At 41.7% G+C, this 59,456-nt stretch overlaps 2 protein-coding genes across 2 annotated transcripts; one reads left to right on the forward strand and one right to left on the reverse strand.

Moving 5' to 3' along the window:
• The first annotated feature begins 25,245 nt into the window (after positions 1 to 25,245).
• LOC142385720 (acyl-coenzyme A thioesterase 6-like) lies at positions 25,246 to 35,202 on the forward strand. Its single transcript, XM_075472431.1, has 10 exons — positions 25,246 to 25,438; positions 26,126 to 26,225; positions 27,021 to 27,205; positions 29,977 to 30,140; positions 32,294 to 32,413; positions 32,680 to 32,762; positions 32,848 to 32,953; positions 33,123 to 33,203; positions 34,541 to 34,682; positions 35,081 to 35,202. Exons 1-10 carry the CDS (start codon positions 25,246 to 25,248, stop codon positions 35,200 to 35,202), a joined length of 1,296 nt encoding a protein of 431 aa, XP_075328546.1.
• A 1,340-nt stretch (positions 35,203 to 36,542) lies between these two features.
• On the reverse strand, positions 36,543 to 56,584 carry c8h12orf56 (chromosome 8 C12orf56 homolog). Its single transcript, XM_075472567.1, has 14 exons — positions 56,333 to 56,584; positions 48,688 to 48,874; positions 47,979 to 47,994; positions 43,850 to 44,030; positions 43,234 to 43,389; positions 43,069 to 43,145; positions 42,789 to 42,933; positions 42,547 to 42,632; positions 39,937 to 40,026; positions 39,496 to 39,577; positions 39,342 to 39,416; positions 38,396 to 38,473; positions 38,141 to 38,322; positions 36,543 to 37,330 (listed from the first exon to the last, which is right to left on the reverse strand). The coding sequence occupies exons 1-14, from the start codon at positions 56,582 to 56,584 to the stop codon at positions 37,219 to 37,221; spliced, it is 1,719 nt and encodes a 572-aa protein (XP_075328682.1). The 3' UTR covers positions 36,543 to 37,218.
• Between the last annotated feature and the right edge of the window lie 2,872 nt (positions 56,585 to 59,456).

Below are 59,456 nucleotides of genomic sequence, written 5' to 3' on the forward strand. Positions count from 1 at the left end.
GATTGATGAGTGGCCTGCTGCACCTGCAGCTGACAACCTGCAACATCCAATTAAGCCTAAAGCACAGCTGGGGATGCCCCCAGGACTGGACCACAGACCTGCTAGACCACTGATGGTCCATGACATGCTAAGAGCACATGTAGATACCTACAGTAGACCAACTGAAGCCGTGCATCGTGAACAGCTAGTTCAGAGTCCCTTTGCTGGTAGAATAGCCTCCTTTCACCAGCTTGCTCTCGATGCCCAGGCCTCAGCACCTAATCCTCATCTGCAACGTACCGCTTCTGCATTTCAACCCATATCTCCAAAGGCTAGCACAGCTGTTCCTAGGGCTAACTCGGTTCCGTTACCACTCAATCAACCACCGTATAACCATCCAGCCTACCGGCCACAAGTCGCTCCTGCCGTGCCACCGTCTTCGCCTGCCGACACGAGAGAGCAGTTCCTGATGGACACCATCACCAAGATGATGAGTGAGCTACAAGCCATGAAGGAAGCAAGCAGGCCAGCAACGCCTAGCTACCAGCCTGTACCTGCTCAGTCTCAAAGTCAGCCTTATGGACGCAAACTGTCTCCATGTTCTGTGAGTCAGTATCCTGCATCTAGTAGCCAGCCCTATGCCTACGGATATCCACAATCTCCTGTGCACAGTCAGTATCAGCCAATGTCTTCATGGCCATTACAGCCAACTAACCCCCCTCAGCATACATATGCGCCTCTTCCTACCACCTATGGTATGCCGGATCGGAAGCCTCTAGCGTTTCTCAGCGAGAGAACCTATAGAGGACCCATACCCACCATTCCAGACTTAACAAAGCCTGATCCTAGCCAATTCACGCGCCTCAAGCAGGCCTTAGGCAACCTCCTACCTCCTGATGCCACAGAGCTGTTCTGCTATCAAGTTCTGCTGGATCATCTCAAGTTAGAAGAAGCTCGTCTGGTTGCTGATGCCTACTTACACTCTCTTACCCCGTATACGGATACGATGGCGGCTTTGACCGAAAGGTTTGGAAGACCCCAGAAGTTGGCGTTGAAGAAGATAGCTACGGTGATGAATGCAGCTGACCTCCGTCAGGGAGATGCCAAGGCATTCCAGGGCTTTGCCCTAGATGTATGCGCCTTAGTGGGAATGCTGAAGACACTGGGGCAGGAAGGAGCAGTGGAACTCCAATGTGGATCTCACGTGGAACGGCTATTAAGCAAACTTCCCACAGACCTGCGTTCAGCGTTCCGTAGGAGCATGTTCATGCAGTCGCGGATGCGCTATGACCTGGTGGACTTCTCAGAGTGGCTGAAGCACGAGGCATGGTGCCAGGACAGTGAAGGCCAACCTATTCTCTGGGAATCCAAGCCAGGTACTAAGCAGTCTCAGAAGTCTCAGAAACCTAACGCTAAGTATACTCGTCCTGCTACGGTTCTCCATGGGAGTGAGGAGACCACTGCCAAACAAGGAGAACACCCAAAGAAGCCTGAGGGCGCAGGCAAGAAGAAGCCACAGCCCTACTGCCCATATTGTGACTCCAGTGAGCACTTCCTAAGTCAGTGCGACACGTTCAAGTCCTTTGATAAGGCCCAAATCGTTCAGTGGATAAAGAGCAACCGACGCTGTTGGCGATGTGGCAGAGGACACACCGCAGCAGAGTGTAACCTTAAGAAGCCCTGCAGTAAGTGCCAAGGTAAACATCTACAGATACTGCACAATGTCAACACTAGGCCTGTGAAGGATGGGCCACCTCCTGTTACCTCGGCGACTGAAACTCTATACCTGAACAGACCAGGTGAGTGCAGTCGAGTCCTCCTGAAAGTAGTCCGGGTCCTCCTTCAGCACGAGAACAAGACGTTCGACACCTATGCAGTATTAGATGATGGCTCCGAACGCACAATCTTGCTACCTGCTGCCACGCAGAAACTTGGTCTACGCGGACCACCTGAGACATTAGCCCTGCGCACCATTCGCCATGATGTGCAGACCCTGCCTGGCATGACAGTGACTTTCCGAGTGTCACCCATCACTCAGCCTAACAGAGCCTTTATGATCACGGACGCCTTCACAGCAGAGCGCCTCAGCCTTGCTGATCACACCTACCCAGTGGATAGCCTGAAGCTAAAGTACAAGCATCTCCAGGACATCCCGCTGCAAGCCTTCGACAGAGTGAGCCCTACCCTCCTCATAGGAGCAGACAACCCTCACCTGATAACTCCCCTCGAGCCTGTCCGTCTTGGACCCCCTGGCGGCCCAGCTGCGATTAAGACAAGACTGGGTTGGACTCTCCAGGGACCGTCCAGGCTTACCGAGCTTCAGTTATCATCCCAGCAGTGTCTGTTCACCTCACTCAGTCCGCTAGAAGTGGAGCTGCGCCGGAATGTGGAGAAGCTCTGGCAACTAGACACCTTACCACTGAGGTGTGAGAAGCAGGTGACACGTTCGCGGGAAGACCAGCAAGCTATCGATCTTCTTGAGGCCAAGACCATCAGGGCAGAAGTCGACAGCGTGCTCAGGTATGCAACCCCACTACTGCGGAAGAAGAACTTCCCAGTACTTCAGGCTCCCATGGAGGCAGTCATGCCACGGCTTAGAGGATTGGAGAAACGCCTGTCTAAGGATCCAGAGAGCGTAGATGTCTACATAGCTGAGATGAAGAAGTTGGAGACATCTGGTGTTGTAGTCAAGTTACCTGCACAGGCAGCGCCATCTGGTGGTGAGAGCTGGTACATCCCTCACCACGTCGTGCAGCACAACGGCAAGCACCGCATTGTGTTTGACTGTTCCTTTCAGTACCAAGGAGTCAGCCTAAACCAATCCCTGTTACCTGGTCCCACACTGAGTCCGTCTCTGCTGGGAGTCCTTCTGCGGTTCAGGGAGCACAGCGTGGGCGTTAGTGGTGACATCAAAGGCATGTTTCACCAAGTGATGCTACGGTCTGAAGATCGACCCCTTCTGCGCTTTATCTGGCGCGACATGAAGCGAGAAGAGACGCCTCAGATCTACGAGTGGAGAGTGCTGCCATTCGGCACTACCTGTAGTCCATGTTGCGCTACGTTTGCGCTACAGCAGCACGTTCACAACCACACGGACGTCAACAGTGTGGAACGCTTCTCAGTAGACCGCTGCTTCTACGTCGACAACTGTTTGCAGAGCCTTCAGTCTGCACCAGAAGTGAAACAGTTGGTCGACCACCTCAGATCTCTCCTTGTCTCTGGAGGGTTCGAAATCCGTCAATGGGCCAGCAACCAGCCTGAGGTCATCAACCACCTACCTGCCGAGGCCAGGTCTGACAAGCTGGACCTGTGGCTAGCCCATGACAAGTCAGAGGCACATGAGTCAACCTTAGGCCTGACCTGGCACTGCAATGCGGACGCCTTCAGTTACAAGAGCAGAGGTGTCACCTACGACCAGATCACGATGCGCAACGTGTATCGTGTCTTAGCCAGCCAGTATGACCCACTCGGGTTTATACTTCCCTATACTACATGGGCGAAGATATTGGTTCAGCGCCTGTGGGACCAGCAAAGAGGTTGGGACGATCCCAATCTCCCTGAAGAACTGTTGTCTGCCTGGCACACCTGGGAAAGTGAGCTAGAGTACTTACCTGAAATCCAGTTGTCAAGATGCTACACTCCTGCTGACACGGACCGTCCGGACACCAAGAGAGACATTCACGTCTTTTGTGATGCCTCTGAAAAGGCGTACGGAGCGGTTACTTACCTGAGGTCCAAAAATGTCCAGGGGAGGGTGCATGTTGCCTTTCTCCTTGCACGCTCACGAGTTGCACCCAGGAAACAGCTGTCAATGCCTCGATTGGAGCTGTGTGCAGCAGTCACAGGAGCTCAGTTAGCAAGGCTCCTGAAGACAGAGCTCACCTTGGAGATCCGACATGTCGTGCTCTGGAGTGATTCCACAACAGTCCTCACGTGGCTTCAATCAGAGTCATGCCGCTTCAAAGTGTTCGTCGGAACCAGGGTGGCAGGGATTCAAGACCTCACTGACCTCAAGGCCTGGCGGTACATTGAGTCCTCCGAGAACCCAGCAGATGACCTCACAAGAGGTAAACCGCTTCAGGAGCTGGCAACACCTAACAGGTGGTGTGATGGACCGGAGTTCCTGAAGTTACCTCCAGAGAAGTGGCCAACTCTCCCATCACCCGCTGACCTGGTTACAGAAGACCCAACCGAGCTGAAACGCTCTGCCTTCTGTGGACTGAGTACTGTCACCAATCCAGACAGGCCAACCTTCAAGTCCTGGAAGGACCTAGTGGAGTCTCTTGCTCAGGAACTTCACGGGGCGGCCAACCAGTCTGGACCAGTCCCTGCTAGTACTTACCAGGCCGCAGAAGTGTTTGCATTCCAGAATGCACAGAAAGATAGTTTTCCAGAAGACTACGAGCTCCTCCAGAAAGGGAAACCAGTGACATCGTCCAGTCATCTCCTTTGCCTCTCACCCGAGTTTGACTCAACCCATCAAGTCATCAGAGTGGGAGGGCGGCTCCATAGAGTGGAAGGACTGGATCCGGAGGCAGTACATCCCATTGTACTGGACCCAGCTCATCCCTATACGAGGCTGCTGATTCAGGAGTATGACTCAAAGCTTTGCCACCCTGGACCTGAGCGAGTATTCGCTGAATTAAGACGTAGAGTCTGGATCCTCAGAGGCCGTGAGGCAGTTAGGCGTCACCAGCGTCGATGCATCGATTGCTGTCGCTGGAGATCCAAACCTGCTGTCCAGAAAATGGCAGACCTACCCCCACCACGGCTACGACTGTTCAAGCCTGCATTTTACTCCTGTGGGATGGATTGCTTTGGTCCACTCACAGTCAAGGTGGGCCGACGGACCGAGAAGAGGTGGGGACTTATATTCAAGTGCCTAACCACAAGAGCAGTGCATGTGGATCTGCTAACCTCAATCAACCTCGACTCCTTCTTGATGGCTCTTCGGAGGTTCATAGCCCGGCGGGGCAAGCCAGCCGAGTTATACTCGGACCAAGGAACCAACGTCCGAGGAGGAGAAAAAGAGTTAGCGGAAGCCTTCTCCAAGCTAAGCCCTGAAATCCAGCAGCTCCTAGCCACTCAGCAGATCTCGTTCCACTTCAACCCGCCAGCAGCACCCCATTTCGGCGGTGCATGGGAACGAGAAATTCGCTCCATGAAAGCTGCGCTGTACACCACCATTGGATCCCAGACAGTGAGCGAGGAGGTACTCCAAACAGTGCTCATTGAGATTGAGTCCATACTCAACTCCAAACCTCTGGGCTATGTCTCAGCTAACATAGCTGATTTGGATCCGGTGACTCCAAATTCCTTGTTAATGGGGCGGCCCGACAGCGCCCTGCCTCAGGTGGTCTACCCACAAACAGAGCTGCTTGGACGCCGAAGGTGGAGGCATTCGCAAGTTCTAGCAGACCGGTTCTGGACTGCCTTCATCCGGAACTACTTACCTGGCCTGCAGATGAGAGGGAAATGGACAACTCCAGCTCCTGACATCACCGTCGACTCAGTAGTTATGGTGGTGGACCGTCAGCTGCCGCGGTCCCTCTGGCAGATCGGGAAGGTGGTGAAGGTGTTTCTGGGTTCTGACGGTCGAGTGAGAACTGTGGAGGTGCAGATCAAGGACAAGGTGTATACTCGACCCATCGTTCGTGTCATCGTCTTGCCCCAAATCCCCGACGACGAAGCCAACGTACCTTGACAGGACTAGTTGATGGCCTTTCTGGGTGCACATTCCGTTCCTGAATGTGGGGGCGGCTGTGTTAAAAAGGCCATATACTGCGCTGAAGATTGTGAGCTTGCGCTTACGTCATCACGCTTCGCGGGAAGTTCAGTGTTCACGCGTCTTCAGTGAGGGGCAGTTCAGGTAGAGAGAGCTGCCTCCAGTCTGTGTGCCACGGACATTTGGCTTGATTTTCGCCATGAAGAGACACTTTATTTGCCTTTTACACTTATTTCTTTTACCTTGTGTGCGTCATTGAAGATCTGTGAGTACTCTTTGTCCCGTTTTAATGTACAGATGTTTGGTAATTTGGTTCGTTTTGAGAGTGCAATTTCGCCAGCCTTAACAGTAATGTAGAGGAATGCAGAGCCTTGAAACATATTCCTGTGACTTCGTTGTAATCTGTAGTGCCTTATTGTGATGTCAGATGCCTTATTTGTCCTTTGGAATGTGTTAATTGCCGTCTTTTGTGTAGTTAATATGGTGAATTTAGCGCCTTTGATAGCCTGTTTAATGGACGCCATTGTAATGTGTAATTACTGCGAGTTTGCCTCTAGTTGGCAGTGTTTCCCCATTTTATGGCAGCCTTGCAGTATTTTCCTATGGAAGCTAGTTTGCCTTAAATAACTGGTCAGAATGCCTTTAGTTCAGAGCTTGTTTATTGATAATATATTTTGTATATTTTTTGCTTCCTTCCTTTCTTAGACCACACACACACACACCAGAAATACCCACAAGCTGGTTTTCTAAATGTTATAATAAGAAGAGTATCACCTGATTTCTCCATTGACCCCTGGTGTATTACTGTGCTGCCTTCAAGTTCACTAAAAGTCTTTAAACTGCATTCTGGACTCAGTGGCGTTCTTACCGACGCACCAGGAAGACACCATACCATTCAACTAACACCTATACAGTCCACCCACCTAACCACCTGATAACTAAACCCTCCTTAACAGTAAGTGTACATTAACAGAGCTGAATTTCCAATAAACTTGTTCTCCTTCTCAATTTTTTCTGTTTCTTTTGTCAGGTGGCTAAAAGCATCAGAAACTGTCACTTATAAGAAGTCTTTTGTAAACGGTTCAGTCGAGCTGTTTTGCATGACTTAATTCTTTTATCAATGAAGACAGACAGAGAGATATTTTCTTGCGTTGCACTTTACTTTCACTCATTCAAAAACAGAATCGACACAATAATTTGTAAATTTAGCCAAGCCTGGCGATCAAGTTCATTCAGAACAGCTGGGATCATGGGAAAGGTGCGCTTGGTTTGTGCACCATAAGAGCTGCAACAAGCTGTAACCAGGCTGATTGTGTGTCTCTTTGTGTCTTTTTTCTTGCTTTGCATTAAATATATATTGTTCCACTCTGTGGTTCTTTTCGTCTCTTAGTTTTTTGTTGTTTCTTTTTATTTTCATTTTGTGCCTCGTTGTGATTTTTTTTAGTGAATTTTCAATTGTTTCCCCTCAATTTCTGACCATTTTGCTCTGTTTCTGGTCTTGTTGCATCTATTTTGTTTTTCATTATTTCATCTCTTTTCCATTATTCCATCTATTTGTTTTTAGTGATTTTATGAACATTTTGTATTTCTATTTTAGAATTATTTTGTGATCTTTATGTCTTTATGAAATTAAGTGAAAAAATATTTAATTCCAAAGGGAAATTATATTGTAGCAGTAGTGTTTAAACAGTTTTCATGATGTGTTGTTATTACTGCTGGCATAAAGAACCTTATGTTTATCTGTGTTACATCACAGTTGAAGAAGCCTCATGCATCAGCATGCACATACCATTGTTTCAACATGTTATGAAGATGATGGTCAGTTTTGTTAATTGTTTTCCAACTTGTGCTTCATTCTTCTTTTAAAAACTAGCTCCAAGTGCTCCAGAGCAGTCCCCTGCACAGAGCCAGTCTCCTTTATCATTGTTCAGTTTCTTTAAGCCACTGAATCTGATGCTGCCCCAACAGATGGCTGCAAAGCAGATTACACTCTCTTCCACAGTCTTGGAGAAGAAATGCAAAGTTTTGTTTCAGATATTGAAGGAATTTAGCTTTCTCTGGAAGCACAGTCTGTTGTGTCCTTTCTTGAAGGACAGCCTTGGCATTGCATTTCCAGTGTTGCAACTCTGACCCAGAAGCAAACAGTATCTTATCTGTTTAAGTTTATATTTCACTGCTTTCCACCTGAAGTGTATGGGACAAAGTCCCATGTCGTAAGTAAATCCCTGAGAAAACTTGTGTAAAGCATGTCGATAAGGTTTAAAGTTCATCAGATAGCTCACAGACAGCTTTGAACTTCAGGCGAGAGCGTTTGAGGACTTCAAACTCTGTGAGTTCTTCCACATTTTTACATTTTCATTCGCTGCATATAAATGTATTTGATTAAAGACATCCATGTTGAACTGTGTTTTTAAAGCTCCCTTGAAAATAAATGTGATATGTTAATGTCTGATATGTCACATAAATGCCAGCATCTGACCCAATAGCAACATCAATTTCCTCATTATTGGATTTCCTAGAAATATTTGAATTTATCGTCTCATCCTGCACTTGGAATTTCAGATCTCAGCAGAGCTGAAGGAGAGTGTTTGGAGGAATTATTTTGTGGCGATAAACTAATGGCAACACAGACTTGGTCCACAGAAGAGCATTTTTTTTTATGATCCAACATTTATGGAGCCAGAAAATATTTTATCGTGATGGAATTTTTTTATATAGTTTTACTGCCTGCCACAAAGCTGTTGGGTATATAATTGATTTGTTTCAGTCTGCCATGGTGTTCACCATGTTTATGTCAATCCTTATTGATCAGATGAGACCAGAAGCAGTTTCTAATGTTAAACCCTTTGAATCGTTGATAAAAGTAATGAGAATTTTACTTTTAAAGTACATAAAATAACTACAGATAAGCATTCTCCAGCTCAATGTGAATTGTATTGTATTGTATTGTGTATTTGTCTATTTAGCCATGAATTTTTTTTTGTCAGTTTTGCTTCTTGGTATATGTGTGAATTTTCAGGGTATTTTTTCTTATCACACTGAAAAAAGGAACATGTTGGATTTACTTAATTCAATAGAGTTAAATTAACACAAGTTATTCATGTTCAATAAACCTGTGTATTTTGTGTTAATACAAAGTGATTGAAACTTGTTTTGATAAAGTAATTTGAGCTCTTGGAACATTTTAATTCTTCACAATTTTATCACTTTATTTCAACACTATTCAATAACTTTTACTCCAATACTATTTGGTCACTTAAATATGACATGTTATTTTCATAGTACATGTAAGTATTATATTCTAGTGTTAATTACACAATGGAGGCCTGTAACCACTAGTAACCTTTCAAAACAAAATGTCTAATTTCACTGTAGTGACAGTAGGTAAAAAGTTGAACTGACATTACTGTTCTACTGTAATACAAATCAACAGTGAATAGATAATGTCAGTTTTTCAATGTTTTATCTCAATCACAGCATAGAAATTAGACCTTTTCTTTTGAAAAAGGTTACAGACAACCATCTTGGAAGAGAATACAAACATTATGTTCAAGGCCTCTATTGTCAAGATTAAATGAAATAACAATTGTAACTAAACAATTCGATGCAACTATAGAACTGATTTGAAATGCAAAAATGTTAGTTACGATTGCCATTTTAATGTCTAATACCTTTCTATTAACTCTCTTAATCATTAACATTACCAATTAATAATACAAACAAACAGTTGCATGGCAAAACCTTTATTCAAGAGCCATAGGATAAACAGCAACACACAGTGTCAAAAATTCCAACAGTGACCTTATTGTGACATCTTGGTTCAAAACAGTATATTCAAAATTCTTTACTCCAACTGAAATAAACTGAACATCCCGTTTCACAAACGAACTTATAGCAAAGAGGAATAGGGGGAAAACAATGGCCCCGTCGTCCACATGACAGTTAAGGTTTTAGGAGTAAAATGTAACTGAAATCTACAGACCCAAATACAAAAAGTGCAATTAAAAAAATACCCAATTTTAATAGAAACTAAAATTGAAGAATGCTGCTAATCAGAGAACTTGTAGCGGAGAGGAAGAGGGAAAAAAACTGACCCCGTCCACATGGCAGTTAAGGAATAAACACTTGGTTAAGGAGAAGTATAAACCGACTGATACTTTCTTCTTTGTTGGTGGACTTAATGAACGCTGTGATTTGTTGTGGGTTGCTGACTGTTCACCTGGAAATGCAACCTCCAAAGTGCAGGAGAGCAAGTGGGAGCTTTATATGTCCTCTTACCGGGAGCTAAACGCCCCACGTGCACAACAACAGTGAGCTCTCCTTACTGGAGCAGTTTTGTCTTTAAGCTTTGGGCTTTCCTCGAGAGTTGAGTAATTACCACCTTTTGAATCACTTCGAACGTGTAGCGGAGCCAGCCCCCCCTACTCATTTAAATGCCCGTCCAATAGCTTGTCTCTGCCGCCGGGTCTGAGCGGAGCTGTGGCGGATACCTCATGTTCAAGGAGTAGAAAAGTCCAAACAGCATGGCTGTTGCAAGGGCCACATTATCCAGATCTTGAAGAACCACCACACCCTCGATGATGATGCCAACATCAGAAGAGTAATTGTCTGGCGTCTCTCTGGTGACGTAGATTCCCACTGTTGTTTTCTCGATGGCACTCAGCGCAGTGGCCTCGGTCATGTCCTGATTAAAGATAAAACATTTCTTAAGCTTAAAAAAAAAAAAAAAAAACTTGATTGCTTTTGAATGCAGCAATTCTAATGCTATAGTCTATTTAAACCCATGTAAACAGCATAGTTGATTACTGCAGCCAAAGAATGTCCTGCCATGCTGCCATTCATGGTCAATATCTGAGAGGAAACAATATGCACAGGAATCACTTTGCCATGGTGATAAAGAGGGCAAATGGACCTAAACAGTCCAAGCAGGATCACAGGGTTGACTGAATATGTTTTGAAATGTAGCAAAGCCACAATCTACTCCCAAAACACTCACCATGTACTCTTGCACCAAGACATCGGGATTTTCATTCATGTAGATGCAGACTCCTTTAATGAGGGTCTCCCTTGCGGCATCAGCATCATCCTTAAGAATTATAACAAAGAAAATAGAAAAAGAGATATTTTAACTCAAATTTTCAGTAGAACGGAAGAAAGTGATCAAAGAGAAAAACTTTTTTTAACAGTCAGCATGTGAGACCAGCATCTAAAAAACAACATTAAAACTACCTGTTTGGACCTGACCTGTATGGCCTGGACGTTATATTATCTCCAGAGATGATATAAAAAAGATACATTTCTCACAGTGGCAAGGTAAGGCAAGACAATTTTCTTTGTATAGCCCATTTTTTTTACAAAAAGTGCCTCAAAGGGCTTTACATAGCATCATAACAACATCCTATACCCTTAGATCCTCACATCGACTGAGGAGAAACTCCAGTGAGACAGTGAATGCATGATAAAAATGACTGTGTCCTTTCAGTGAAATCAGTACTCACAGGTAAAGGAAATTGAGCTTTGCAAGGGATGCATATACACCTTTTACTGACCTAATGCAATGCATATACACTTTATGGTTAAACAATTTAAAAGTTCTTACCGTCATCATGGCAACTATATCTTTAAGCTTTTTGCCCTGCTCCCCCGATCGCCTTTTAAAGACTCCAAGCAGACTTTCACAGAGAAGGTCAAGCTGCGAGAGGAACCTTGATTGTAGCGGCATGGTTGTTATTCGCTTAAACTCTGCATTGATCTGAAACAACATGAAATTATTTTTAAATAACGGTACAGCCCACAGATTTTTGAAGACATTTCTCACATCGGAACTACACCTGGCCGCCCTATCATGGTGTGCACTGTGCATGGTTAATCATCTGGGCTCTGCTATGGAATATTTGGAAACACATCCTAATGAAGTCGAGCATTACTTTTACACATGAACACATTATCTATGACACAACTAGTCAGGGAAGCATTTTTAAATTACCTCCATTGCATCAAAAAGAGCTGGCCATCTCTCTTGTACATTGTTGATCATGGGAGCATCACAAATGACTTCTTGTCTTCTTAATGCAAATGTTCTGTCCATTTTAGCCCTAATTGTCTCTCTGTTGTTGCGCTTCTTGACATCTGAAAGGAGTTCGACCCTCATCTTCTCCAGGGACTGGGCACATTCTCCAAGTGGAAAAGAGGGGCAGTATTCCACTTCACCCCTCTTTGGTCTCTTAACATCAAAAGCAGGGGAACGTTTCTCAGCTGGTTTCCATTTCAAAGAATTCACACATACTTCAGGACATCCTACTTTCCGGAGATGTGTGCGGTAGTTTGACAACTTGTATTTGAGGCTCACCTTCCATCCTTCGTAGCCAGTGGGTGAGCCTTTGTCTTTTAAACATGGATGCTTCAGGATGAGTGCTTCTGCAACTTCGTCGAACCTACTGTCTGTGAGATAGACTGTGTGCTTGACTACCTCCTTGATCAACCCCTCTAATATGTCGGACTTGAGCTTTGGATCAGGGATCAGCAGCACCCCGTTTTCTTTCAAAGCTCTGTCGGCCTTCTCAAGTTTAATTTCCGCATCATATGTGAAACGGGGAACACAGAACAAATCTGGCCATGAAGACCTTGATGACGTAGACTCTGGAGATGAAAGAATCACGGTGCTCTCAACAGAACAGGATGAGGCGTCATCAGGAGCACTGGTTGATGTAAAAGAGAAACTGTGTTCACCTTGGTCTTGAGGTTGGCAGGATGTGTACACAATTTTGAGTGTTGCTTTGTCTTGTATTTCTTCCATTAAGGTTAAGTTCATAAACTCGTTGCCAAAAAGCGTGTCCATGAACTGCAGTCGGAAGGGTTCCATTATATCACATTGAGTCTTTATGTTAGTCTCTAGTTCAGCCACAGTTGAAGGCAGACCAACAGAAAACATGACCCTCCGACTACTGTCTGGTCCTAAAATAACTCTGAGAATAGCTTGAGTTGTCATGGTCTCACTTCACTGCCTGTTAGGAAAGAAATATAAGAAAATGTTATTAGAATCAGTTTTATAACAAGAGGTATTGTTAATCACCAAATCTTATATTTTACTGTTAAAACACCAATACTTCTAAGAATCTGACAACTTAACTCAGTGTACAAGAAATTTAGTTAATGACAAAAACACCAGTTAGTGTGTCCAGGGTTTCCCATGCACATTAGTATGTGACAGCAGAGGAAACAATGTTTTTGTGTTTTGTTTTTTTTACACCGTCTTCTAGTGTTGCCCAACACAGTCCTTCCATTCCTTTCATCACAATCATGAGTGCATGATATCCCATCACCATTTCCCACACAAACAAGGTTAAACACGGAGTACAACAAAGATATCCCTGTGATAATATTCAGAGGCTGAGGAAAGCACAGGACAATACCAGAGGAGTGATGAAGTACGCTACAGGCTCAAAACAGAATTGAAAAAGAGTGCTCTCCAGGGTTTCCATACATTAATTTTTCAACTTTTTCCATAACATTTTTTAGTGATCATAGGGTACAAAACTGAGGTTCTGATTGGAGCAGTAGGAGAGGAAGAGGAAAGAGGTGAGAGTAAAGGAGCGGAAATAAGAAGAGATGAACAGAGAGAAGACAAAAGAAGGATAAGGATCTAAGAGATGAAGGGAAGAGTGGCAAGAGCAGATGGAATGGAGACAGAGAAGACAACAGGAGGCTGATGAGGAAAGAGATGGAGGGAGAGAGAGATAGGATGAGCAGAAAGAAAGGGGGAAAGGTAACAAGGAAAGGGATGAGGAAAGGGGGTGAGAAGGAAGAAGCAGAACAGGAGGAGAGAAAGAGAGGTGGCAAAGGGAAAGGACAAAGAGCCCACAGTCATGCATATTAAAATATAAAATAATTCCAAACCATTTCAAATTCTAGAATTTTTTTTTTTAAAATATATATATATATATAAGTTAATTGCTTTCGCTGGAATCGTGTGTCCATGACAACCCTGGGCCTCCTTTTAAAGACTGTATGCAACTGTAGGCACAATGATTTATACATTATCTTACCATAACACACAGATTGATCTCTTCAAGGTCACCATCCGCACACCCCCCAACTACATAGGCAGCCAGTGGATACTCATCAACCAGTTTGGAGATTTCCACAAGAGCAAGTTCTCGTGCCGGAGATGGAGTCAGCTGAAAGGCTCCATAATGCTCACAATACCATCCACACAGCAGTTTCAACACAAAAAACAGTCTCTGCTGCAAAATGCGTATTTGATGGATTTCCCCAAATTCAGGCAAGCCACCCTCAGAACCATATGCCACTATCATACCTGGTCTGTAGTTTATTCCCTTGCTCCAAACATTTTTTGCTAGGTTTATTTCAGATACATCAGGATCTCTCTGTTTAAAAGCTTGAGCTAGCTCTTCCTTCAAAACATCTAATGGGATAGTGGATACATCTGACACATCAAGCACTGGTTTATCAATATTTGGAGATGACAAGTGGTAACCAATCATAATCTGATGTTTCACAGCAAGAGACAGAGGCACGTTTTTAAAGCAACTGGTGTGTTTCATAACTTTTTTAAAGAAACTGTGCTTTGCCTCAAATCTGATGGTCCAAAGTCCCACGAGAGGCCCCAAAAGCTGTATCAGTTGTGGGTAATGCTCAATGCAGTGGTGTTTCGGGAGCAACTTTTTGTTAGGAAACACCTCTTGATACCTTTGTCGATGATCTGAAATTTTGCTCTTAAGGTATGCGACAGACTCATCACTGTGAACTGGGGCAACCATTAGCTCAACAATCTGTTTTAGATCCAACAAGACCTGCCATACTGGCTCATGTTCAGGAATCTTGGGGCCAATTAGAAATGGGAGCAATCTTAACAAGTTCCAATTTTCATGGGCATTGCCCCCTATGGTTTTCCTGCTTGAAAGATTTTGTGCCAAAGTATGAGGCTTATTGGTTTTGTCTGTCCACTTGTATGGGAAATGCAGAATGGAACTGTTTATATCATCCAAGGTGATATACTTCTTTGATATTAGTAATGTGAGGCAATGTGCTATTTCAACAGGCACAACGCCTTCGAAAAGATCATGAGCAATGTCAGGAGGGTAGCCACTAACAACATGAAAATGAGACAGTGCTCCAGTAAAAGGACAGGCTCTTTTCACTCCCAAAAAGCTCTTGCCACTATCTAGCGCTGCTCTGACATGGGTTTCATGTGTTTCTTTTGTTCTGAGGCTGAAATTTCCTGACCTAACCTCATGCGATTGAATATCTGAAGCTGGTGCTGTACAAAAACGACAAAAGTAGGGGCCTGTAAAGTTCTCCACAAAACCTGCTATTCCATGTGCTCCTAAATTGTCAGCAGCAATAGTCTGCACTGTACCCTTCAGTGATTTGTTCAGTTGTGGGACAAAAATGCCATCGACTTCCAAAGACCTCAGGTCGTGTATTAGGGGCTCGAAAACCTTGTCATAACCAAATGACTTTACACTGTCCGTTTTACACAAAATGGCAAGGAAAATTGAGGACAAACTAGAATGAGACCCTGGGGGAAGGTTACTCAGTACCCAATACACAGCACAAAGTTTGTGGGTTTTGCGGGAGATGCCCAAAGGGTTACAGACCTCGAAGTCATCAGCATACAAAGTTATGGATAAACTAAGGTCTTCCCCTGACAACAAACTATTTTCCTTACAATGCAGACCATCTTTATAAGACCTGTACACAATTCCTTTTCCAGTCTCTGTCTCCCTTTGTGTTTTGTGATAACTAACAATCTTGTCCACAATATCTTTCCTACTCAGCAGCACTTGCAGGGATTCTAGGATGGGGACATACTGGAATGTTTTGTTTTCTTTCGCATCCAAAGTATATTCAACTGGTTCAACAACATTAAATTTTGCCTTGTAATATTGCTTACGTTGATATGCAGAACTCAAAGGTCCATCCTTCTCTATGGCCTTATTTAGAGGATTTGCTGAATACAGAGAGGAGATTATTTCATCTATGACAGCTCTGTCAACTTGGAGCTTGTGCTTCTGAAAAATGTCCACTAGAACACCTTCAGCATGATATTTTAAGAGACAGCCATTTAAGTGGTGAAGTTCTACCAAAAAAAAATCATTGATTGCTCTGCTTGGTACATGGGAAAAATGTTCTAATTTTAACAAAGCTGCTGCCAAACTGTGCTCGATTACATCTGGGAGGTCATTTAGAGCACCAGCACCGCTACCTGGTTGAGCATCCTCACCAATGTCATCATCAGACGTATTTGAAGCAGATTCTGGGGAAGCAAGGGTGGCTGATACTACAATTCCTGGTTTAAAATCTTTTGGTGAAAAAGACCGGTGTTTTCTGCTCTTATGGGATTTAAAAGATCCTAAGATGTTTGTTTGAAATTTGCAATCCAAGAACATACACGTTACAACTTCATTTTTCTTCAAATGTGCATTAACGTGAGTCCAGTAATCCCTCTCAAACACAAGATCCCTACAGGGACACAAATGGCAACTAAATGTACATTTCTCTGATTGATGACGACTAGTTTTAATAACATGACATCTATTCAAATGAATTAACAGTGCATTCCACGTTCTAAAAGTGCATGGGCAACTTGCATGCACACATGGAATACGACCGTATTTCCATAATGTCTATGTCTGACTCGATAGTGCTTTAGAATATGGGACCTACTTTGAAAAACTGAAGGGCAGGTTTTGCATTGCCACATTCACTCACTGGTCCCTGGAACACAATTCACTGTAAAAGTAGAAACAAAGAAGGATTAAAGGTAGGGTTGGAGATCCTGGAAAAACAGTTCGAGCAGGCCACATTTTGAAAATACACAGACAAAAGTCCAAGCCGCTTTCCTCAGGCTGGCTAACCAGATGTGGGGCAGGGTTAAACCAATTACTGGTTGCAAAAGGTTAGATAAATGTTAGTTAGAGTTAATATATTTTATAGTGACGGAGTGTAGCCTACTGTATTGAACATTTTTCTAATATTTTGTCCAATCTGTTCCCATACATGACTGGGGCAAAATATCCGAAACACTCAGAAACAGTTCACTCAAGTAGACCACACCAGCTAAACTATATATACAGGTTAAAGTTGAATCTATGGCAGTATTTGATTACACAGATGTATTAATGAGATGGCCAGTGTGTGTATGCACTTGCTAGGCGATTCATTAAAATTTGTAATGCATTATAATTACCATAACTTTAAAAGCAAATACAACGTCCTGTTCTCACCTCAAAAACTTGAGCCCACGTTCACATCAGCTGACTCCAGTTGCGGACTTGAGTTTGTCTGTCAATCTGCAGCAAAACAAAAACAAAATACAAGGCATTGCAAAACTGTATTTCAATAAACATACGCACACACCAGGGAGTGGAGTTCACTTACTTAAAGACCGGGGAAAGCAAAATCTGACACGCGGTGTGTCACAGACTGTCTGGACTCGGTACCAGGAGCAGAGGCTAAAGCTAGCTAAAACTTTATTTTACCACACAATGCAAATGGATGAAACACGGTGGCCGCGAACGGGATGTAAACGGGAATAATATCGGTGGATTATTAAACAGTTGGAGCTGGATGACTGATGCTGCTGACTGTTTTGGACACCAGGAGTGAAGGTAATAATCAGGGCTGTAGTGGTCAAATTAGAGGTGGGTAAACTATGAATTTTTTGATCAGACAGACCGTGACGCGACGCAACGCAACGTGACGTGACACAGCACAAAGCAACGCAAGGTGTCGCGAATCTGTATGGCTGTCCTGGCCATATTCCATGACGTTATCAGTTAAAGTCATATTAAATCAATGACAGTCAACAAATGTGTTTGTAGTTTGTAGTTTATTAAATTTCAAATTTCAACAGTAAAGAAAAGTATGTGTAGAGTAAGAACTATCTACAGTAGATATGGTGTGTGTGTGTGTGTGTGTGTGTGTGTTAGTATGCATGCTTTTTAAAGTAGTGCCCAGAGGGCCTCCTTGTCCGCTACGTCAGGTTCTGCCTTGCAGGGGCGTGTTCTGGGGTCCATGGCTCCCCTGTGCTTCACCAGCCAGGACTTCATTTCCAGGACACCAAATTTATTTTGGATTACAGTGAACCCTCGTTTTTCGCGGGGGTTACGTTCCAAAAAGAACCCGTGATAGGCGAAATCCGTGAAGTAGAAACCTTTTTTTTTTTTTTACAATTATTATACAATGAAATACTGCATAATGCATTGAAACCAAAGAACAAAGCCGTTTTACAGGCCCAAGCATTTGTTTAACAAATAAAAGTACTGTATAAATGTTTTTTTTTTTACAAATAACTACTGTACTGTAAAATAATCATTTTCATCATCAATACGAACTGAAGGCTTCAAATTGCTGAGATCAGCACTGCCCCACCGCGACCCGAGTCATTGGATTAGAACGGGAGAAAATGAAAAATGATTTTGAAAAAAAATACAAAGTACAGTGGGACAAATAGTGACTCACGTGTATTTCACTGCTCTTCTGACTGAGCTGCTGCATCCTGACTCCGCTCTGTAGCGTTTTTTTCTTCTAAAGCCCGCGGTGCAGGTGTGTTTTTTTCGAGAGAAGAGCATAGATCGGTAGTTGTTGTCGCTCTTTTTTCTTCTGGGCAAAAATATTTATATATACCGACATGCCACCATCGATTATGTTTGAGAACTGTAATGAACGTGTACGTGTACATATTAAACCACAACGTTATTGACACACAGGTAGAGAAGAAGCGGAGAGACTGTTTAGCCAATCAGAATGCAGAACACAATGCACGATGCAAATCCGTGAAGCAGCGAGACCGTGAAAGGTGAACCGCGTTATAGCGAGGGTTCACTGTATTCCAACGGCAGATCACAAGGCGCAGGGAACTTTGACGTGCGTAATTGCCATTAAGAGCTGCGTAAACGCTATTTAGAGGTGGGTAAACGCTATTTAGAGGTGGGTAAACGCTATTTCCTAAATTCCAGAGGTGCGTAAACGGCGTTTACGTGCGTTTACCCTCCACTACAGCCCTGGTAATAATAGTAAGTTAGTTATAAAATTAACGGCTCCCACTCCCACTCCCACAAAAAAAATCAAAATCAAATGAAACATCCTGATAAAACAACGCAAGCAAATAAACTCACTGCAATGAGACGGTGTCCTTCTTCTTCTACCAACAATGCAAAGCGCGTAAGACGAGATTGCGTGCGGTATCGTATCGCGATAATTAACACCGCTATATTATTGACTCACTTCATCTCAACATGATCTGAACAAATTCATGTACCCTCTCTGCATATCATGTAGTTTCTACACTATACAGTTAAGCTTAACTTTAGAACATGAGGCAATTGTGTTAAATACACCCAAGATGCTTAAATAAATCCATGAGATGGCCAGTCTCCTTTTTTCAGTGCAATTTCATTTGATCTATTTTCACTTATTTGATTTATTGAGTTTTTCTGTTTATTTCGATGTCTAATGTAGCCTGTAAATAAAATATATATATTTTCAATTATTTGATTTTTCATTTTTTCATGATCTGAGAGTAACCTTTTTGGATTTTACGACACTTAACTAAGTATTTTTTGTTATTGTGAGCCTGACACAATGAATAAATTGTGCAAGTCTATATATTACATTTTTTGTTATTGTGAGCCTGACACAATATATAAATTGTGTGAGTCCATATGTTATATTTTTTGTTTTTGGTATTTAGTTTTTTCTTTGTGCATTCTCTTTTAGTCGTCAGTCCTCTCTGCTGGATTCTGTTTTTGGAGTTTGTGTTCTGTTTATATTCGTGCTCATGTTTTACTTAGTTTGTGTTCCATGTATCCTCTGTTAAGTTTCTGGATGCACTGTCCTAGGTTGAGTTTAATTTCCTCATTCTTGTCATTACCCCAAGATGTCCTCAGTTGTTTTAGTCTTGTGCCGTGGTCTCAATGCAACTGTTAACTACTATGAAGCAGAAGAAGTGTCTTGGTGAGGTTCAGCTCTGGATTTTAGATATTACAAAACTGGTTCACTTCTCAGGAGGTTGAATCACAATGTGACTGTAAGATTCCCCAGAGCAGGTCAGGTTTTCAGATTAGAGATCGACACATGTAAAAGTACTGCTTCCCGACCATTAGAAAATGAAAAATAAATGGATGTTGTGTAGTAACAGTGAGGCAATCTGTCTGACTCTGAATAGAGATTACAGTGTTTGGCGTTCACTCAGCCTGTATGTCCACGTGGGGCCCACAGGCTTAAATTTGGGCTGCAGATAAGGGTGTCAAAGTGCAATTTGAGAGTTAGGGGTTAGGGTTACCCTAACCTTTAAATTGTTCCAAAGGCAGTACAGTTCACCACATCACACAAAGTAAAAGAATGTTCACATTCAAATTGTCTAAATGCAAAGTCAAACTAAAGCCACACAGCAACTTGAAACCCATATGGGCAAACACAGGTGAGGCCACCGTGGAAACTGCGGACAAACCAAAATTGGGACCCTTATCTGCAGGCCAAATTTAAACCTTATGGGCCCCACGTGCACTCAAAAGCATCCTTATTAGAGACGTGACAGCCAAAGTAAATGTTTATCTAGGCTAAAACAGGGATTGGTCCCTTTAACGTTAGTCCCTGCCGACTTCTCAAGATGTGGATTATAAATTTATGACTATATTCAGGTACTGAAACTCTTAGGCATATTTTGTCAGGTTGTAAGGTTAGTCTGTCACAAGGCCGGTATACATGGCGACATGACCAAGTATTAAGAAGCTTAGCTGCAGGTATTGAAGATAAACGAAGGCAGGTAAACTTAGGAGGGTCTAAGGTGAAGAGAGTTAAAATTCAGTTTGTTCAAGAGGGGGAGAAAGTTAATAAGACGGTAAGGAGGCACGGCAGCTTGGAGGATGCTTGTGATTGGGAGATGCAGGTAGATTTAGGAAGTAAGCTTGTTGTTCCCCAGGAGATACCCTCTACAAATCTAAGGCCTGATATAGTCTTGTGGTCTAGGAGTAGAATGAGAGTCTATTTCATAGAGCTGACTGTTTGTTAGGAGGAATTAGTAGCAGAAGCATATGAAAGGAAAAAGCTTAGGTATGTGGAGTTGGGGCAGAAGCAGAGCAGCGAGGATGGAAGGTTAGAATCTGTCAAGTGGAAGTAGGATCAGTGTTGGGCAAGCTACTTGTAAAATGTAGTGAGCTAAGCTATCAGCTACTCAACCATAAATTAAGCTTCACTACACTAAAGCTACCACCACTAGAAATGTAGTGAGCTAAGCTACAAAAATGTGGGGAAAAGTAGTTCACTACATCAGAAGCTACATTGTACCGACATAATATCAGATTGATTTAAAATAACAGATATCTTCATTAAATAAAACATCAGATGCTTTTCACAGTACACAGATAAGACTAGTGTGTTTAACCAGATTAGTGCATGTGGCAGCTTTACAGTAAGAGTTAAGCAGGGGGTACATGCTGTATCACAGGAAAGGGAACACAAGGCCTGCCATGAAAAACTCCCCATCTGCACAATTTTATTTCTTTAACCTCAGCATTAGGTACTGTTAACTGCATGAATTTGGTGCCAATATATGTATGAGTTTGATAGGTCTGATAACAGATATGTTAGTGGTGGATTGGTTTATTGTATTTTATCTTATAAAGCAGCAAGAAAAATATTTAATTTCTTAAAAACAAGTGTAGCTATTGAATATGAGAATATGTCCTTTAATGGTGAGAAACACACAGATGCTATGACTTGTCTATCAGGCATAGATCAAATTACATTTTCATATAGTGATATTCAGGATCAGAAGGCTATTGTTTCGACCTACATAGCCTACAGGTTAACACAAATAAAAGCACTTACTTTTGAACCTTGCAACAAAAGCTGGAATCATTTTTAGTCTTGTGAAACCCCAAGTCAAATATATTCACCTTGTTTCGAGGGGTTATATATTTTCCCAGAACAGAAAAGTGTTGTTTTGCGTTCGCTATAACGCTATTTTGTGTTGAGAAGAACATCGGTACACTCTTTAGACTTTTTATTTATTTATTTTTTAAATATTTTTTATGCCTTTAATGGATAGACAGTTGGAGAGAGACAGGAAGCCGGGGGAAGAGAGATGGGGAAGACATGCAGCAAAGGGCCGTCCGGTGCGGGACTCGAACAGGGGCCAGCTGCAGCGAGGACTGTAGCCTCTGTTCATGGGGCGGCTGCTCAACCCACTACGCCACCGACAAAGAGGGGAGCCCTCTTCAGACTTTTAATCACTGAAAGCAACAGATGTTCTTCTCTTCCATTTCCTTCATAAATAATTAAATCGTAGAATAGTATGTTCCCCAGCGTTTGTTTAGGCAAATGCTTCACTTTCTGAACAAACGAGTGGTGCGCGCTCGCTCCCGCGAGGCGGTGCATCTGACGGCAGTGGTGCCGAATTCGGCACAACACCGGTATGTATGCAGGCGGCACTAGCAGACGAGTGGGAGCAGCTTGCGCATGACTTTCAACAGACATTCACTTTATTGTGTTCAAAACCATGTTGTGATGCTGGTAACTGCTGTTTTCCTCAGGCATGACCTGAAATTTTGTAGCTTTTGTGGACGCTACGTCACTACTTGATAAAAAAAAAACAACTGAAGTGATACCACTGGACTGGTAAGTGGAGGCTCACAGAGTCTCCGTGAATGCAGGACCTGTAAAATAAATAAAGATAAATAAACTAAACAGTAAAAAGCATTTATTTCAAGTTACAGTCTACTCTTTAGACACATTGATAATGGCTGTAATCTAACCAGGACATGTACACCTTGCATTGAAAATGTTAATGGCTTAAATCTAACCAGGAATGTACGCCTTGCAATCACACATAAGTACCCTAGCCAACACAGAACTGGTTTGTTCACTTTGCAGCCCCCAACACAATAACCTGCTACAGTATGTGTCGTTGGGCTAAAATCAAATGACAACTAAATACCTAAACATAAGCTTTAGCATACATCAAAACATTGGAAACGTTTGTGTACATTGAACATCTCGTTAATCTAGTGTTTACAAAACAAGTCGCAGTTAATTACATTGTCATTTTGGTCAAGAAGTGTCTCAATGCAATGTAATTACAACACACTAAAATGCATGAAAAGAACCTTACCTTGTCAGCCAGTACAACGCTGTTATCATCACCAGAGCCACCTGGAGGCTTGTAGATGGCCAAGTGCTGCACCCAGCCACAGCAGAAAGTCTCGTACGATTCTAAAGATTTGTGACTTTTAAACTCCTGCATAGTGTAGTAACTACCACCAAAGACAAGATAATTGACTATGTCCATATATGTGCACGGAGGTAACTGGTCCAGGTCTCTGTGCCATTCTGCTGCAGGGAGCTCGTAAGGATCAATATTTTGGATGCTGGACAGTTTCTCCAAATACCGCTGCTTTGCGCTTGTAATAAGCTTGTCCCTGCAAGGTCCCTTTTCTTTCGCCTTATCTCTCTCCATTGCTTTGCTTTCTTTCTTTCTTTTGTATTCGTCTCTGCCCTGCCGAAATGACAAATGCGGGAAGATATCCGTTAAGTTAATGGCGTTGCCCCTGGCAACCAATAGATTCTTCTGCCAACATGGCCGACCGGCCGACCGGAGTCACGTGACTCCTCATTCTCATAGGGAGTATAGGGAATTATTCACTGAGTCTGGACCATTTTTTTCTTTAGCACAAGTTTCTTGTGTTTACCTTGAATTATTTAAGAAAGATTTCTTTGCCTTTTCCTCATATATCAATCGTCATATTTACATCCACATACATCTTATTAAAGGTAGGGTAGGAGATCCTGGATTTTGAGTCCAGCGAAGCTGCATTTTGAAAATACACAGGTAAAAAGTCCCAACCCTTTTCTTCACTTTCCCCCCGAAGGCACGCCTCTAGAGTACATGAACGCGCACGAGCACGAAGGTGCACGAGCGCTGTTCTGACAGCAAGCATCGATCGTTGCCGTATTTAGTATTTAGTATTTAGTATATGCTAACTATACGTTTAATAATGCTAGATGCTAGCCAAGCTGGCTCTAGTTTAGCTTCCTGCCAAGCTTCGTTCACGGAGCAGGGTACGCGCACAGGGGGAAGGAGGGGGAAGGAGGGGGAGGGGGAGGGAGGAGCAGATTGCAGTTTGATAGACGGCATCAGAATCCAATCATTGTGAACGGTCCGTTCACAATGATGAAAACAGGATACTGTTTTTCCTAGATTGTACGTTCTAGAGGCCACTAAAACTTTTCATATTTGTGTCAAAACTTTTAATTAATTGGTTGCAATGGGGGTGTGAAGAGTATTTCAAGCAATATGTAAAAAAATGTTCCAGAAAAAGATCCCCTACCCTGCCTTTAAGGGTTTTATAAATGAATTTAAATCAATACACAACTAATAACGCTTTTGTTAAACATTTTAAAGGCTGTGTAACAGAAAATTAACTCTGACGTAAAGACCACTAACTGATTTGAATTGCTTTTTTGTTTATGCTTTTAGCCAGTTTTGAGTGAAGAGCATTTAGAAAAGTCAGAATTAAATCTGACAGGAAAATAATTAATTTGAGGGTTAATAAGGCCAGATCACCTTGAGCAATGCTGGACATACTGAACCTACTTTGTAGTACAGACCCCTGTTGTCACTTAATTCATCAAGCCTCCCAGTCTTTATAGCTCCCTGGTCCCCTCAGTCATTTGTCAGTTTTTGTTGTGGCGTCTCTCGTGGTTATCCTGCTTCGTCTTTAGTTTGTTAGGGCTGACACAAAAGTGTCTTTTGTACTTGATTCCTTGCTTGGCAGAGCCCTTAGTTTAGTTCTTAATAATGATTCTTGAATTTAATCATCTGCCTGAAAATTTTATTCCACACTATTGTATTATGTTTTGTGATTTAAGTTCTTAATACATTTTGTTCTAACATTTATGACATCTTAAAGAGTTTAAAAATGGTGTGAAAGTTATCGGGCCCATTAGTTTGAGAGGATATGTGCATATTATTTGTTCAGTCATGTTCCACTCTTTGGCGGTAATGCACAGATTCGTTGTTTGCCATCTGCTAATAAACACGAAGAAGAAGTAGGAGGAGGATAAGAGGAGAGAAAAAAAAGACAGCATTATATGATTTGACCAAAGTACAGTTTGGTATGTAATCATTACAAGCCCACCACTTTGTTGCTGCTGTGAATACTTGTCTATTTATCGCTATGAAAATGCTTTATACGTGTCTGTGATTAATCTGAGGGGAATTTCAGTTGTGTTTTGAGTGAACTTCATACATAGTAACTTCTACACTGTGTTACCTTTCCATGAGACTTCACCTTATCACTACTTTCGCGACGGAAGAACATCTGGGTTGCTCCGCGTGTGATTCAAATGCTATTTTTGTTGCAAGAATATTACCATAGAGATAATAAAAAACTAACATTTTCTACCCTTGTTCATGCTGATGAGACAGATCTGTGAAATCACTGTGCTTCTCTCCCTTTTTCCTGACTGTCACACTCATGCAAGCGTGTTTTTGTCTCCACAGATTATCTGCAGTCATGTCTCAGACTGCCTCACCAGTTCTCTCTGTTCACCCTATTCGGGCTCTGGCTGACGAGAAGTTCAACGTGTTGGTGGAGAATCTGCAACCAGGGTGTCCAGTCACCATCCGCTCCCTCCACCACTCTGAGGACAAGGACTACTGGGAGGCCTACGGGCACTACATCAGCGATCACAGAGGAAGTGTGTCCGGTGGGTTCTGGTCTCTTGAAACTGAAGTTGTTTTCACACAGGTTGTCCTGGAGCATAAACCAGGAGAGTGTCCGCACCAGACACGTTCTTGTCAGTGTTTGGGTCAGGTAAGGGGTGGCGTCTGGTGTACAGGATACCGGGTTGTTCTTTGGTCAGAAGCAACCTTTACTTTTGCTCTTTGACTTTTGCCTGACATTTCCAGCCTCTGCAAAACAATGAAGAAAGGACAAAAAAAATACCTAAAAACGTGTAAAACAACTGCTAAGACACTTAATGACAAGAAAGAGAATCAAAATGTGGACACGAACAGTGAAGCCCACAATGACGTTCAAAACAACCACCAAGTAAATAAAAGCTATGAAAACTCTTAAGTGGCTGCTTTTCATTAGTTTAAAAAGAAATAAAATGCCATTGGAGAAACTTCTTAAAGTGTTTTGTGTATTCTGAATTTAAGTCAAACTGCAGTTTTTGGCTTTGGCTTACGATGCTTAATTCTTGCCTAAAATTAAATGCGTATGATTGAGGTGAAATAAGCGATTAGTCTCCCTGCAGTTCACGCTCAAATCTGATTGGCTGAGAGCTAAAGCTACAGAGAAAAGCCCCATGCTATCTATCTATACAGTCAAAATATGCTGACTCCTTTTGATGTTATAATTAAGTAGATTTTTTTTTCACTTGTTCTTGCAGTTTCAGAAGATGCGAGTATTGGAGGCACGTACACTGGAAAGGAGCCCATGGGCTTGTTGTGGAGCATGCGCCCTGTCCCAGGAGGGCGCACCAACCTCAGGTAGTGTGACTTTCTCCAAGCTCCTAGTTGAAAATAAATCCTGAAAGAATCTCACAAGTCAGCGTGCAGATTTTGCACTGGTTTCTGTAGCCATAGGATAAAAAACAGATCAAGACATTGACTCCACTGGTCTGGGTATCATCAGATAATCCAGAATTTATTTGTAAAACATGAAAACCTGAAATTTCTTCTTTGCTCCGAACCTGAAATGCAAAAAGCAGGTTGGTTTCAGAACGAAACGTTTTCGATTGTTGCTCTTAGATTTTGCAGATGAAACTAAATCTGGTCAGGTGAACATGGTATCGGAGGGGGATTCTTTTAAGATGCACTCCTGTTTCGGCACAACGCAGCAACACAAACATTTACATTCTTAAAACTGGTCTGGCTGAATCGGGACTCAAATCTGAACACAAAGACATTGGACCAGAATTCTTCCACAACCATGTGAGAGACTGAGAACGTCATCGAGAAAACCATCACTTCAACTTATTGCTACTAAAGGTAGCTTCTACAAGCTGTTGGATCATGGGGTTCACTTAGTTTTTCACACACTGCGTCTGTGTTTTGTCTCAGTTTTTGTTCAATAAGAAATGACAGGTGTCCTATTAAAATATGTCATGTGTTGTTCTTCATCTGGAGTTGTATTTATCTAATTCTAAGACCTGGTAATTACCAGATAACTTTTTGAAAGTCATGAAAATTGAAATCTTGGTATTGAAAGAGGGTGCACTTCTTTTTCTTATAACCTAACCTGAGGCTGTTATTACTGTATGCTAAATGACGTTTCCTACTCAGGCTAAGGAAGATGGATGTGTGCACCCCCATGTTGGTCAACATCTCAGTCCACAGTGGACACGAGGGCTTCAGGGATCAGCCTGCTCTGACTTCGGTGCTCACAGAGAGGTGGTACATGGCTCCAGGCGTCCAGAAGATCAATATCAATGAGAAGGGAGTGCGAGGGACCCTGTTTATACCTCCAGGTATACCTCTATCACCCGCCAACTCTGCTCTTATCTGGCTTTTGTTTATCTTCAAGATAAATTCATTACTTTATGCTGTGAAAGCAGCTTTAATAAATTAGTTTGATAGTAGTACATGTAACAAATCAAAGGGGATCCCTCTTTGTGAACCTTTGTGAGCTGTACGGGTGCAGCTTCCTTGTCTTGGTTCACTCTCACTGTTCTCATATCTGGAATATTGGCTTCTTATGGGTTCTATTTACTAGCCTAACTACGTCATACTCACGATTCTAGTCAGAATGTGAGTCTGATACCGCTCAATAGAGATTTGAGTATGGGGCGTGTTTCAACCGAACCAGGAGAAAAAATGACTCTTCGCTCAATTGGATAGACCTACAACCAATCAGAGCAACGTAGTATGTGACGTAGATTAAGCAACACACACTTGTTGTAGGGAGGACGGCAACAACATCTTTTCTATCGATAAAAGCCTTTATCGCGTTCCTCTGTTCGTCTTTCAAAATGAATGCAATGTGGAGATCCTGTAGAACAGACTCGATGGCAGAATCTACACACCCTAGCTCTCCAGCGGCAGCCATGTTCAGCTCTTTAGACGTAGTCGATAATGTCCCTGTTAATCATCTGTCCATCATCTATAAAGCCCGCCCTGGCAATCTGATTGGGTCGACCGATTCTTGGTCAGGCATAATGATTTCCCAACTGAGCAGAGCCAGACTGAACTTCCCAACCAAAACTTTTATGGGCGGGGTTAAGTTCGGCTGGCACCCAGGCTACTGAAATTCTACACTGTCGTAAAAATGCCCACCTTTGTATTATACACATCCACTAACTAAACATTGTGGCGAATGCTGCCGTTGTGTTATTTAGTCAGTGCAGTTAGGTCATCTGATTCACAAGTGTAGACTGCCCACGTAAGATACTATAATCAGAGATTTTCTGAAGAGAGAACTCAAGATAATATGCTATAATACTGTTGCTGGAGGAAGTGGCCGGGGACAGGGATGTCTGGGTTTCTCTGCTCAGGCTGCTGCCCCCGCGACCCGATCCCCGGACAAGCGGAAGATAATGGATGTATGGATGGACTGTTGCTGATCTTGAATGAGTGATTCCTTTGTATTAGCAGACACTTACAAAAGTTACATCTTAGACAGATGCGCGCAGGCACTACCAACATACACGCCGCAATAAACGCAGACTAGCTCTACACTATTCCGATTACAATCATAATTCGAACAAATGAATCCATTTTCATGTGTAGATAACAATTCTTGTTCGGATCACGCTATTCTTATTCTAATCAGGTCAGTCCGTGTATTTCTGAAGCTAGGCTACGTCTCGAACTCAGGAGGAATTAGAGCACCATCATCACCTGTCTCTTTACGATCTAAAACGCAGATCACTATGGTAGATGAACAAGATCACGCTTGGAGAAATTTCACAAAGATGGGAAGTGCCAACATCGAACATTTCATATTCAGTCTGTGAAAAGCAGAATATGAAACGCTTGGTGTTGGCTCTTCAACGCAAGCGAACACATAGCCTACAACTACAGCTAGCATACAGTACCTAGCTAAGTGCCGTAAACACAAACGACTCTTCTCGCGCATCACGACACTTCAGAAGCGGGTCGCTCCTGCCGAAGTTACATATGGGATTTTCAGCATACAGACCCCTGTTGGGAGCGAGACAGGCTTCATTTGCTTACCATTGACTTGTTTAACCTTTGGTAAACTCCTGAAGGCTATAATTTTAGGTGAAAATGCTACCTAGTGCCCCTTTAAATAGCTTAACCAAATGTAGTTTTATAATCTTTTAGTGTCAGAGTTATATTAAGCTGTCTCACGACACCCACCGTAACCCTCTTGAAAGGTCTATCAACCACCATGCTCGGATCTCCATCTGCGATTCGGAGCTGCCTCGTGTCCAGATCCGAATCGAGTGGGGGAATGTAGCGAACTCAAGTGTGGATTTAATATGAAACCTAACCTTTGGGAGGCCCCGGCAACATTCCTGTGTGGTAATGTTTGTTCAAAGACACAGATGTGCGATTTGCTGAAAGTGCATGGAGAGGGCTAAATAGATAGCCTGGGTGCCAGCCGAACTTAGCCCCGCCCATAAAAGTTTTGGTCGGGAAGTTCGGTCTGGCTCTGCTCAGTTGGGAAATCATTATGCCCGACCAAGAATCGGTCGACCCAATCAGATTGCCCGGGCGGGCTTTATACGATGATGGACAGATGATCAACAGGGACATTATCGACTACGTCACTAAAGAGCTGAACATGGCTGCCGCTGGAGAGCTAGGGTGTGTAGATTCTGTCATCGAGTCTGTTCTACAGGATCTCCACATTGCATTCATTTTGAAAGACGAACAGAGGAACGCGATAAAGGCTTTTATCGATAGAAAAGATGTTGTTGCCGTCCTTCCTACAACAAGTGCGTGTTGCTTAATCTACGTCACATACTACGTTGCTCTGATTGGTTGTAGGTCTATCCAATTGAGCGAAGAGGCATTTTTTTCTCCTGGTTCAGTTGAAACACGCCCCATACTCAAATCTCTATTGAGCGGTATCAGACTCACATTCTGACTAGAATCGTGAGTATGACGTAGACTAGTAAGGCTAGAATTTCAGGTTGACCAATAGAGATCGCTATACTTCCACTAAACTACCTTGTATCCCTTTAAGTTTCATATTAAATCCACACTTGAGTTCACAACACACTTTTGTAAGAAAGAGTTGTGCCAGAAACCTCTGCTCACCGCCACCCATCAGGTCCAGGACCCTTCCCTGGGATGCTCGACCTTTGGGGGGGTGGAGGAGGGCTACTGGATTATCGCTCTGCCCTGCTGGGGTCTCATGGTTACGTTTCTATGGCCGTGGAGTACTTCAAAATTAGTGACGAGCAGGCGGCAGAGCCTGTGATGAGCTACTTTGAGGTTTGTGTATTTCTATTTTTTTTTAACTGTAGTTTCTACATTGAAATGTGAAAGGATATGATTTACAGCTCATGGATAGGAGCTATTTTCAGTCTATTTGTTTTAATTGTTTTAATTGTCCTCTACATTTCCCAGAGGGAAAAGGGGGAAACGGTTAATGACCAGGGTGTGTGCAGTCCTCAGAGATATAGCTGGCTTTTTTTTTTTCAGTTAAACAGTGTAAATGTATTTATGACTGTATATCCGTCTATTAGTATGTTTTCTATCTCTGACCGGTAGAAGTTGCTAAGCAGGTGATGAGGGATGTGAGCATTTTTTTACTTCCTGAAGAAGTATTGTCTCTGTTAGGCTTCCAGTCAAAGTTGGCTGAGATGTGGAGGCCAAGGAGTTTTAAACTCTCTACCTTCTGGACTTCGTTACCTTGTATGGAGAATGTTCAGTGCAGTAAGATATTTGTTTTGACCAGCCAAAGATATTTAGTTAAACTCTCACTATTTTGTAAAGGACAAAGTCTGGTACCATAGCCAGAGGGGTTAGTCGGGAGCTATAGTTCCTCAACCTTGCCAGCCTGGATTCGAGTTCCGACCTGAGAACCTTTTCAGCAAGTCTTCCCCCACTCTTTGTCTGCCCTCTTCCTGTCTACCTGCTGTTGAATAAAGGCTACACATTCCCATTCATGAATTGTAGCAATAACAGCGTTTTTAAAAGGAGAAAATGGTCATTCTAAATATGTGATACTAACAGATATTTTCCAAGAGGACAAACGAGTACAGGACTGGCTACTCGATCTAAAGAAAGAGATAATGAGTCTGGTTATTTTTGCGGACTGTCAAGTTGTCGCTATGTAAAACATTTCAAAGATCAGTCATATTTTCTTCAAACGTCATACATACACGATATATAAACATCTTAGAGCTGTGCGCGCTGTAAAATAATCTCTTTATCAAACGCCTTTAAGAACTCAATCCCTGCTGAGAATGATCCCGAAATTAGTCACAATTATTCTGACTTCTCAAAGGAAAGGTAGTTCAAACTGTATATGAGGATATATGTTATTGCAGTTAGATAGAAATCAAACACAAACAAGGTGCAAAGATGGATTCTATGTGAAATCTGAATGTTCACAAGCTTCTGATGTTTACACTGTCGATCCAAAGAACAACATAGATCTGTTGTGGTTATCAGAATCAGACTAAAAGGGTCTTACCCTGTGGTTTTGTTGATACATTTTACATGTATAAATTCAAATGAAAGCATTTTAACTTTAATATGTTATTTAATGGTAAATAATGGGTTAAGACTGGACGAGACCCGTTCCAGTAGTTGTGGCCATCTGCCTCGACCAGAGAAGAAACAAGAAATGAAAAACCGAGTTAATGACAGCAATAATGGCATTCCGTTATTAGCAGGCTCCCCTGAGCCAGGCCTGACCATAAGTTTTATCAGAGGGAAGTTTTAAGTCTGATCTTAAAGGCAGAGAGGCTGTCTACCTCCAAAAGTTAAGCTGAGAGTTGGCTTTCCACAAGATGAACCTGATAACTGAAGGCTCTGGCTCCCATTCTAGTTTTAGAAACTCCAGGAAGCACAAATAAAGCTGCAGTCTGAGAGTGAACTGCTCTCTTTGGAAAAAATCTGGAACGTCGAGGTCTTTAAAATTTCAGGGAGCTTTGTTATGCAAAGAGAGGAATTCTGAATTCATGATTTGTTAAAATGGATTTAACAGGAAGCTTATGAAGAGAAGCTAAAATTGTAGAAGCATGATCTCTCCTTTGAGCACTCTGGCTGCAGTATTTTGGATCAGCTGAAGGCTTTTCAGTGACCTACTTGGACATCCTGATAGTAGGGGATTAGAAGAGTCCAGCCTTGATGTAACAAATGCTTGCACTAGTTTTTTTTTTCCATCACTGTAAGACATAACGTTCTTAATTTTAACATGATTATCCAGGTCAAACAAGAAGATCTTTGTATGACTTAAAGAATGGATCCAGAATATCAAACTATTTTGATTTTCAAAGCAGCTGGACCGTTTTTCTTTTTCAGTAGCCTCCTGTGACCTGTGGGAAGGTGGAGTTGTTTACTTTAGAAGCCATGCTGTGAATGGACCATTTTTGTCTGTTGCTAATATTTAACTCCTGATATCAATCTTGGAACAGAAAGCATTTGAAATGCTCAGAGATCATCCTCAGGTGAAGTCGGACAGGGTTGGGATTATCGGTCTCTCCTTTGGCTCTCTCGTGGCCCTCAGTTTGGCGGCTGAAAGCATCATTGTCAAAGTAAGTTCTTGAAGTGGAGTAGTTTATTTAGGCTTATTTATACAGCTGCAATTCACAAGAAAGTCATCTCAAGGCATTTTAAAGCTAAAGCTTAATTTATGTTTATTTTTAGAATTGATGGTTTAGGTACAATAAGATGTAACTTTGTACTCGGTATGGCCTGATATACACTTCTAAATATACAGACATGTAAAAAAAAAGAGAGCGCATCTCCTTTCACTTCTAAGATTTTAACAAAAACTTAACACTTAACATTTATGTTTCAGCCTCATTGCATTGTTTGCGTCAGCACCATCCACACCAAACCACCTGGGAAGGACCTGAGTCTATTCAATCCAGTATTCACCAGGTAGGTGATGCTTATCGGTAACATGAGTGCACTCCATACAGTTTAACTGTCAGAAAGATATGAACAATGAATGATGAACATTTATACATGATGGAAGCAAATCTAAGGAGATGCGCGTGGATGAGAACAACAGTCAGATCTGGAAGGATGTATGTCTGCCACTTATTGAGGATCCTGCAATGAAACTGAACGTAAGCATAATCCTATTCTGGCCTTTTATTACAGCCTGATATCAGTGTTGATTTTTCCTGTACTTTAATGTCTGATCAAATACAGGAGAATTAATGTCCCACCCATCAATCTGAGCTGTTACTGGGTTTGTACGATTTTACCACATTTTAAAGCTTTTCTTTGTGCTAGGTGGGGACAATAAACTGTCCAATGTTGCTGGTCAACGGTTGTGATGATCAGAACTGGCCTGCAGTGGAGACAGCTGCTGATGTGAGTTCAGATATGCACATTTTTGTGTTTTTAAGGACCACTGTTCCCAACTTTGTAGCTATATTTAGCAACTTTTATTTATCCATTTCAAAGCACCTAGCAACATTATGTCTAAGGTGCCACATAAATGCCACATAATGACTATTAGTACAGTCGCCAGTAGCCTTTTAACCTTTTCTTACTTTCTAATCCTCTTATACTGTATGTAAATGTAGCTGAAATCACAACACAACCATTATGATTGAATTATAAGGAAGAAGATTTTGTAAAATGATGCTGCAGTTTTAAGATTAGGATTTTATCAGAGAAGAACAGAACCGTGAAAATGCCTTGAAAGTGATTTTGGGTTCACAAGTAGTCTTAAAGAGATAGTTTTCAGACACAATTTTAGACTTGTTTCATCATGTGGTGCTAGTTGTGAATAAGAGCAGCTTTATTGTATCAAACTAACACGAGAGAAGTTTGTGAACTTTAAAATTATGTGCTTTTGACTCCTTTTGAAGTAAATTTTACTTTTATTTGGCTCGCTCCTATGCCTGAAACTGCACTAGAGAGTCCGGGGGGCTGAGGTTCGACTTTGGTTTCCAACCCTGCACCACACTATTTTGCTTTACGGTCATTTGATGTTTTTGTGGGCTCTTTGGCTTCTTTAACACGACAACAAATGGATGTGTATGGCTGTAAATGTGTAAATTGTTTTCATCACAGTGATGTTACATCCCAAAACTGTAGGGGGAGCCAAAGAGGGAAAAGGACCAAAAAATTTGCCAAATTCTCCAGTTCCTTTAGGGAAGCATTACTGCATGTGTGAGTGCAGAGATAAAAGAGAAGCAAATACGTGTAAAGAGCTGAGAGCAGGCAAAAGCAACCTGATTAAGTAAATATGACAGTTGGATTATGACATCATCAAGCATCATACAGCGACTTTTCTAAGTGGCTTTAGCTGCTTTCCCTTAGAAATGATTCTCAATGATGAAGACAAGTGATCACAATACCAAAAATTTGGTATAACACTGCTACAAGTCATTTCCAGAGGACAAAAAAAATTGACTGATTCCTCGCTTTTGGATGTACACAAACTTTGCAACCAATTAAATGCTCCCAGTACAGTGGAGCTGACCAATCAGAGCAGAATTAGCTTTTTGGAAGGGGAACTTACTTCTAACTTTAACACAAATTGGGGGTTTGTTGCTGAGATGGAATTTCAACAGGGATTAACCAGTAGTGACTCCAGTTATACATTGTTACGGAAATTTTACGTCTGTTTTTACTTCAGTGTTCACATACACATTCATCAAAATAAACATGTCCAATTTGCGCATTTTTCTTGAACCCAGATAGAAAGGATGATGTGTGAAGCTGGGAAGAAACATCTGCTGACCAGGCTGGACTACCCGGACACTGGTCATCTGATTGAACCGCCGTTCGGACCTCATTTCAGAGCTACTAACTTTGTGATAGGCAGAACTAAAGAAAAAGGTGAGTTCCACATGCACGGTGAGGTGAATCACATCACCATTTTTGTGGAAAGTACCTATTTACTTACAACAACAAAAAAAATCCAACTTTTAAGCTTTATCAACAGTCTGATTTAACACAAATTGATCATATGAGCTCTCACAAAATTCCAAAGACAATGTGGGAGCAGAAAAGTGAAGATGAGCTGGTTGTAACTTCTGTAATTCTGATCAAACCAAATGATACTGTCTGTGGTGGACCACAATTTCTGATTGGAACAGTGCTTCAGTACTTGCCAATTAAAGGTTCCACGTGTGGTGTCACTTAATGCATCTTCTCAATTCTTACAGCAGTATTGATTTATAGTTTTAATGTTGAGTATTTATCAAATGTTATTAATATAACAATGTGTGTTGCAGTGGTAGTGCTGTGGGGAGGACGCACCAAACCTCACTCTGATGCTCAGGAAGACTCCTGGAGGAAGACACTGAGTTTTCTGCAGCAGCATATGTACTGCAGCATGAACAAAGCAAACCTGTGAATGATTACATGAATCACTACCATGTTGCATCAGATCCATCCATACTGTCGGCATTTTGCCCTTCTATTTTTTTCTGTTATTCTTCGAATGAAGCCATAATGTTAAATTTGTCTTTGAAAGATATATTGTGAACATTTTGATTCATGTCATTAATAGTCCATCCATCCATTTATCTGAGGTCAGGTCCCAGAGGCAACAGCTTCAGGAGAGAAACCCAGACATCCCTAAGCACCTTCCAGGTCCTCCTGGGGGATCCAGGGGCCTTATCAAATGCCCGAAGCACCACACCTGACTCCTTTTTATGTAATGTTAGCTTAATAATGTGAACAGTATAGGGCATTTTTTCTGAAATCTGCCTTCTGAAGGGCAGACTTGTGAGCTTTTGCACTAGAGCATCTTTTGTGTGTTGTGCTTATGATAAATAATTTATAAAACCTTAAATTTAATAAGGGGAAAAAAATCAATGAAAATAACTGTTCCAGGCTGTCCAAGACCTGAGCTTTTGGCTCTTAGGAACAACTTTTCTATCATTTTACCTAAGGTTTTGGAATTTTAGCCTTGTTCAGTAACACGTTGCACTTTGAATGACAAAAACACAGGGAAACATTATGTTTTCCCCTTTAAAACTCCTCTGTGACTTCTTAAGGAAAAATATGCTAACAAAAGTTAGCCTGACGGTGAAGCCGAGCCTTCAGAGTAGTCTGATATCAGAAAACATCATTTATTTATACTGAAAAAGACCTCCAGTTAAATGATTAAAACTCTTTTCATTCAACATTCCCCTTGTGAAACTGTGATTGAGTTGTGTTGATGGATACAAAAGTTTCTCAAGATCTTTTAGTTGGGCAATGATTGAGCTCATTATTTTCATTGATGAATTGCTCAGAAATAATGAACCCACTGGAACTGATCAATGGTCTCAATGAGGACTCAGTTTTTACAGTTGATGTCTGCTCAGATTTTTCTATATGTACTGTATATCTTTTAAGATTTGATTGAAGTAAAAATAAAATGTCAATTGCTGTCAACATGTTGCAGTCGAAACTAGGTGGGTTTGTGTCACTTTGCTGTTGAAAAATGTAATGCAATGTAAAAATCTTTAGAAACAATAGTTCAGCTTAATTTTCACTATATGACTATTTCAATAGTTCACATTCAACATATATGCATCTATACCTGAAATATAACCTCAAAGTATATTGACCTGGTCAATAAGTTTTTATACTATAAAGATCGTGTACAGCCGAAGACAGACGTTAAATAACCATACAGAAACATTCATAGAATCATGAGTCTTTATTGCTCTGTTAAAGACACACCCATTTTTATAAGTCCTTAAGGCTTGTGTCCACATAATGCTTTTTTCTGTGCACCAAGTACATTTTTAGCCAGTGAGTAGAAAAAGCCCAGCTTCTTTTTTTCAGAGTGCTCCGCCTTTTTTGTGCAGCCACTCTATGTACACAGAGCTGAGGATACAGGAACGTTTCAGGAAGGCCATTCATATGGGCAGAAGCCGTCACCCTGGTGACCAGGCAAAGCAGATGGTTAACTTGTTCATGGTATGTCTGCCTATTCCAAGCAAGAGGCTCTGACGTGTCAGACAAATTTATGAGAACAAAGAAAGCCCAAATGCAGGAGTAGCCTGTTAATAATGTGATGGTGATAAAACATGTGGAAGCGGACAGTGGAGCACAGAGACGCTCTGCAGGGCCAATAGTCTCTGAATGTTGTGCTCTTGCACTGCGAACCATATGAAAAACGTTCTGCTTATAACTGTTCCTTAATAAACCTAAAATAGGTCCCTAAGACTGAAGTAGGACAAGCTCTTTTGTTTGCCTCCAATTGTAAAATAAATTAAAAAAAAAAAAAACTTTTTGGGCAAAGAAGCTTCAAAGCAAGCACTTCCAAGTACCGACGTCAGAGGAAGGAGATAAGTGGACATGGGCCCTTAATCTTTCAGCAGCAGTGAACATACAAACTTCAGTGGGGCAGTGAGTAACAAGAGTTAGTGTTCGATTATCCGAGCAGAATGCGAGTCTGAATATGCTCGACCAGTCGAAGAGTCGGTCGGCTGATGGGATACTGAGGCGGCAGCTTCTCCTCAGCACATGAAGGCTTCACAAAGTATCTGGAGGACAGAAACGGGAAATCCTTCACTTTAGATACCCAACAGAGAGAAGTAATCTTCAGTCAGTCCAAGCTATGGTGCATGATCTTAAAATCTTAAAATCTTAAAATCTTTACTTTGGCTTCCAGTCAGTCACAGAATAGATTTTAAAAGCCTGCTGATGGTTTACAAATCCCAGAACGGTTTAGGCCCAAAATACATCTGTGATATGTTCAGAGAATAAAAACCCAGCAGAGCTCTTAGGTCCAAGGACTCAGGTCAGCTGGTCCAGTCCAGAGTCAAGACTAAACATGGAGAAGCAGCATTTAGCTGTTATGCTGCAAACAAGTGGAACAAACCGCCAGTGGAGATTAAACTTTCACCAAATGGAGACATTTTTAAATCCAGGTTAAAGACATTTCTGTTCTCATGTGTCTATGCATGAAATATCTTTTAACTTATCTAGACTGTTGCCTGTTTTGAAATTCATTTAAATGATTTTATTTGTTTCTGTTTATATTCTTTTATGTATTTTTAATGCTTCTTGCACTCCCTGCTGCAATGTTTTTACTTTTATGTAAAGCACTTTGAACTGTTTGTACATGAAATGTGCTATATAAATAAATTTGATTTGATTTGATCTTTACTGGTAAAGTAGATGAAACACTGCAATAAATCAGAGGCGTACTGTAAGATAAGTAAAAAAATTCCCTTTTTTCCATCTATTTTATTTTATTCATCCATTCTGGCCCTGAAAGGTTCATCATTCTGTCTAATAAATGATGAACCGACGGTCATCATCTTGCTTAGAGAAGAAGCAGAGCAGCAAACCTGAACTCTTCTCTGAAGTGAGACCGCAGATGTTGAGCCAGCTGGTTGTTGTACTGCAGACAGGCCAGCAGGAGGCGACAGCGCTGGAACAGCACAACGGACTGAGCCGGGCTCAGGAGTGACTCCTGCAGGTCCGACAGAACCAGCACCACCCGCTGGGCTTGGTAACCAATGAAGGAAAGCTGCAGGGGCCAGATCCAGGTGAGTGAGTGACTTATTTTACAGATTTGAATAGAAAGCACAGAGTGTGTTTACCAGGTGAGGATGAGGCTGCAGGACTCTGAGGGTCCAACCGACAGACAGAAAGTTGTCAGCAGAGAAACACCTGCTGGTCTAAAACACACAAAGAATATTTTAAAAAAAGAAAAAGTCTCAAGGCACCAGATGTGAATAGATTACTTATTGGCACTAACTGATACATATTGTCACTGTTGATTTGTTCACTTGGTAATCTTGGTTGTAAATGTCAAAAAACAATCAAAACTCTTCATAATTTCCAATTTCTAATTGTTTTTTAGCCTCAATGTATAAATTACAAAGAGTACATTTCATGAATTCTTATCCATATAATGAATCTCACATAGTCGAGCTACAAATGAAAGCATTTAAGTCGACCAAAGGATGCGGGGAAGCATCTCTTTCTCTTGTCTTTTCAGTGTCTAACGCACTGTTGATATTTCTGCCCAGATGCAGCAGGTGGGCCATTTTCTCTCTGCTGGTTCTTGGTGTCTGGTGGGTGTATAAAAGCCTGTCCGGTAATTTAACCAGGATGGGTGTTTGATGAAGGAGGAGGACAGGAGAAACTGAAAAAACTGAAAGAGGTTGGACCTTTGATAATTGATGAGTTTCACCGAGGAAATCTTTGAGAAATGCACTTTTTTTTTTAACATCTGTAAATCTGTTTTGTCCAGTTGTGCTGTAAGAAATCGTGTGCAGTATCCACTGACACTGACTAATCACTTTTAGTTTTCAGGTATTTGTCTGAACCAAGCTGTTGACTGCTACAATCAGAGACGGCTAAAAAAAACAACACAGAATTTAAACTGATGGAAGTAATCCCCCTCAACCTCTGGGATATTTTATTTACAACCAAAATCTGACCTCTTATACCTGACATTTGCTAAATAAATATATCCGACTTATTGGCAAGTGAGACGCGCCCTGTCTCTATCATGCTTATCTTTTCTGTATCAGAACTCACCTCTTGGCCTAAAAGCAGAAGTTCAAAGAGCAGAGCGCAGGCGGCATCCAGATACTCTGTCAGTAAGGCCTGAAGCTGACAGGGACAAAGGTAGAAGAGCATAAAAACATATTCTAACGCATGGTGTTCATGATGGCAGCAGACGGCAGCTCACCTCGGACTCCACCGGGGCTCCTCGGCTGTGTGCTTGTGGATCACATATCAAGGCGAGCAACATTCTTGAGGCCAGAGCTCCTCTGCGACAGAATTACAGCAGAAAGTCAGTTTTCTAATTCTCATTAGAAATATTTTACTCGTGTTAAAATATGACCAATAGACATTTGATGCTCAGTTCTGCAGCAGTTACTTTCATTGTTGCCCTCAACTTTGTATTTGTTGAATATTTGTCACCTTCTAGTTTCCCAAAGTGCTATTTTTCTCATTCTACAGGGAAACTCCACACATTTTTTAAAATTAAAATTCTTTATACAGTAAGGATCATGTAAACAAATATTAGATAAATTTTTTAAAGTTTCATTAAAGCACCTAGGAAACAGAGAAAAATATGAAATGAAGCATGCAGCGTTACGTTTCCGCAGACAGGTGAGATGCTTACTTTTTGGCAGAGAGCAGGCTCATTCTGGCCGCCTCGACCTCCGTCTCTCTGAACATGATGGCGAGAGTCTGGACGATCAGAATGCTGAGTCTGAAAAGGAACAATTACACGGAACAACTCAGTCAAGGTGTAATCAGACAGGAGCTCAACAAACAGTGTTTTTGGAATGGGGACTTTTAAGTTTAAATATGACCTTTTCTTAACTTAAACGTAAACTCATCCTGACGTAGTCCTCTGGTCTGGACTTGAAACCGAGGCTTTAAAGTGGAAATACCAGTGGATCCTGGCTCCAGCAGACTTCAATTGAAAAACTAAATCCTTTTGGCATTATAGTGTAAATAGCTATATGGACTCTTCTTGATCTGTGTACTGCAGGTCATTTTCAAGTTAAGAAAATAGATATTTTTGTCCATTTAGGTTTTAATATTTGCTCTGCATGGCTAGGATGAAAGTGAGCATGGTTTTCAACGTGGACATGGAAAACGATGGATTTTTTGTGGACTTTTGAGTATTTTGGGATCTTGTTCACAATTGAGGGCAAGTTGGAGGATGGACAGACGAAATGGGACTTTGTCAGCAGCTGGTCCATCTTCGTTCCAACCTTTAGGTGTGGTCATGAGATCTGTGTAGTGACTGAAAGAATGAGGTTGCAGATACGAGTGGCTGAAATGAGTTTCCTTCAGAGGGTGGTTGGTGGTTGGGATTGGCATCTTTTGTCGGGTGATTGGCATAACAATTGGGACCGTATTTGACACGCTCGCACGTCCACCGCACACACTTGCGAACCTACGATTTTTTTGACCGAATGTTATCACATGACCGAAATAGGAAGCCACAAATCATGTGACTTTCAAACTGAAAATGGCGATGTATGTGCGCTATTCCCATTGGCTGTTTAAATAATCCTGCGCGATGACATCGGAACAGAGACCGCACACACATACGATTGTATTCGGCACAAGGAAAATCCGTACGGAAATATCAAACATGTTTGATTTGATCCGATGAAACGACAAAATCGTTTGTCGGCTGCTACCGCACACCTTTACGATTCCCATGCGAAGTCATCGGGCCGACAAAATCGTACACGAATCATAAAGGTGTGCGCCGGCCTTAACTGGGAGGAGGTCCAGGGGCAGACTCAGAACTCACAGGCGGGATTATATATCCCACCTGACCTGGGAATATTCTGGATCCCACAGGAGGAGCTGGAGAGTGTCTCTGGGGAGAGGGATGTCTGGGTTTCCCTCCTAAACATGGATGGATGGATAGATGACCTAAAGCCAAATTCAAGGCTTCAATCAGCAATAGGTGAAATCACTATGGCTACACAGTCTATGACTCCAACCTTCTCCTAACCTAAACGTAACTTAAATCCTAATTTTACCCTAGTCTAAATATGACTTTACCCTTACCTTAGGGGTGGGCGATATGGAAAAAATGTTGTATCACGATTTTTTTTGCATAAAATCACGATTTCGATTTTTTATCACGATCTTCCATCCAAAAAAAAAAAAAAAAAAAAGACCAATTACAGTAGAGTTAAGTCGACATGCTGAACCACAGAAGAGCTAAGGAGTAAAAGAAAGAATTTGGCAATCAACACATTGTAATTCAACTGTAACCCAATTCAAGATGAAAAATAATGATCTAATTAATGACATCTGACACAATGAGAGTGAAGCAACCGGAAATAGAAAAACTAACCAATGATGACGACTTGACTCCACCTCATGATGCCATTTAGCAACAGATGAGCAACGCTGCATGTTCATTTACTGCAGCCACAGTCACGCACTCCCATCACCAGAGCGCCCTGAAGGAATACTTTTCAACTGTGTAATGTTTGTCACGGTCGCGGTGCATCCCTTTTCTCTTGCACCGTAGTTAGCTTACGAGCTAGCGGTTTCCTCATCCGACCCGAGAGTGCTGCTGTGGCCGTGAGTTTCGCCCGTGCGCCGCTATGGATGTGCTGTGGATGGTGCCGCTGCTGCTGTTCCCATTCCTGATGTGGACCAGCAGCAGTGGGTTAGGGTAGAAGAAACCCCGAACCAATTCCAAATTACAGAGGTGGATTTCCTCTTCTTCACCAGCTCGTCGGCTTGGCTTTCAGTCATGGCTGTCCATGCGTTTTCTAAGTTTTTACAAACACAACATGCAGGTGTGTAAGAAAGTGTCACGACGCACAGTTCGCTATGATTGGTCGGTTAAGGACGCCCTACGTCTGCCGCATCTGCGGGAACCAGCATTAAAAAAAATAAAACTTTGCCCTGATTGGCAAAGGCGATCTATACGGTTTCTCTAATTTGGTAGATCGCCTGCGATTCTCCACTCTTCCTCGCCCGTCACGATTTTATATCGTCAGATCGCGCACCCCTACCTTACCTACATATCAATCTCATCCTAAACTAAATTTAACCTCATGATCTTAAAATAAACCTAACCTAGTTCTAACCTAAAGTTAGCCCTTAATCACCCTGGAGATTACTGATTTTGCTTATCAGCACTTATGTTTGACCCTTGACGAAGTCTCCAACACGACCGTGTTAACATATTTACTGTATGTCCTGACAACACGAATCCCACCTACACACTCTGAGTGTTTCTTACAGTAGTTGATCTTCTGTGTAAGCTCCACTGAGGCCTTGAAGACAATCCTCCAGAGTCTGAACCAGGAAAGCACACACTTCACTGGACTGAAACACACAAAAACACAACCTCTTCACTCAACAGAAACCATCTGACGCCATCTCCTGTTATTCATCTGGATTCAGGGTCTCATGCCACAGGAAATCATAACACATGTCAGTCCTCAACATTATCTGGAAAGACCTTAATAGGGAACACCTCACCCTCCAGAAGAGTCTGCGCAGCAGGATGTAGCGGTGAGCAGATGTTCTCAGCTCCTGCAGCAGCAGGTACAAGCTCTCCGTGCTGATGCCATCCTGCAGAAGCTCCGAGCTCAGCTGGCCAAACAGGTGAGCCGTCCTCTCCACACTGCACAAGCACAAACTTTATTAAATGTTTTCTCACAACTACACCAACACAGATTGAGCCTGACTGAGTCATTTTTTTCACCGGACAAATTGTAAACTGTCTCTAATGTTCGATCAGTCCGAGGAGTTTTGTTACCTGATGGTAGGAGCCAAGGCGTCAGCTGAGCCAGTACACCTTCTTCTGTAGAGTGGATCCAACATCAGAGTGGACTTCTGAACCAACACACATGTAAATGTAAGACAACGAGTGGTGCAAAGCCAACCAGGCTGATTCTCTAAGCGTGACTGCGTCTTCACTCACAATAATGAAGCTGTTCCACGAACTGTGCATATGAAGGTAAAGTCTGGATGTCTCGGAAACTGCGTAAAGATGCAGCTCCGCCTCTTTCTCCTCCACCATGTTCACGCCATCTCGTCTCAGCAGACGCGACAGAACTGAGCCGATCCTTTGTGTCACCTGGAACGTCGCACCAGCACATGACGGGTTAATTAAAGCAATCTCATAATAAGGGCTTTCAGGAGTTGTGCCGATAAAACATCTTTCATTTGAACCTTTATTTAACAGAAAAGGTGCCAAAGAAATGATTTTCAGCTTCATTTCCACTTTATTAGATTAAGAAAATCAAAAAAACTTGTTAGACAGGTAAAGAACAAAGGAAAAGTTTATAGAATCTACAGTAAGATTCTGCAATAATCAGATTAACTGGTAACAGGTGAGGATTGCAGTTATTGCTATTTTTTAGAAAAAAAAAATCCCACCTTTTCAGGAAAATAAGTTTGTAATGAATTAATGTGTTAAAAGCTCATCACAACAGGCTGGAGTCCTTAAACATCCTCAACTAGATTGGCTATGTTTTTTTAATTCCCTCTAATTGCTTCATTATCAAAGAGCCTTTATGTTACAAACCCACCCGTACCTGTCTGCTCTCCAGTGTCTTCAGGCTTTCTTCTGAGAGTGGAGGAGAGCTGGGTGGAGTGGAGGGGGAGTAAAAAGACGGAGGATGCGGGACCCTCGGGAGGCCCAGCGACTGCGAGTTTGGGCAGGAAGCAGAACGAGTGGACTTCAGCACTGGGGGGAGCTCCTCCCTCATCCACTGACTGAGGCAAACAGAATAGAAGGTGGCACGAGGTTTATTTGTCTGTTATTCCAGCCTGGATCCACTGGTTTTCCCTGTTTGTGATGAATTCATGTAGTATCTTTGGGTCCAGCTGCCGCCAGTCGTGCTAATATAATTAACCCCATTTTCCTCTGAAGGCCTCTCTGTTCAAGATCTAACAGAGCTTTTTTTTCATCTGCAGCTGCATGTTCATTTTGTCTTTTCAACACAGCGTATGCTGAAGGTTTGTCAAACGCTAGAGATGGTGTGTTTAATTACGTCCCAGCGGCGAAGCAGATTAGCATGAGACAGCGCTTACACTTTCTGCTGTTTACATCAGTCTTTTTTGCCTGCAACTAGGCAACAGTTCGGAGTTTGGTGATAGTAAATATGTTTGCATTTCCTTCCTCTCGTCTCTTGACAGTCAACGGTTTCCTGATTGATGCTCAGAGGAATTCAAGAAGTGTTATAATCCCGGTGATGCCAGTGAGTAAGAAAGCAAAGAGCGATGTGGATATAAATCTATGGCAGTTAGGAGGCATGTGACAGGAAGCCCTTATTCGTACATTCTGTGCATTTACAATGATATCACTTGTAAATCTGGATACATAAACAAGTTTGCTGAGCATGTTGATTTATAAAGCCCCATCTTAACATTTCTGCACTACAAAACTACAACTACTGATCCAAGATGCAGATCCCAGGTTACAAGTTTATCTTAATAGTCAAAGTTTTGACTCACTGTCACAGACTCTCCTGTGACTTTAAATGTCTTGTATTCATTCTTCAACTAGCGAACTGAAGCCTAATTTGAAGCCTAGATATATATAAATATTTATGATTCATGAGCTTGTCTGATGCATGTATACAAAGTCATGTCAAAAAGAAAGCACACCCTTTTTTCAATTCGGAGGTTTTCATATAAGAGAACATTAAAAAAATTCATCTGCTGCTTAGAGGTCCTAAATTTAGGTAAATTTAGGACGCTATCAGCCTCTCACATGGTTGTGGAGGAATCTTGGCACACTCTTCTTTCCAACGTTGCTTCAGCTCATTGAGGTTTGCAGTAAGAAATGTAACCAGCGGCTGACTTGCTACTTTTGGATGCCTTAGTGCGTCAGGCTCTTGGAAGAGACCGTGTAGATACCCATGTGGAGACGGGCGAATGGCTAACATGGACTGTGCTGCAACAAATATCAGTGTTGTGCGTGAACGAGTTCAACGCACAACACGCGAAGAACGCGTTCATTGAACACGCTCATTTTTTCTTGAACGCTGAACTGAACGCAACACATTTTTTAATAAAGAACTTGAACGTGAATTAGTTCACATTATGTGTCATGAACGGCAGACATCACTGTAAACGAACGTTGGAATTTGTTTTCCATTGAAAACCAGACAGAAATGGTTTTGACATTGTGTGCACAATGCATTGCGGGCAACGTAGTGTCCGGCTGAGAATAGTTGAATAACATACTGGCTTCCGCACGACGTTACCCGTGAATTGCAGCAGAGCGGGGTAGGCATAGCAACGCCGCGTAGCAGGCAACGACGAGAACGCGGAGGGCTGGAGGAGCGAGAGAGAGAGAGATTCTGTACTGCTGCAAGTTTCATCACCTGGTAAGAAACCCACAATTGCAGTGTCATGAGCAAATGTCTACAATGAGCAGTTTCAAAGAACGTATAGTGATTTCTAGCTCGTAGTGTGAAAAAAAGTATTTATTTGAATATCTCACGAAAAAAGTAAAATTACCTGAACTTTGAACTAGTTCAGAAAAGCTGTGAACTGGCACAACACTGACAAATATGCAGCTTGCTAAAGCCATAACTCCAGAGAGAAACACACCGATCGAACCCAATTCCACCACACGTCCAGGTCATCACCACCCTTGGATTTTTGGCCACGAGAACCTTTGGAGTCCTGCGCTCCCCTTGGTCATCAAAACTCTCATCAGTTTATCACCCATGATACATCAAATTCCCATATACTGCTGTCGTTTTGTGCAAAAATTTCAGCATCATTATGAGGTATAATGTATATTTATTTATGTTTGCTTCAAAGTAATTAAATATACAATCCATTAGTCAAGCAAACTTGATTTGAATAACAGCTGACTATTTTACGAAACTCCTACGACAGGTCTGGATCACTCGTAAATTCGGTTCGTACCTGAAAGAAAACGTAAAATACGAAAAGATTGGTGAATGCGCAAATTCTCTTAAATCACTCGTACGGACGATTTAAGAACAAATCTGTGCGTACGAACGGTTCTTGCATGAGGCCCATTGTTCCAGAAGTCTTGTGGTTTGTTCAAATGCAGCTTTGCAAACCTAAGCTGTGCTGCCATGTTCTTTTTAGAGAGAAGAGGCTTTCTCCTGCAGCCCTTCCACACAAGCCATGCTTGTCCAGTCTTTTTCTAATTGTGCTGTCATGAACTTTAACATTTAACATGCTAACTGAGGCCTGTAGAGTCTGAGATGTAGCTCTTGGGTTTTTGACCTTGGGGTGAACTTGCTGGGACGTCCACTCCTGGGAAAATTGACAGCTGTCCTGAATGTTTTCCACTTGTGAATAATCTTTCTCTCTGTAGAATGATGGACTCCAGATAGTTTGGAAATGGCCTTATAACCCTTCCCAGATTGATGGGCAGCAGCGATTGCTTTTCTAAGATCATTGCTGATGTCTTTCCTCCTTGGCATTGTGTTAACACACACCTGAATGCTGCAGAGCAGCAAACTGACAAAACTTCTGCTTTTATAGAGGTTCTCAGACTCACTGATTATCAATCGAGTGCATTTGATTCCTGTGGAGCAGTAAGGGTGAACTTAATTTTTCCACACACTGCTTCTGCAGTTTGTCTTAGCTTTTGTGAAACAATGACTCTGTGCAATATTTAATGTGTTGTTCATCTGAGGTTGTATTTTCTAACTTTTAAGAACTGTTAGGGACCAGATTATTGTTGTTTATTTTGTCATGTCCTGATATATAAAACCTTAGAATTGAAAAAGGGTGTTGAATATGACATACATTTTATTTAGTGTTTTCTCCCTAATTAATTCCTGTGGAGATTAGTATGGGTTTGAGGAGACTGACATATATATATATAAGTATATATATATATATATATATTTTTTTTTTTTTCTAAATACTCAGTACTTCATTATGATGCTGTGGTGGTGGCATTTAGACAGTGTTAATGAGGTAAATTTGTTCTGCATGTGTAAATAAGTCATGAGCCACCCAAGACACTGTTGAGGCTTAAATAATACTCCGGCAGTGACACAGCTTCCATTTAACACAGTTAACAAAGCCCCCATACACAAAAAAAGGCAGACATTTTTACTTCTAACTCTGAAACTTAAACTCTCCACCATGTGGCTCTCCTGCAGCCCTGCAGACGGGAACAGCTGTAAAGCTTTTACAGCTCACAGTTTGTCTGTCTCCCTGACTTCAACACACAAACTCCGCTGGACAAAGAGGAAATGGAGAAAGCAAATTCAGACACATAAAGTTTCATTACGAGGGGCAGCTGAAAGCCTCGCCCTTCCTCTCATTAACTCCCTGAAACTAAATGTGGAGGAATACGGTGAGGCCACAGAAGAATGGATTGTGGTGTAGGTTAGATCACCTTGTGGTGTCAGCTTACTCCTCTACGCTGGTTAAAAAGTAAAAGCAACCACAGCCTGTCTCAGCTTCGCTTCGTGGAACATCTGACAAACAGGAGAAATGAATATGTGTGTGCACTGCAATACCGAAGATGTGGGGACATATCTGTTTACACAATGTCCTTTTAAGGAACGTTTGACCCATAAAGTCACTCAATAAATCGTAGAATGAAGAGTTACTTCGAGGTTAGAGTAAATACAAATTATTGTTAAGTTAAAATTTGAATGTATGTCAGTATAATGTCCTTGAAGTGATGAAAATGTGGGCTGTGTGTGTGCTCACCTTTCTGCAGGATATCCTGTGGGGGAGACAGAGACACAGGGCGGTTAGGATTACAGGTAAAGATTTCAGCACAAAGAAAGACACGACCTCACTGTCTTTCCTTACATGGATCAGATCACTGATTTTCCACTGCGATAAAACTCAACAGCTGAAATAAGGTTAAACTTTCACCTAAATTAATTCATTTACTGATGCCGTCAGGTGAAAATATTCCAAAGCAGCACTGAACAAGAAATCTCACCAACCCTTGTCAATTGTCATTGTGTAAAAACAATGAAACAATAGTTTAGCAGCTCTTAAATGGCAGTGAGGCTAGATACAACAAAAAAAAAAATGGCAAAACGAGAAGAGAGCTGGCCCGCTGCGTGTGGACGCGCTGCCATCTTGTCTGATATGTTTCGTTAATTAGCATACAACCATTATTGCATTCAAGGCCTGCAAAACACTTCAAAAAGAAGTTGGGAAGATGAAAAATGTAGCGCTCCTAATAAAGTTAAAAAAGAAATTAAATATCAAATTAAATATAAAAGTCAAAATAAATGTAAGAATCACATTCCAAAATAAATAATAGATCAAATTAAAGAATAATTGCAGTGATTTATGACATTTTTAATTTGTTTTTCCGTTTTTTTTTTTTAGTTCTTAGATTATCATCAAAAGATAATCTTAAAACAAACAAAAACAAGGAAGCACACACAGTAGCTTCTACCTTGTAAGGTGTGTGTTATCGCGGGGCAGTGGCTGGCTCTGCGAGAGGGCAGGGCGACAGGAGGAAGTCCCTCTCCCTCGTTTCTTCTTGACCGATCACGTCCCTTTCCTGCAGCAACGTAGATGATTCGTATGTGTTGACAGCGTTCCCTGTCCTTCGAACTGAGGAAGTCTGGGAGGTCATTTACCTGAACAGGTATAACCGAGAGAAAGATTGGGCCGACAGAAACAGGACGTATTAAAATAAATATATACAGCAGAAAATATACAACAATCGGCTATTACATTATTACCATTGACAGGTGAAGTGAAAAACATTTGATTTTTACAACTATGATAAGACACAGATTGTGATGGATTATGTGGGAGGTTCCTGTTCTGCAGTGATTAGGATTTACCAAAAGTATTCCAAGGAAGGAAAACCAGCAACAGGGTCGTAGTCAGCCAAAGTTAGCCGAGTCATGTGTGGGGTGAAGGCTGGTTCGTGTTACAGGAGCTGCTGTTGCTCATACTGTTAAAAGGTTCATGCTGGTTTTAACAGATTGTTTCAGATCCCAAAGGATGTTACTGTGACACTACTTCCCAAACACTGCTGCTGATGGTGCTCCCTGATGGTGGTAGCCTCTTTCAGGACGATAATGCACCTTGCTACACTGCTGAATTGATGACAGCAGCTGACAGAATGGTGTGTCACAAACAACCCGAGCCTCAACACCAAAAAAAACCCAAGGGGGTGGTCATTGACTACAGGAGGCATAAAGCTGGCACTGCCCCTCTCCACATCAATGGACTTAAATTTCTGGGTATTCACATATCTGAAGACCTCTCCTGGTCAGCAAACACTTCAGGCCCAGCAGCGTATCATTTCTTAATCGTACTAAAAAAAGAACTAACTTTGAGGAAAGGCTGCTTGTGTCATTCTACCAAGCGACCATCGAGAGTGTGCTGGTGTACTCCATCAATGGGTGGTTGACAAGCTGCACAGCAGCTGACAAAAAGAAACTCCAAAGGCTGATAAAATCGGCTCACAGGACGCATCAGAGGGTAAGAAAATGTTCATAAATAATATTGCTAGTATGGGATGTCATACATTTTCATGTCAAAAGAGGCGAACTATCCCTTTAATCTGTCGGTCGGATCACGGGGGGGCTGGAGCCTAGCCCAGCAGTCATCGGGCGAGAGGCAGGGTACACCCTGGACAAGTCTACTGCAGCAATACTTATGATTATCTATTTAAACCCGCCTTGTCTCTCCCCTCCATTCTACTCAATTCTAACCCCTTCTTTTTACCCATTTATCATTCCCTGATTTGAACATGTTCTGTCCCAGTGTTCTATTCATTTGTATGTCTTTTTATGCAACTATTGTTTTAGTTTGAATGCAATGTAATCTCGTTGTATAGGTGTTTTTACAATGACAATAAAGACCATCTTATCTTATCTTAAAACACACATCACATAACATAACTGTCCAATTGAATACTGTAACACCATTGAGAACTCACTTTGTAATTCCTCTGTCAGACATCGGCTCCATAAACTCTGGACTTCACTGTCGCTCCAATCCTGTGTTAGTTAAGTTTTTTCCATCACCATAAGATGTCCCCTCTAAACGATCTAAAGCTGCTGCCAGCTTGGTGACAGATACCACAGCAGACCCTCAGAGGCCAAATGGAGTCTCAATGAATCAGGGATGCATGCTGCAAATAAGGGGGACCTACTCAATATTATGTGAGTGGTTTTAATGTTATGGCAAATCAGTACGTAAGAAATTTAAACATAACCAAATGCTTTTCTGGAGACATTCAATCATTTTCAAGCAAAAACTGAAATGAAACAGCAAATATCATCAGATTTCAGCATTAAAAACAGGGCAACTTCTTCTGCAATTTATTACTTGGAACTTAACATTTGTGTTTTTTAAAGCTGCAGTCTGCAACTCTTTTTCAAGCATAATGCCTGGAACTGTCCGGGGATTCGGAAAGTAGTACATTAAATACCCCAATACAAAAAAAAACGAGTTCTCTAGGTCCCCTATATGTCCCGCTAGGTCCCTCCAAAGCCAGCAGGTTTGTTTACAAAATTGCAGACCGGACCGGTAAAAGGTAACCAATCAGGTTACGAGCTGGGCTCTGCTGCCTGTCAATCACCGATTGTGCACGCGTGATACAAGGTAGGCTCGTCCCCACGCTTATTTATCTGGACTATTGAACTTCATTACGGGCTAGTCTACTTACTGTGTCTTCCATGATCACAAATGACAGGTGAGTTGATGAATGAGGAGTCGTGTACGCGCATCTGGCGTGCACGTAGACGTGCACGAGTTCTCATGTGTTTTGAAGGGGCGGGACAGGAAGTTGAATAACTTTTTATTTTTCGGTTAAAAAATGAGCATTTCTTGCATTTTGCGACTACGAAAGTCACCGTTTCCAACTTCAAGCGTTCTGATAGATCATGTAAACTCTTAAAATGCCAAAAATTAGCACTTTACGTATGACAACAACAAATCCTGCAGACTGTAGCTTTAAGGATATGCTTTAACTTTGGTGAAATAAAACAAGACTTTCAGAGATGTCGTAAGGTCTGCATATCCAGGAATCTCTAAAAATGTTTTTTAAAAAGCACACATTTCACTTATTAAACAGATGTCTCTCATTTTTTATGTAGTCCCCTCAACATAACAGTACTAAATATTACTTTACCGTTAACATACTCTTCTTCTGTGTATGTTTTTACCCTCTGCATCTATTTATAAAAGAGCCTATTCGTCTCTGCTGTGTTATGAGCTCAAACTGAAAAGGCTTTCACTCTATATTTTGTTTTCTGTTTACACACTTGTGTCTGTATTCATCAGCAACATGACCAATTTGACAAGGTTTTCACTACCATATAGAACAATTTTAACATTTAGTTTTAGGAAACCTGCAAATGCATTGCAAATTTGAGTATATTTTTAGTTCCTGCCCTTTAAAACATTATGATGTAGAAACCTAGCAGTGTGTGATTAAGATCAGATTTATTGTCATGCATACAGTAATACACACGAAATTTGTCCTCCGCTTTTAACCCATCCAGGTTGGCACCTGGACACACACATGCACAGGGTCACACACTCATGGAGACATACACTGGAGCAGTGGGCAGCGCCCGGGGAGCGGTGCCCTGCTCAAGGGCACCTCAGCCGTGGCAAGGAGGTAGACTGACACCCCTCCAGCTGTCAGTTTCACCAATCTTTTTGAGTAGCAAGAGTGGGAATTGAACCGTCAACCGTCCAGTTATTGGACGAGCCACTCTAACTCTGAGCCACGTCCGCCCATGAATGAGGAAGAAGGAGGCCGCCGGCAAATAAGGAGGGTGTCATTGTTTATATCAGGGTCCCCCCAGGATTTTTCCACTCAAATTTAAGACTTTTTAAGACCTTTTTAAGACCACGTCCAATGAAATTTAAGACCAACTTTGCACCTATTCTGGCATACATTTATGAAATAATGCAAAAGAAATCTGTCAGAATAACAGAATAACACAGGGACAAATAACAATTACTTCTTTTAATAAAGAATAAAGTGATGAATGTCCAGCTGTTTAGTTTTTGTGCTTTTGTTTAGACTTTCGTCAAGCATGACCACATATCCAGACGCCTTATTGACCTGGTCGGTCAGTTGTTTGGTGATGAAAGGGGCCAGACCAAACTTGGTAATATAGGCAGTCTTGTTGCTCCCACATGTGAAAGTAGCCGCAATCTCCGAGTCGGGGAACATCATTTTGAAGAGCTCGCTTATATTTTCATTTGACGTATAGGAGTGGTGGTCCAATATCGTCTTTAGTACCCACGTCACCTCCGCCTTAAGAGTTGGCGTCGAGCCACAAAAATCTCGTATGTTACCTGGCTGTGTGGGCTCGGTGCTGCTGGCAGCCGAGGTGACTGTTGAGGTTGGCGTCGGGTTTGCGGCGCAGAACTGGGCTATGGGTGCCTGCTTCTGTGTAGCTGCTAAGCATGCTAAATGTTTAGCACTCTTCATGTGCGACTCCAAGGCCAAATGACCCATTGTGCCGAGCTTGAATTTTTTTCGGCACAGACGGCACTGAGCCTCACACACATTTCCCGGTACAGCCTGAACCCAGTCATATTTTGATTCATTGAGCCACAGTGGATTAAATCTGCACTTGCCCATCCCAAAGCTGCTGCGCGAGCGACGGCATCGGTGGGTCAGCAGCGTAACTGTGCACGCTCTAGCGTAATGTGGCGATCTAGTAAACTTGGAAATCAGGATTTTCCGACCGCGTAGTTGAAACAGTGCATTAACCCCACCTCATGTCGGAGATCGATAGTTGGAGAGAAAAAAAAAAATCATTTTACAACGCAACATTCCATGTTTTGTTTTTTTGTCAGTGTTTTACTAAGTATACATTTATGTTGTTGAGCTGTACTATCATGCAGATAAGAAAGGGAAAAATTAAGACCTTGGAGAATGAAATTTAAGACTTGTAAACAAAATTTAAGACCTTTTCAAGGCCTTAATTTACGGTTATCAAATTTAAGACTTTTTCAAGTTTTTAAGACCCCGCGGGTACCCTGTATATACTGAGCTTCTGTAGCCCCGACAGAAGATGAGCTGCAGACACAGGTCAAGTCAGGTATTAATCTGGCAGTTAAACACAAGCAGGATTTACTCTGTTAGGACAACGTTAAACCTCTGACATAACAAGCTGTGGAAATGAGAGGCTTAACCGACTCTTAGACGTCTCCGCTGCATACTGCCTGTTATGTAGTGTTCTAAAATGTGGCCCTGAGGATGAACCAACGTTAAGCTTTTGCTGTTGTTGTTTGAGGTCATTCACCTTAAATATGATCTCAGGGTGGCGGTTTTCTAATCAATTAATTAGCATTTAATAAGGCTGTTTGGGGGTGCTTTAGCAGTTTGATGTCTGACACAGTAGCCAAGTCATTTAGAAATGAAAGGTGTTTTACCTGAACACTACCTAGGTAAATAGAGAAGATCAGATTAACATAGTAGCTGATTAAACATTTTAATCAATTTTTTCAAATAAATTATTTGATTATATTTTAGTTATTAACGGCTTGTATAAATTTGAATAATTAACATTTTATCTTTTATCTAATTAACCAAAACTAATTAGATATTGCTGCTTTTCTTTCTGTTGTATTATTGTAAACTGGATATCTTTTGGGGTTTTATTAAGCAAAAGCACTGGCATGAAATTGTAATGGTATTATATTCTATCATTAATTTCCTGTTCCCATGCGGATGTACTTGGACTTTTAGTGTTAAATTACTGAAACCTGATTTTAAGCCCTTAAAAAAGCTCAGTCTTATCCCTCTTTTTTCAGAGGCATGGTAGCCAAAGAATGTGGTTTAATTCAGTGAAAGAAAACCTGGAAGAACTCCACAACAAGGACGCAACCAACTGAACACAATAGTTGAGATGGTTAACTACTGCTGTATAAAGACATACACGGGGAGAACGTGCAAACTCCACACAGAAAGGCCCCAGCCGGGATTCAAACCAGGAACCCTCTTGCAGTTAGGATACGGTCCTAACTAGCACACCATCGTGCACTGTGTTTGAATTCTCCACTAAAGATAGGAGCTCCAATGATTCCTTAAGATCTCATTTAGCAGGAGATACACCAGAGCATCCTTTACGACAGATAGAAGAATTGGATTTTATTGGATTATATTATGATTGCATTACAATGAATCGGATCATTTTTTAGTTACAAACTTAATTACATAAGATTCTTTATCATCTCTGATATGATATATATTAGATCATTTCACGTAACAATGTGATAAGATTGCATTAGATGAAATATCTACGATACTTTTTGTAGAATATCTAATAAACATCTGTAGGTTGAGTGCTGCAGACCCACATCACAACTTTGTGTAAGTGTGGTCGTCTTTTCCTGAGTCCTTAAGAATTATTCCCATCATCTCTCCTTAACCCCATCACGTTGTCCATCGAGGTCAAGGGAAAGAGCTTAGGAAAAGACCGTAAGAGGTAATTCTTTTGACTATTTGAGCAGACTATTATTTCCCAATTTGCGCACTCATATCCTTCATTGCGTCTTTATCCGTCGCACCAGGGATGAGAGCAGAGGATTCAAGGAAACAAAGACGTCTCTGCCGTTGTTTTATTCAGTTATTTCAATCTGACTTGTGACACAGCTGCATCATCTCACCATGGTTTTGTTACTGCTGTATTTCAGTTTTTCTGTCAGATGAACATTAAATGTGTTGCTGACACTTTTAACTCAGGTTTAGTGAAAGATTAACATGTCTTCGGATGTTGCAGATGGCAAAAAGACTTGACCTGATGTGACTTATAGCTCCTCCAGTCAGCGTCCTCCACGCAATTCTTAAAAGATTTCATCATTAAAAATATCTGACTGCGAACATTTTGCAGGTCAGAGGCAGGAGGACGGAGGAGAAAAGAGACTGACATTAGACGAATGACATGAGTTTATTATGTCATAAGATGTCCCCTCTCTAGCCTCTAGCTAGAAAAACCTCTCTAGCTGCAATGCTTTTATTTTAAGTAAATCTCGTTGAATTGTTTTGTACATAAAATGTACTACACAAATAAATTTGACTTGACTTGACTAGCTTAACTCACATCCAGGTTGTTTGTAGAAAGAAATTGAGGAACAGTCCAAATTTATGTGTCAGAGCTTTGTTTTTATGCTCTCCCAATTATCCTGTAAAGACCCCTTTAGGTGAACATTTGGAGGTTAAAATAGAATATCAGAAAAAAGTTAATAACACTATGACAGCATCCCCGGGTCAAAGGTGAAGTCAGTCAATGTTTTGTTTGTCAAAACACCAGTTTAGGACCAAAGAATTACGGTAAATGAATTCTTACATTTTAGAGTCTCCAGCTTTAGCTGTTTTTTTTTTAACTATAAAGATGATTTAAATGACCAGAGAAACGGATGCTAATTGATCAATTAATTGGCTCAATGCTTCAACAGCTTTGATCTGTGACAAAGTGGGATAAAAAAAAAGTACAATATCTCCCTTTTATTCGTGGATATGACTGTAAATCTGCATTAGAGAGAAACATTTAATTACAAGTGGATCAAAGTCAGAACTGAACATGATGTATCTGCTTGTTCCAGCTTCCCCAATATGAATTTATGGTTTGCTTAATTTTCTTTTTTTTAATGTAATCACAGTAAACTGACAATGTTTTTTACGTTTGTTGGACCAAATAAAAAAAGCCTGTGGCCCTAATTTTTTGCCGGCTTAAGACTGACCCAGGTCTAGCTCATGACCTCTGGACAAATGACACTTTTGAGTGCCATAACTAAACAAGAGGTGCCAAAAGTAGCCCCAAAATGTGTCTAATATTAAAGACATGAAGCTGTAGCTGACAATTATTTTCATTATTGACCACTCTCAATGAATGTCATTGATAACAATGAAAAAACGTCTAAAATTTTTGACCAGTCTTGACGTTTTAAAATGTTTACTTCATCAAGAGTTTAAAATACAAACATGCATGACCAAATCCTCGCGTTAGAGAAACGAAAAGACTTACTTGTACACAGTTTAACTTGAAAAAATAAGGAAAAATTGCCGTTTTTAGCTCAACAAACGGCTTCACTTTTCAGTTAAAACTCACCAATTCGATGTCGCGCACGCGCCCGAAGCAAACGGCCACTGTGAGCGTGCGCGGTGGGTACTCAGCCAGATACACACACTCGTCGCTCAGCACCACGTGCATGTACACTCTGTGTATGCTCTCCGACACTACCACACACGGTTCGTAGGCTCGGATTCGCTCGTACACCGCCCGCTCCGTATTCCGCTTCAGGAAGGAGTCCAGCTTGGCGTTCCGGCGGGAGAAGATGGTCCCGGAGCTGATCCGAGCCATGACGGTGTCGGTCTGCAGAGCTTTCCGGTGTTAACTGGAAGGGTTTTCGCTGTTGCAGTCGTTTTCCATCCGTTCAGTTTGTTCTCCACGATCAAAAGCTGCTGGGAAGGTGCGAGGCGTCGGTTCTATAAGAGCAAGCGAACAGGTGAAACTCCGTTAACTCTGCATCAGCGCGCACTGCTCTCCGATTGGTTCCCCGCAATTTAGCACAACGCGTCTGATTGGCTGGAAAATAGAGTTATTTCATAAATCTAAAAAACAACTCAATGGATTCATTTCCACTGTGCATGACAGGCTTAACCTGGACGGCTTTGGGTCAAGGATTTATTTGTTTACCCACTTTGACCTATTTCATCCAAATATGTTTATATTTTAAAATTGATTTATTTATTCACATTTTTGCTTTAAAAAATGTACGGAAAATGTCAAACAACAACAAACAAATGAACACATATTAGGTAAAGAAGAAAAATGTTTTCTGCTGGATATAAAATCATGTATTAGACAGTCATTCTCAGAGGGAAATTATATGCAATGATAATAATGAAATTAGATCTATATTTTAAAAACAAGGTATTCACTGGCATGGGACAGGTTTCCCTTCCATGGAAACCAACGTTTTCCCTTCCATGGAAACCAGGTGTTTTCACCGGGGCACACAGAGTTCACAATAGAAATTTGAATAAAGGCAATAAATGTACAAATTTCCAAATTGTTTAATCGTGTCAGTCATTTTTTCTAAAGGGGAAATGCCCAAAATGTACTTTTTCCAAACTCTAATTTATGCTTTTTGACTTTTTGTCTCACTCAGAAACTCCATTTTTGTGATTTATTTTGGACGGGTTGGACATGACAACATCCTCACTTGGGCTTTAGGAGAAGAAAATTATTTTTTTTCTGACATTTTATACACTAAATAATCGAGAAATCATTGAGAACACTAAAGTTAACTCAATCAAAATTAAAATTACTTTCAGATGTAATTTTTCGGACTATATATTCACACCTTCAGTACTGTGCAAAATCTTAAGCCAATCCTCACTTATTTATATATTGCAGGAAATAGGTGCAGCAAATGAACGAAACAGGTACAAACATACATTTAAATAAAGTATATAAGGCAGAAACAGAGTTTGTACAATTCTAACAAGGTTGAAAGTGAATATCTGCTCTGAGCTCCTTTATTCTCCAACACAGCCTGAACCCTCTCAGACAAGCTTTGTCATTTCTTTAAATAGTCTTCAGGAATAGTTCTGCAGGCTTCCTGAAGGACATCCCAAAGCTCTTCTTTGGATGTTGGCTGCCTTTTGTTCCGTTCTCTGCCAACATGATCCCACACTGCTTCAGTAATGTTGAGCTCCGGGCTCTGGGGAGGATTCATCCCTCCATCAGACCTGTTGCCACTGATTATCAGTCCATTTCTTGTGTCCTTTGGCACAGCTCAGCCTTTTCTCCCCGTTTCCCTTCCTTAAGAACGGCTTCTTGACAGCCACCCTTCCATGGAGCCCATTTCTGATGAGGCTTGGGCCAACAGCAGATGGATCAGCTGAAGGTCTAGATGCATCTCTCAGCTCCTGTGTCAGGTCTTTGCTGGATTTTTTCCTCTTTCTTAAGGACATCACTTTCAGATCCTGTTCATCTGCTGTAGATAGTTCTTTAGGCCTGACACTTCTTCTTTTGTCCTCCACTTGTCCAGTTTCCTCAAATGTTTTAAGGACACACTGCACACCATGCTGAGATATGCCAAGTTTTCAGCTAACAGCTCTTTGGGAATCACCTTGTTGCTGCAGAAATCCTGTTTTCTGTCTGTCAAACTGTGTTATCTTTGCTGTTTTTCATAGATGCAACTAAAGAAATGGGAACAAATGATGTGTCTCTGTGACAGGCTGCTAGTAACAAAGATCCAATTTAAAATGGCTTCTTTGCTAAGTTGTCTGTTACGTGTGGACACAACACTGGTTCATCCCTTGAGTTAGGAGCCTTTGTTCTGCTTGAATGATTCATAAGTCAGAGTTAAGTGGCTTAACAGACAAGAAAACACATTCATCTGAAAATGGTGAGTTACAAAGAATGGATTAAAAATTATTGAAAAAGCAGAAAATGTCCGAAGAAAAACTTTGAAAGCCTGGAGAACTATTGCTCAAGACCATTTTAAAAGATTGGAAGAAAGTCTGGCTGCTTGGAAGCAAGTCTGTGTTGCAAAAGTGGAATTTAGAATGCGTGCACACTCAGTGTGATCTAATCTTGTTGTTCGGTAATAAATTCCATCTTTGTATCTATTTTTTGTCCTTTTGCACTGCTAACATCCTACCACTAGATGTCAGTAGAATGCAGAAAATAATAACAGTTATTTCATCTGTATAGTTTGTGTGCGTGTGTGTGTGTGTGTGTGTGTGTGTGTGTGTGTGCGTGTGTGTCAAATTAAATATCTGTTCAGATGAAAATAAATCTTTTTGTGTGAGTCATTCTGGATTTTTGTAAACCAGTAAAAATGCTGAAAATGTGACATTCTGTCCTCTATCCTCATCTTCCTCTCTGACCCTTTCTGCTACACTCTCAGAGGCAGGCGGAGGCTGCAGCTTTGAAGGGGCGCTTTGTAAGGGGTGAAAAGATGAACAGCACCACCAACACATTCACCATGAAGGGCATGAAGGCAGTGTTGTTTTAGCAGTTTCTGAGAGCAACACATTCAGTCTTTTATACAGAAAGAAAACCGAGACAGTGAAGAAACACTGAGGAGGCTTCAACTCATCTGAAGCTGACACCCAAAAACTTTATGTTTCCAGCCACTCCAGCAGAGCAGGTAGTCATTCAAACATTTACATTTCTTAAAAGTCAGATGAGGTGGCTCGGGCATCTGGTGAGAATGCCT

This window comes from Odontesthes bonariensis, chromosome 8 (assembly GCF_027942865.1).
Source record: "Odontesthes bonariensis isolate fOdoBon6 chromosome 8, fOdoBon6.hap1, whole genome shotgun sequence".
NCBI lineage: Eukaryota > Metazoa > Chordata > Actinopteri > Atheriniformes > Atherinopsidae > Odontesthes > Odontesthes bonariensis.

Coding starts and splice junctions, on each gene's coding strand:
- LOC142385720 (XM_075472431.1), top strand. CDS start 25,246: ATGTCTCAGACTGCCTCACCAGTTCTCTCTGTTCACCCTATTCGGGCT. Junction 25,439..26,125: donor TCACAGAGGAAGTGTGTCCG/GTGGGTTCTGGT, acceptor TTGTTCTTGCAG/TTTCAGAAGATGCGAGTATT. Junction 34,683..35,080: donor AGGCAGAACTAAAGAAAAAG/GTGAGTTCCACA, acceptor TGTGTGTTGCAG/TGGTAGTGCTGTGGGGAGGA.
- c8h12orf56 (XM_075472567.1), bottom strand. CDS start 56,584: ATGGCTCGGATCAGCTCCGGGACCATCTTCTCCCGCCGGAACGCCAAG. Junction 48,875..56,332: donor GCGTGCGCGACATCGAATTG/GTGAGTTTTAAC, acceptor ATACCTGTTCAG/GTAAATGACCTCCCAGACTT. Junction 38,474..39,341: donor TTCTGCTTTTAGGCCAAGAG/GTGAGTTCTGAT, acceptor TGTGTGTTTTAG/ACCAGCAGGTGTTTCTCTGC.